Here is a 71,779-nt window from a genome sequence, read left to right on the forward strand (position 1 = left end):
GTGCCCGGACTGTGCTTGGCGAGCCGACCGCCAACCCAACGCAGCTGTCCCCGGACCCCGCGCCACGTTACCCTCCCTTGGCGCCAGCCGGACCGTCCGACCCTGCGGGCGCTGGACTGCTCTTGGAGCCAGGCCCTTCCTTCGCGGGGCGGCGCATCCCCGTTGGGGGTCTTCCCGTGGCTCTGGCCTGCGCCTCCGAGGGTGCTCGGGCCTTCACTTTGTGGGCAGGAGGGGGACCCCTGTGACGGGTGCCAGACCCCGGAGAATGGAGACTGGCGGTTTCAGCCGGGGCGCGGCGGAGTGGGGGGGGGGGCGGTGGGCAACTGTCGGTCAGCCGGCTGGGAAGGCCGGACAGGTGAGAGTGTCCGGGGTGACCCCTGGGACCCGAGGGCGGCCCGGGCCAGGCGCCTGTCAGGGTAGTAGAGCGGGGCCGCGGGCAACCCCTGAGAGGGGCGCCGGCCGCTCTAGCTCCGTTCACCTGGGCCCTGGAGACGGGCAGGCCGGCGGGCGGGCGGGCGGGCGGGCGGTGCGTGCCCCGACCGGTGCCACGGGGCCACGACCCACATGGCCCGTGCCCGACCGACCTTGGGAGGACGTGTCTCTTTGCGGGGCCGCTTGGCACCTGGTTGAGAGAGCGGAGGCCGACGCGTGCGTCATCTTTCTCCCCCTAGGCCCAGAGCGGGCCTCAGGCCTCGGGGCCTGAGTCTGTCAGGGGAGCGGTGGGTGAGGGGGATGCGGGGTTTGGGAGGGGCGTCGGGGGCTGGGGTGTGTGTCCCACAGGGTGTCTTTCATCCGGCGGCGTTCGTAGGACCCAAGCAAGGAAAGGGAGCGGAAGGAACCCCTAGAGGTGGAGGTGGACGTGGAGGTAGGTGGCCGGGGCGTGAGGGTCAGGGTGTTGCGAGTCAGGGCTTTTGCTTACCACGGGAGGGACGGAGCGTCTGCTCCCTGCCCCGGCACCCCCTTCCACCCCACCGCACCCCACCGCGAGAAGCAGCCTCTCCCGTTTGCCGGTCGGGAAGCAAAAATGTTCCCCAAGGGTTGAAGGCAGGCGAGGCGCGTGCCATTCTCGAGGAGGCAGAGGGCTCCGCGTGCCTGAAAGGAGCACCGTGAAAGGGGCTTGGGCGCAGGGACTGGGATCGATTCGGACGTCTGTCCTTGAACGCTGCCGGCGCGTGCTGTGGGGCGCGTGGGCCACCAGCTGAGGTTTGGGAAAGGGTGACATCCGACTGTGGTCTACCACGTTTTCCGGGGTCGGCGGCCTCTGTGAGCGGGTGCGTGCATGCGTGTGTTGGAGTGAATTGGCGCGAGCGTGGGTCTGTGTGAGCACCGGTGTGTTTGGAGGGCGTACGTAGCGTGGGTGTGCGTGTGGGCATCTCCGCGAGTGCGTGCGCGCGCGCCCGTCTTCCCTTCTCTTGTGCCCCAGGTCCGAGGGGTCGGTCGTCAGGGTGCAGTGGATGTGACCGGGAGGTGTCCACCCCGGGATGCGGCTCGATGGACGGGACAGAGGAGCAGCAGCGTCGTGCGTTGGCCTGGTGTCCCGGTCGGCTGGGACCGGTCGGCCCCGGCCCGGAGGTGCAGGGGCGCCCCTGTGGGTTGCCCCTCCCTGGCCTTCCCCTCCGGCTGGAGCTGTCCAGAGGTGGAGCCTGGGCCGGCAGGAGAGGCGGTGGCGAAGGTCCCAGGGCCCGACCCCTCCGTCTTCTGGCCACGGGAGGTGGACCTCACTGTTGACCCCACGGCGGGGGCCCGCGGGCCGCCGCCGACCTTGGTGCCTGGGCTCTCGGAGGCCTCGGGGTCAGGCGGACCTCTCGGTGGCGGGGGGGGGGGGGGCGGGTGGTGGCGGGAGTCGGGGGAAAGGGTCCTGACTGAGGACCGGGCACCGGCCGTCGGGGCGTGGCCGGGCCTCCGGGCCCAGGGCCAGAACCGCGTGTGTCCCCGGGTGTCCCGCCGATCGGCGCGGGCCAAGATGGAGCCCCGGCTGGGTCCGTGGCAAGGGTCGGGGGCCTCGGCGACCCACGCCGGGCCCCGTGAGCCTCACGCTTGCTTTGGGGCAGGCTACGACGAGCCAGGGGAGACGAGGTGCCCCGGTCCTCCCAACCCGAGGTGCGGGAGGTCTCCCCCAGGAGAGTGGCGGAGACCTGGGAGCCGCCATGTTGCAGCCAGGGTGGACAGGGTTGGCCTTTTTTCTTCAGCGAAGGGCGGAGGGAGAGGCCCTGGGGGAAGGGCCTCTTGGTTTTCGTGGTGCAATACTGCCATCAAGCGGACATGTCCTGCCATCCCGGGAGCCCCCCGCTGAGGCCGGCCTGGGCGGGAAGTGGGCGTCCCAGGCGGGACAGAAGGGGCCCTGCGATCCCACGGTGCCTGGCCCTTTGGGGAGGCGCCTCCACACCACCGGTCCTTTGATGACCAACCCCGGAGCGAGCAAGCGTGGCATTGGGGCGCGGAGGCAGGAGCCAGCCGGCCCCGTTCTCTTGTCGTTGCCCTGCCCGCTCCGGTGGGCTGTTGGCGAAGGGGGCCCAGAACGGGAAGTGTGCAAACTCCGACTGGGAGGCCCAGGGCGGGCCCTGCGCGGGCGGCTCTGCCTGGACATGGTTGGGGGAGCCCTGGGGCCAGGCCTCCGCGGGACGTCATAGGCGGGGAAGCCCCGGGAGATGGCACTGCAGCTGCCCCGTGTATGTCAGGCAGCGGCTTCCTGGGCCCAGATCCGTTATTCGGCCCCGGGGCGGGGGTGTGGGGCAGGGGCAGGGGTAGGAGGGGAACGAGGCTGCTGCTGCTGTTTCCACTTTGGCTCGTTTACCCGCGTGGGGGCCTGTCCCTCCCGGACTCTGCTCCGCTGGGTCGGCGCCGCCAGCATCTCCCCCGCCGCCTCCCTCTCCGGACCAGCGTGCCCTCCAGGTGCCTTGACACCGGGTGGCCTGGGGATCACACCTGATCCCCAGAAGCCGGCACGGGGACGTCAGGGTCCCGCCTCCGTCCCCACCAACAATGGCAGCAGCCCTCCAGGTTTCGTGTTGGCGGGGTTGGCAGGGCCCTGGGCCCACCCGACCGATCCTGCTCCAGCTCCTTGGGGATGGGTCCCCGCGTCCCCGGATCGCCCCCGCCCCTCGCTCCAGAGGCCTGGCGCCCAGGGCCCGCTGGGTGCTCCTTCCCGCTCCGGGCTGCCTTCCAGCCCTCTGGTCCCGCCCCGACATGGCGGCCACCAGGGTGCGTGCTCAGCACTGGCTTCCCGTGCCGGAGCCGCAGGGCCCCGGGCCTGGCGCTCTGTCGCGCTGTCCATCTCCGGAACCTCCAGGGTTGCCCAGGGCGGGTAGGGGGTGGGGATGCCTGCACCTCGCGGCCGCTGCGTGGACAGGCGGACGGAGGGCCCGTCGCCCGTCCCGCCTGGGACTCCCACGTCACTCCTGGGCCTCCCGACTCGGGGAAGGCGCAGCAGCGTGGGGCTCCCGCGTCCGCCAAGGAGTTCCGCTTGATGGCAGTATTGCACCACGTATGCCAACCGCCCCTTCCCCCACAGCCTCTCCCTCCGCCCTTTGCCGAAGGAAAAAGGCCACGCCGGAATCGGGCTAGAAATAAAAACCAAAACAGAAGAGAGAGGCCAGGCCAGTGTCCATCCTCCCTGCGTCCAGCATGGCGGCTCCCACGCCTCGGCCCCACTCTGGCGGGGTGGTGGGGAGCATTCCGCGTTCCGAGGCTCCTGCGATTCGAGCCTGGTCCCCTGGGCAGCGGGCCCAGCCACGCTGTCCCAGGTGGACCCACGGAGGGAGGCTCACGGTCTGCATCACTGGGACCGCGCTCAGCGGAGGCCCCGGCCGTCCCAGTAGCCCACGTGCGGAAGAGGGCCCGGGATGGGTCATGCCTGCTCCGCCTCCACACGAGTCCCCAAGCATCCGCACACGTCCACCACTGGCACCCCGAGCGCGTGCTTGGAGGGGGGCTCGTGCCTCTTGTCCTCACAGGTGTCAGCTCCCAGGCAGCCCCTCGGCATTTGTGGGTGGTGGTTGGGGGCGGGTGTGGTTTGGGGTAGGAGAGAGCCAGTGGCTGTCTAGGCTCACCTCCTTGTTGGCAAGAGTTCTTGGGGCAGTGTTCAAAATCTGACTTGGAGCCCCAGGGCATCCCTGGACCTCCTGTTTTTTCTTCACGTGGTTGGGGGAGCCCTGGCTCTAGTGAATCCCCAATGGTTGTAATGTCTTTCATATTCCTCATAGGCTTCAACAAAATCACATAGTATGATTCTTGTGGTTCCCCATAGGTGCCCAAGCATCTGGACCTTTAGGGCCGTTTTATCTTTGCTGGTCTAGTGGAATTTCTCTCTGAAGTCGTTTTTTGAGTCTTTGAGCACATACACATTTCCTCAGCTGGAAAGTATATTTGCTGTTTTTATTCACAGTGCTTTTGATGTTTTTTTTTGCACCTGAACGCCAAGGCAACGACTACCTCATGGGGTAGATTGGGACTTCTTTTTTTTTTTTTAAAGATTTTATTTATTTGACACAGAGAGAGAGATCACAAGTAGGCGGAGAGGGAGGGGGAAACAGGCTTCTTGTTGAGCATACAGCCTGATGCGGGGCTCTATCCCAGGATCCTGAGATCATGACCTGAGCTGAAGGCAGAGGCTTAATCCACTGAGCCACCCAGGCACCCCTAGAGTGGCACTTCTGTTGCTGTTACAGAAAGCAGCTAAGTCATAAACCTCAGTTGTACTCACGATTAGATATGGAGCCTATCTACCCAGTGACAAAGGGTTCTGACCCAGAATGAGACCCATCAGAGTCCATAAGGGAACTACCCTCAGGACAAAGGAGTCAGGTTGAAGACCTTCTTCTGTGCCTTCAGTAGATTTAGTCGTTGAGATGCCATCTCCTGGGGTTTCCAAGGTTTCTGGCTCAGTCCTTTCTCCAGAACTCCTGGAGCCTGTAATTAGATGGCAGGAGAGGAGCAAATAATTGAGGACACCATGACCAGTCATTTGCATTCTTAACCTTTTTTAGCCACCTTCTCCCAGGAATTCATGAGATTTCCATCTGGAGAAAGCATGGCCCTGGATTCCATTTACCCCTTGTTCTCCAGGCCTCAACCCCAAGCTTGCCCCCACCGCTGGGGAATCACCAAGAGGTCTGAAGACACTGGCTAAAACTCAGAGCTGTTGGGTTGAGTCGGGCCACAGATGAAGACTTTCTGTCAATGACAGAATTCAGGTGCATCCTCCCAGGCACACAGCCTTTTTTTCTAGACCCTTACAGTCCTTATTGTCCACTTCTGGAAAATCCTCTGGGGTGGCTTGTGTTCTTTGTCTAGCTCTTACCTGTTGTGTTTTAGTAGGGGAGCAAGTCTCTAGGCTCAGTTTTTCCTTTCACACACACCCCTTGTTTTCAATCCTCCTTGTAAGGTGTTGAAACCTGCTCCCTGCTCCTTCATTTCATACTTATGAATCACTTAAATATGTGTATAGGTGTTCTTATATGGGCTTATGCTTTGGGGGATCAACCTTCTTTGCCAAGCCTTGGATCCAGGTCCCAACATATGCTGACTGGTCCCAGTTCAATGTGTCCTTGGGGAACCTGGGTAGGTCAGTCAGTGGAACATGTGAGTTTGGATTTCAGGGTTGTGAGTTCAAGCCCCACATTTGGTGGAGAGCTTTAAAAATATGGTCTTAGTGTGCTATTCTGCGCAGGGCGATAGCTGCACCCACGGAACATGGACCATGCGTCATATACCTGTGTCATATACCCTGTGTCATATACCCTCACACTGGGAGGGAGGCCAAGAAGTAGGGTGTTTCTGGGCTACAACATTTCTGACAGCTAGAGCACAAAAGAGTCCTAGATCCACCCAGTCCCGAATATGATGTAGTGAAATTTGTCCCATTTTCTGTTCCTTCCCATCATATCCTGAGTGGGTATCTACACCTTGTGTCACATGTGACAAGTTAGGCCTTCTCAGATACTGTTGAGCATGGCACCCAGGCTTTTCTAAGTGGGAGACAACATACAGAATATAAAAAATACAATTCTAGCACTAACCTGCAATCTGAATTGTTCTTCCTTGTATGGGTCTAGTACCAAATAATCAAATTCTTCATTTTTTCTGCGAAGTGCTTTCCCAGAAAGAGTAACCACCTCCTACCCTTCCCCAGTTTATGTGGTTTTTTAGTTTGAGCCTGGATCTTCCAGGTTTGGGTTTCCCATGGCCCTGAGACCCCACACTGACCATGCTTCCTCTTCTTTGTCAGAGGTAGGTTTCCACAGGCCAGATGTCCTGGGAGTAGGAGCCTCAGCTCTTTGTTCCCTCAACATGGTGGCTGCTGATGTCATACCCATGCAGTGTGGGGAGGCTGGAGGCCTGTGGTAGGCAACCTGGTACACTGGTCTCCTTGTTGGGTGAGCTCAGCTCCATCCACCCTGTGTCACTTCCCTCACCAATTCTGGAGGCATGCCCATTTGCTGTGTCCAGACCAGAATCTTGTGGGTGCCCCAGACCCACCCTTCCTCCATCACAGGCCTTTCTGGGTGGCCGCAGGGACAGATCCTGCAAGCTTTGCTCAAAAAGGGTCCATTTGATGGCACCGTTGCTCCAGAAATGACATTCTTGGTTGCTGTGGGGCCTGCCCTCCTCCCTTTCGAGTAGGAAAAAGGGCTCATGTAGGCCCCAAAGCCATCTAATCCCAAATAGTTTGCTCTATTGGGGTGTTGTGAGGTAGTGGCTTTTCCTGTTGGGCTTTCTACTGGCAGTAGGAATGTACCTGTAATGACATCCAAAGGAATCTACGCAGGTGTGGATCCAGTTCGATGTTTCTCTAAGAGTTTTAAGCGCATGTTTCCTGGTGACAGGGACCCTGTGGTTTTTGTTGTTGTTTTGGTATACTTGTGAATAGACCTTCATGTGGCAGTGTTTGGACAGAATCTTTGCCCCTTTTTTTTTTCTTTTTAAGATTTTATTTATTTGATAGAGATCACAAGTAGATGGAGAGGCAGGCAGAGAGAGAGAGGGGAAGCAGGCTCCCCTCCGAGCAGAAAGTCTAATGCAGGGCTCGATCCCAGGACCCTGGGATCGTGACCCGAGCCGAAGGCAGAGGCTCTAACCCACTGAGCCACACAGGTGCCCCCCGAATCTTTGCTTTTTGAGCACATGGGTTCAAGGCAATAGGTGGCACAAGTTCTTGATGTCCCCTTTTCTCCTTGAGGTATTGCCTGTCTTCTTTCATGCTCCTCCAGCATCTTCATCCAGTTTAAGGGCTCAGGAACAGGCTCAAGAGGGTGTAGGCCATTTTGGCAGCAGGAATAAATGACAGGGCCCAGTTCTGGTTAGAAGAAGGGAGGTGGATTGCACAGGCTCACCTCCAGGAGCCTCAGGCAGTCAAATCAAAGGAGAAATCTTTACCTTTGTGTGATGACCACTCCTAAGTTGTCTTCGTCTTTGATCCTCTGCCCCACAGTGGGACAGTGAGGACCACGTAATTTTTGTCATGAAATTTTTGTGTTCAACAATAATGAAGTACATAGATACAGAGGACATTCTCCATTTCCATTGCTCTGATCCCCTAAAGCTCCTGTAGTAATAATACTTTTTGCATTTGACTGCTCTCATAGCCTGGAAGTCCCCTGGTCTTGGCACATCTGTACAAAACCAATGCCCTGTTGTCGTTTATATTTCCAGGGCATTGGATTCTTCCTTGGGGCCAAGGCATAGGCTATTTCAGTTGTTCTTTCTCTTTGGACACTAGGTTCTCCTTTCTTTCTTGCTACTCTTCTCTCTTCAACCTGGGGCTTTGGCATCTGTGGTACAATGTAAGGCTGCCCTCTCATCCGGCCTGCGTGTGTCACCGTCTACTCCAGAACCCGGGGGCCATCACTGAAGAAGAACCGGGTCCTCAGGCCCTGTCCATTGCCTCTTGCTATGGGGTGGTTCATCTTCCTTTTGACTCCACTGTCAGTGACAGTGGGCTGTTGCACACCTACATGTCTGGCTGCTAGATGTCTCTCATTTAGACTTCTCTCTGTGCGTGCCTGAGCAGCTGAATTGGTTAAGGGTCCATCTCTTGATTTTTGGTTCGAGTCATGATCTCAGATCGTGGGATTGAGTCCCATGTTAGTCTCTCCTGGGTGTAAAGCCTGCTTAATAAGATTCTCTCCCTCTTCTTTACCCCCCGCCCCAACCCGTTCCTGCTCTCTCTCATGCTCTTTCTGGAAAAAGAATGATAATAAATAAAAGATAATAGACAAATAAAGTGGTTTCTGTTTGCCCCTGCTGCAGGCCAATGGCTGCACTAGACCCGACGTGGGAAACCCCAGGAGTCTCCACAAAGAGGATCCAGTTCATATACCTATATGTTGGGAGGTTGCCATGCAATATGATGTTCTGGGCTGCAGAGTTCCTGAACTGTGTGAGGAGAATACCTGGATTCTCTCATTATGGGACATGATGTCCACCTCAAGGTACTAATGCTGATCACATTTGCTCCTGTTCCCTCCCCTTCTTCGTGCATAGCCACACCCTTTGTCATATGGGGCAGGTAGGGCTATCTGGTATGCCATGGGGCCTGGGACTCAGATTCTTTTTAGTGGGAACCAAAGTATACAAAAAAACTCTAGCTCTAACTTGTGGTGCACCAGCATTACTCTTCCTTGTCTGCATCTAGTACCAAAATCATCAGGAAATTCTTTATTCTGTCTGTAGAATGCTGTCCTGACAATGTGCCTGTAGCCTCCCTTGTTCCTGTGGTGTCTTGGCCTAGACACACCAGTCCTAGGTTCCCTGCTGCCCTGAGACCCTAAGGACTCGACAGGCCAAACTTGCTTTGGACTGAAAGTGGGGATCCACAGGCCAGTTGACCTGGAGTATGAGCTTCAGTGCCTGGGTTCCTAACATGGCGGCTGCTGAGGCCACGCCCCCACGGCCTCCCGAGCCCTGCATTCTTTGCAGCTGGAGCTGGGCTCTCTCTATCCTGTGTTGTTTCTCTCTGATATTGGAGGTTGCCAGGTTGCTGTGTCTGATCCAGAATGTTCTGTGTGTCCTGGTCCCACCCTTCTTCCTATCATAAGATTTCCTCAAGGAAGCCACAGACAGCATCTCCAAGCTTCGCTCAAAAAGTGTCCACTTGATGGCAGTGTTGCTCCAGAAATGCCAACACAAGCTACCAATTGTGGCCTCTCAGCCTTTCAAGAATCAGAAAAAGGGTGGGTGTGGGGCGTGTTAAAAGCCATCCTTGCTCTTCAAATGGTGTTGACTCTATTGAGCTGTTAAGGTGGTCCAGGTTTTTTCCTTTGGGTTTCTTGCTGGCAATAGGAGTATACATAGAGACACTCAAGGAATACATATATCATCACATCTCAGAGTTTTAAGCTTGCATTTCCTGGCAAAAGGGACTCTGTTTTCTCTGTATTCTTATTGAGTGGAGATCCATGTGGATGTTCTGGGGCAGAATCTTTGTTTTCCGAGGACGCTGATTTATCGCAATAGATGTCCTGATGACCCGGATGATCCCGTTCTTGAGGTATTGCCTCTCTTCTGTGCTCAGCCAGGTACTGTATCTGGCTTAAGGGCTCAGGAGCAGGCCCTAGAATGTGTAGGCCATTGTGGCAGCAGGAAGAAATGACAGGGTCCAGGTCTGGTTATTTTTTTATTTTTTTTTTTAAAAATATTTTATTTATTTATTTGACAGAGAGAGAGATCACAAGTAGGCAGAGAGGCAGGCAGAGAGAGAGGGGGGAAGCAGGCTCCCTGCTGAGCAGAGAGCCGGATGTGGGGCTCGATCCCAGGACCCTGAGATCATGACCTGAGCTGAAGGCAGAGGCTTAACCCACTGAGCCACCCAGGTGCCCCCCAGGTCTGGTTATTAAAGGGGAGATGGGTTGCCCAGGCTCACCTCCAGGAGCCTCAGGCAGTCATTCAGCCATTGTGTGCCCCCAGGATGGTTGTGGGTGGGTAGGGGTCCATGGGACAGTGGCCCTGTGGCTCCACAGTTACGACCTTAGTAAGGATCATTTGTTCTTGAGAGAATGTACTCTACCATCAAACCCCTAGTCATTTATTTGTACATAAATGTGGAAATATGTACATATATATGGAAATATGTATTTCCAAACTCTTTTATTTTCCGTGACTGCCTTAGAGAGGCTACCATGGGTAGAAATTTTTCCCAGTCAAATCAAAAACTCTTAACATGGCTTGGTGACCATTCCCTATTTGTCCATCTGTGTTCTAATTCCCTTTCTGCATCAGGAATGTCTTGTCATTTTTCATCATGTATGTTTTAGCATTGAATGCCATGGATAACAATGAGACACAGAGGGCCATCTACGTTTCACCATTTTTTGTTCCCACAGTGCTCACAGAATAATAACATTCTTTTGTTTTTGGTTGCCGTTCTAGCATATAGTGAGTCTTGGCACATCTGTGACAGAGTAAATGCCCTATTCTGCTTGAACCTGTCCTTTTCTTTTTAAAGAGAGCCAGAGTGAGCACATGCTGGAGAAGCAGCAGGGTAAGAGAGAGAAGCAGATTCCCTGCTGAACAGGGAGTCCGACCTGGGGCTGATCGCAGGACCCTGGGACCATGACCGTAACCAAAGGCAGACACTTCACCGACTGAGCCACCCAGGCACCCCGTTTCTTTCTTAGTTTCTAAGAAAAGAAAGAAACTACCTGGGTAGGATGCCTGTGGCAGATGGGAACAAAGTTATTTCATGTGTCTCTTCTCTTTGGACATTAGATTTCTCTTTTCTTCCTCTTCTATGACAGGAGTGGCTCTGAGGCTGCGTACAGGTGTCTGTTTACCAGAGTTCGAATGTGTGTGACCGGAATACATTTTCCAATGTCAGTGTCCACCCAGAAGAAATCAGTTTTTCAAACCGTAAGTCAGCCACATCCTAGAATAAATGCCTTTATCACCAGAAAGTCAATGTGGTGCGTCTGTTTGGGCAGAGAGGAGAAAGTTGGTGCCCATTTCCCCACATGTCACATGAGCTGCTGGTCAGTTGAGGATCGATTTGTAGAGGAGGATCCTAAGGATACAGGACTCTGAATTCTTTGGATAAGGATATGCCATTGATAGGGGACTAGGGGTGCAGGTCTTATTTTAAAGCTTATTAGGTAAGTTAGGCAGAGAGAGTGGTACCTAGAAGAAAATATGCCTTCGGCTAATAGAGCTTGCAAGGAAGTTCCAAAGAAAAATGGCCTTCATTATTGTGAGCCAGTGTTTAGGGCTTGAAATGTCCATGTCATTTGGTGATAAAATTGGGCTGGTGGGAAATGGGGAAACCTGGTAATGAGTCTGGGACGGAGGGGTTCTTTCCATCGTGATGAAAATTTATAAAATTGATTTTGCTGATGTGTATACAACTCTGAATATGCTAAAGACCATTGAATTGTTCACTTGAAAGAAGTGAATTGTATGAACATGTATTTTTTAAAAAGAGGGGATCTTAAATCAACAACCTGCTGACTTCTAATCTTAAAAATCAGAAGATCAGCAAACTAACACAAAGCAAAAGCAGAAATAAGGTAGGGATAAAGGAAATACAGAAAAGGAGAAGGAAACTAAGCATCAGTTTTTTGAAAAGATTGATTAAATTGATAGATCTTTAGACTGAATGGAGAAAGTAGAAATAACTGAAGTTAAAAATGTAAGGCAGGGGGAAATTATGGTCGGTCTATGCCAGAGAAATCAGATGGGTGATTGGATTGTATTATGAACAACTGTACCTAACAATTAAATAATAAGGTGAAATTAGTAGAAATATATAGGTTACCCAAAACTGACTCAAGAAGGTATAGATGATCTTAATAGACCTGTAGCAGTTCCGTATTTTGATTAAGTAGTTAAAAATCTCTTATCACATACCATTCCAGGACAAGATGTCATTACTGGGAAACTTTACCACTTAAAGAGGAATTGGCACTAATCCTCAAATCTTCTAATAAATCAGGAACACATCTGTATTAGGGTCCTTCAGAGAAATGGAGCCAGATAGAGAGGCAGAGAGATTTATTTTATGAGATTGGCTCATGTGGTAGTTGAGGGTGAGAAGTACAAAATCTGCATGGTAGGCTGGCATGCTTGAGATCCATGAGATAGGAGTGTTACAGCAGAGAGGAGGTAGAATTCTGTCTTCCTTGTGGGACTTCTGTCATTTTCCTTGTACGACCTTCAACTGATTGGATAAAGCCCACCTGTCTTGTAGATAGTAATCTGATTTGATGACTGAAATATCAATCTCATCTAAAAATACCTTCACTTCACAATTTAGACTGGTGCTGGACAAAATATCTAGGTGCCATGCTTAGCCACATTAACACATAAGATTAATTGTCTTAATATCCTATGTTGTTCTTTGAGACCAGCATTACCCTGGTACCAAAGCCAGGCAGAAATAACACAAGAGAACTACAGACCAATGTCTTGTCTGACTATACACAAAAATCTTCAGCAAAATGCTAGCAAACATAGTTCAGGCATATTTAAAGATTATATCCCAGGAACAAGTGAGTTTTACCCAGGAATGCAAGGGTGGATAGCATGAGGATATTAATCAGTGTAATATACACATAAATAGAATGGAGGTGAAAATCCACATGATCATTTTTTAAAATTTTTTTTAAAGATTTTATTTATTTATTTGACAGAGATAACAAGTAGAGAGGCTGGCAGCGGGAAGCAGTCTCCCTGCTGAGCAGAGAGCCCAATGCGGGGCTTGATCCCAGGACCCTGAGATCATGACCTGAGCCGAAGGCAGGGACCTAACCCACTGAGCCACCCAGGCGCCCCTGATCATTTCTATTGATGCAGAATAACTCCTTGACAAAATACCCTTTTACGAGAACAACAAAAATAGGAACTTCTGCAGCACAATAAAGGGCATATGTGAAAACCCCATAGCCAATGTCATTCTCAATGGTGAAAGACTAAAATCTTTCCCATGAGGAAAAGAAGGATGCCCATGATTGCCCCTTCCAAATTCTAGCCATAGCAAAATTAGGTGAGAAAAATAAAAGCCATCCAAATTGGATGTCTTTTTGCAGATAACATGAAGTATCCCAAGAGTACATACACACACTAAATGAATTTGGCAAAGGTGCTTATGGCAGAGGACAGTGTACACATAGACATGAGGAAGAGGAGGCACTGTGAAAACAGAACAGAGATATGTGGCCATGAACCAAGGGATACCAAAAGTTCTGGAAGGTAGAAAAGGGAAGAAAAAAATGGTCTCCTGTAGCCTCTGTGGAGTACAGCTCTACCAACATTTCAATTGTGGGCTTTGGCCCCCCAAAACTGTGAGAGAGAGATTTTTGTTGTTACAAACCACTCAGTTTGTGGTAATTTGTTATGGCAGCCCTAAGAAGCTAATACAATTATCCTTATACCACTTCAATTCCCTTTGATCTTCTACATGAATTTCATATTCCCTGTGGTGTTTTCCAGTTATTTAGATAAATAAGGTGGTGAGTTCACAAAGGAAAGGGAAAGAGTCAGCAGTCATATTCTTTTAACATTATACCATACTTGTGCACACCTATGCAGTTAATGTGCAAATAATGACAACCAGTGCCTAGAAGGTGCCCTTAGGTCATTTGACTCTGTGGGAAAACTTCTAGTCAGGGTTTTTGCCTTTGATTATTTGACTCTCCGGAGAATCTACTGCTGCTGTTTCAAGAATCAATACATGGAGTTCAGGTTTATATATTTATTTCTGCTTCATTTCATAATTTAGAGCAGACAGTATGACTGTGGAGCAGGACATCCCTGAACAAAGGTGATGGTGGTGGGTATAATATTACAAGTTAGTAGAGGTAAAAGAGTTGGAAGAGGAGGAGCAATTCCTATGGGCAGAAGTAGTGCTAGGAGAGCTGGTGGTGGGAGGGCCCTCTATCTGCCTATGGGTGTAGTGGAGAGGTCCTGGAATTTATGAGCAACCTCCAAATCCAAGTCCATGTTCCTATATTATAAATAATTCAGTGTTTAAATACTTTTAATAGAATATGCAGCCCAGAGTGCATAGCAGTAGACAGTTGTGACTTTTTATAGATTATATACTGCATATTAATTTATCAGCATTCAGTGACATTACAGTACTTGCAAAGGAGTTGTATAGATATTCGATGAGCACTTCAAACCCTACACAATGACTAGTTCTGCTAGCACTCTGATACTAAGAGAATTGACCTCCTTATCAAAGGCCTTGTGAAATAGTAATGCAAAATAATGAAAACCTAGATTTCATGATAAACCTATGCAAAGGAGAATCCTTGGACTGTTAGACTAGTTGGTTCACATATAGATAAAACAAGGTCATGGGCTGATCCTAAGGGAGTGGAGCACCAAGAATCTGTCTTATAGCAGTGGGGACTGAGCTGTTTTCTAATACCAATAACATTATAATAATAAGTAACATTACAACTTATCAAAAATTTTTCTGCATTTTTGATCCTCATTGGAACTCCATAATGTAGTTAGGAAAAGTAGTTTGATCTCAGAACTCTACTTACAGAAGAGTTATCAAACTCTAGAAATTTAAATGACTGATGAAATGTCTTGGATTTAATCAGTTTGAAAGCTTAGATCTCTTAATAAAGATTTTTTAAGTGTAATGGGATATTTTGGCATAGATAACTTTACATACCAACCTACCTTTTCTTTTTGCCAGGAAATACCATGGACCCAATTTTTCAAATCATCAAAACAATTTCCTCTCAACAGTTTTGCTTCTATAACATATTCTGTCACAATATCCAGGGCAACTTAATGAGCTTTTTCCCCACCTGAAAAAGATAAGTTGTTTTTAAAAACCCTTATTTATAGAGTCACTGAAACTAAAATGTATAATTGCCAGTAAGTCTGCTTGTGGTCACATTTTCCTTCTGACAAGATCATTTTCTTTTTAAAAAAAAGATTTATTTATTTTGAGACAGAGAGTGTGGACGAGGGCGGGGGGAGGTGCAGCGGGCAGGAACTAAGAGAGAAGAACCACCAGCGGTCTCCCCACTGAGTGCAGAGCTACCACCCTGAGATTACGACCTGAGCCAAAACCACGAGTCAGACACTTAAATGATTGAGCTACCCCAGGCACCTCTAGATTATTTTCTACCATTGAACTCAATGTGACAAGACAAAAAGTCTATGTAGCTTTAGTACTTTGGTCTGATGTTGCTGGAATTCTGTTCCAAGGCCTTTGAATTTTTTTCCTTGCAGCTCATCTTGAACTTGGGGTCAGGTTCTGAATTCTTCACTTCTCTGCATTAATCACCACTATGAATGTACACATAGTTTCAGGAAGGCTTTAAATAATATTCCATGTTAAATAAATGGAGGATTTTTTGCTCGCTGAAGTCTCAGACACTCAGAAGTTCAGGGTTCTTGATTATTTTCATGACAGTTCTGTGCAGAGGCAGGGCTGGTGGCCATCATGGTAGCAAGATGAACTGTGCTCCTAACTTCAGGTAAAAAACCACTTCTCACTTCTGGAAAATAAAAACGAAAAAATGAGAGGACAGAGTAGTTTTTCTTTATATAGCATGAACACATTTATTGTTCTGCTGTTGAAAATTGATTGTACTTAACTTCTAAGACTTAATTAGAAAGCAAATCCTCATAATAAGCCCTTAACACCAAATGCTGGTGAGGCTGTGGCACAGCAGGAACTCTCGTTCATTGCCAGTGGCAATGCTCAGTGCCACTTTAGAAGACAGTTCTCATGCAAAACCTTTTACAAAGGTTTTATTTTTTTATTTGAGAGAGAGAGCATGAGTTCGGGGAGGGCAGAGGGAGAAGCAGACTTCCCCCTCAGCAGAGAGCCCCATGTGGGGCTCGATGATCTGAGCCGAAGGCTGACACTTAACTGACTGAGCCACCCAGGCATCCAAAAGTAACCATCCTCTTACCATAAGATCCAGCAATTGTGATTGTATTTACCCTAGGGAGTTGAAAACCTGTCTGCACAGAAGCCTGTACACAAATGTTTACAGCAGCTTTATTCCTAATTGCCAAAACATGGAAGCAACCAAGATGTCCTTTAGTAGGTGAATGGATAAATGAATGGTGGTACCTCCAGACAATGGAATATAAATGGAATAAAAGAAATGAACAATCAAGCTACAAAAAGATACAGAGATGGGGGCACCTGGGTGGCTCAGTCAGTTCAGTGTCTGACTTCAGCTTAAGTTTTTGATCCCAGAGTCCTGGGATTGAGTCCCACATAAGCCTCCCTGCTCAGCAGGGAGTCTGCTTCTCCCTCTCCACTCATGGAGTCTCTCTCAAATAAATAAGTATTTTTAAAAGACCAGTAGTTATGAGGGATTCCACAGGGTGGGGGGGGATGAGATGAATTGGTGGAAACAGGAATATTTTTTTAGGGCAGTAGAACTCTGCTATATGATAATGTAATGGTGGATACATATCCTTATGTATTTGTGAAAATCCAAAGAAATACACCGCAAATGTTGAACTGCACTGTAAACTGTGGCCTTCATTACCCGTAACAAATGGACCACACAGTAAGGCAAACTGTTAGTAATAGAGGAAACTAGAAAGAGGGAGTAGGTGAGGGATTATTTGTGAACACTGCACTTTCTAGTCATTTCTTGATAAACCTAAAACTACTCAGAAAAATAGACTATTAATTTTTTTAAAGAACTATCAAGCAGTTCAATTTCTTTACTGTATAACCTTGAAAAGAGATTGTACTGATAGAATGCTCAAATGAATGGACATTAATGCAAATTCGAATCTTTCTACTTCAACCTTCATTGTCTGGCATCCAAAAAGAGGTGCTACTGTGTATAAAATAGTTATGTCCTCTGAGATGGCTGAGACAAACCACTTGTATGAAATGTTATAAGAATAAAGGTGGGAGGTTAAAATATAGTACTAGGCCAGAGAGAGCATCTGATGGGGGTGACAGGTTCCAGAACAGATTCCAGAATATACCACCCCAAAGTATGTCTCTTTGGAACAGGGACTGTTCTAAGCTAAAGGCTGTTGAGAACCAGCCAACATAGGAAGGGTTCCAAAAATGACACAAGCTTTCTCTCATAAAGGACATTTCTATTGGTAAAGAGTTTCTCTCCCCCTCACCAGGGAGAGGAAGGCTATTACTATTTAATTTTTTCCCCAGATTTACTGAGATATAATTGACATGTAACGTGGTCTGAGTTTAAGGTATACCATGTGATTTGATATACGTACATCAGAGGTAAATGTACATCTAAGGATATGATTACCACAGTAGAGTTAGATAACATGCATCACCACTATGCAGTTACCTTTGTGTGTGTGTGGTGAGAACTTTTAAAGATCTCTTGGCAACTTTACAATCACCATGCTGTTCATTAGACCCCCAGAATAAATAATTTTATTATTATTTTGTAAATATTTTATTTGTCAGAGCGGGCACAAACAGGGGGAGTGGCAGAGAGAGAAGCAGGCTCTCTGCTGAGCAAGGAGCCCAATGTGGTACTCAATTCCAGGACCCTGGAAAATATCTCACTGTGGCTTATCCCAATCTTTTGAAATTTCAAACACTCCCCAAAGTCTTCATGGTCAGTGACCTTGATTCCAGCTTCACTGAGAAGATATGAGCTTGGTCAGCAGCTTCACTGCTATCCAAGTTTAAATTTTTCTGAATCCAGGGCACCTGGGTGGCTCAGTGAGTTAAGTATCTGCCTTCAGCTTGGGTAGTGATCCCAGGGTCCTGGGATCAAGTCCTGCATTGGGCTCATTGCTCAGCTGGGAGCCTGCTTCTCTTTCTGACAAATGAATAAACAAAATCTTAAAAAAAAAAAAGATTTCTCTGAATCCATATTCTCATTTCCCCTCCTAAAATTAGCTCCTTATGTGTGGTTTGTTTTTTTTTTAAGATTTTATTTGACACAGAGAGAGATCATAAGTAGGCAGAGAGGCAGGCAGAGACAGAGGAGGAAGCAGGCTCCCTGCTGAGCAGAAAGCCCAGGACCCTGAGATCATGGCCTGATCCGAAGGCAGAGGCTTAACCCACTGAGCCACCCAGGCGCCCCTCCTGTGTGCTTTTTGAGCATAGTGCTCAAACAAACACACTGTCCACAATTTCCTTCTGTAATGGCTTATTGCTACATTTGTGGAGAGGAACATAATCTACTTATAATTTAAAAATTAACCATACAAGTCCTATGTGAATGGAAAGAGGTCTTTTATAAGTCCACTAATCCTATCCTCTCTCCTTAGTGATGCAGCTAAGATCCAAGAAATATAAATGACTTAAAACCACAACCAACTGGTGGCAAAGCTGAACTCAGATTTTACGATGAATTCATATTATTTTATTACTACTTTATATTGCCTCTTAAAAGGACTCAGAATAAGAGAAGGAATACAGATAGTCACTGGAAGAATGTAGGTTCTTCCATTTGATTACAGAATAAAATGGAGTAAACATTGCTAAGAGGGTTATTTAAAATGGAGCCAGGAGGACACTGAAAAAGTGGGACATATATTTTCTGTCTCAGACTCCCAGAACTGTCACTGACTTCAGCTAAAAGCCAAGGCGTCTGCTGCGTGTTCAAATTGAACATATATGGGGGCATGCGGGTGGTTCCTTTGGTTAAGTGTCTGGCTCCTGATTTTGGCTCAGGTCACGATCTCAGCGTCATGAGATCAAACCCTGCATTGGGGGCATGGAGCCTGCTTAAGATTCTCTCTCCCGGGGCGCCTGGGTGGAGCCTGCTTCCTCCTCTCTCTCTCTGCCTGTCTCTCTGCTACTTGTGATCTCTGTCCGTCAAATAAATAAATAAAAATCTTAAAAAAAAAATAAGATTCTCTCTCCCTCTGACCCTCCCACACCCTGCTCACATGTGGGCACATGCTCTCTCTAAAATAAATATAATCTTTAAAAAACACTTGAACATAAATGGACTTTCTTCCTAGCATTACTCTTAACAACCAGTCCAGTCACATTTCATTCAAGACAACTTATGTAAATTCCCTCTTTCCTCCTTAAAAACCTTTAGCTTTGTCTCTCCAGAACACACATTAAAAAAAAAAAAAAAAAAAAGATCTTATGTTTCCTTTCTCTCTCTGTTAAATAAATAAGTAGGAGGAGTGGGAGAAGAAGAAGCAGACTTCCCACCAAGCAGGCCCCCGATGCAGGGCTTGATCCCAGGACCCTGGGATCATGACCTGAGCCGAAGGCAGACCTTAACGACTGAGCCACCCAGGTGCCCTGGAGCACAATTTTGATTTCAGTTAACTCTGTGTCTCCCAGATTGCAAACCCTAAGACCCCCAGTAAACATACCAATTTTATTTTGCAGATTGCAGTTCTGCCTTTCAGTTATTACATGGCGTCAGGAGTGACCAGTTACCATCTCCAGCATCATTGTGGATTTGAGTGGGTACCTACAAGTCTATTTCACTTGTCTCTTCAGTGGCTTTGGATCATGGTGGTTAAGTCCTCTCCGTCCTAAACCTCCCTCTGGTTCAGGCCTTTAGCTGGGTGTTCTGTCTTGCTGGCTTCCATCCTCACTCATATTTGAGGAGAGGATTCTGTCCTCATGTTTCCTAGTGGAAGATTTCTTTTTAGTGGTCTTCTGAGTACTAATTCATGGGAAATCCTGCTTCTAAGAAAGGCTTTTATGACTAACCCTCTATAGGACTCCTGCAGGTTTTATGTTTAAAGAATATTGTCCTTCCTACTGTAAATTTTTGTCCTGTTGGATTCTTATTACCTTGGGTGATTTTTAAAATTACGCTGGCAGGGTGCCTGCTGGCTTAGATGGTTAAGGGTCTGCCTTCAGCTCGGGCCATCATCTCCAGGTCCTGGAATAGAGTCCCATGTCAGGTTTCCAGATGGGCAGGGAGTCTGCTTCTTCCTCTCCCTCTGCCTCTCCACCTGCTTGTGCTCTGCCTCCCTCTCTCTCAAATAAAACCTTAAAAAAAAAAAACTCCACTGGCTAAAGATGGAGTAAAAATTAGCTCACTTGCATGCACAATTGGAAAAAGGCTATAAAGCCAAAACAAAGCCAGTAGAAAACTTCTTTTAATTGGTATCCAGAGGCCTTAAAATGAAAAACAGAAGTTTGCTTCCCTGACAGGCAGTTAGCTTCCAATTCACATCTTTCCAAGAGGCTTTCAAAATTAGAAGAATAGGCCAAATCCGTATAAACTCCTTCCTTCACACTCATGCACTATACCATCTCCTTTTCCTCTATATCCATCCTTAGCTCAACTCCCCTTCTATGCTGGAGACCCTCCTCACCCCTCTTCAGATCCTACGGGACCTAAAGCTCCCCTTTACCCCCTCTCTTTCTTGCTGCCCCATTTAAGGTTAAGCCTGGGGAAGCAGGAGTTGCCTAGACTTCCTTCCCTCACTGGTCTAAAGCTGAATTAAGGACCATGGCTAAAGAATTCCCCAAAGCCACTGAAGATCTTCATAAATTTGCTGAGGAATTTGCCATTGTGATCCAATATGAACCTGTTTTTTTTCCTGATTTATATCAACTATTCATAATGCTAGTTGATGGAGGACAGGCTAGGAACTGCATGCATCTTGCCCATTGGGGTAACACTAGACGACTTCTCCAAATGGAGGGCTACTGACAGAACAGAAGCCCTTAAACTGAGAAAGACTCTGAAACTATTCCTAAGGCTTTCCCAGAATCCATAGATCAGGGGGAAAAAAAAGTTCAGCAGTGTATTCAAAAAAATCTGTTCTCAATTATTGTAACCAACTAGAGAGGATCTTTGCCAACAACTCTGGCCTTTCTGCTACTGATCAAACCAGTTACACCATTTTTAATCCCATCTTTGTTGATGGCTTAGTTGAAGAACTATTACCCATTCCTCATAAAGAAAACTCATTTAAGTTGGCAGACTATGCAAACTTCTAATCTCATTAATCTGCAAATCCACTATTGAACTTATTCAAAGACTAATAAAAAGAAAGCCACCTAGACTATGAGCCTTCAATTCCAACAGTTAAGAGCTAACCAAAGTAAACCCCCACTTCAGGGTTGTGGCACTATTCCAAAAGGTACTTGTCATTACTATAAAAAGCTGGGACATTTAAAAACAGATTGCCTAAAACTGAGAAGACAGACTCAAGGCAAGGTTAGTCAGCTTTCCCCGTCTCCCTTTCAAGTACTCCTTTCACCAGTCTCAACAGTAGAGCTGCTCTGAGGACTTACAGAAGCAGCTTTATTCCTATCCCCCTCACCACAGTTATGTCAGTTTCCCCCAAAGTATTGGTTTGGAGGAGAGGAAAAATCCCCTGTCTCTATTAGGGCTTTACTTACCAGTTTTAGCTCCAACCATCTTTTCCCATCCCATTCTCTCTAGCTGGGACCTATTAAAAAAAGTATTCATTTCTCCCAACACCTTTGGCTCCCATTTACTCACTAGATCAGGATTATCTTGAAGCCCATCAGGCACACATCTCCTTTTCACAAAAGGGGGAACTATTTTTAAAAATGGAACCCGGAAATCCAAATTTTCAGGAAAATCCCAAAACCTTAATATCTGTCCCCATTCTTGCTCAAAAACCCCTGCCCCAGAACCTCACCTAGCTCTGTCCCTGAGATATGACCAGTATCAGGTCCATTCATTCTGCACTGTCCATCAAAATGTAAATTGATGAAAAGTACGCACTAAGGCCATCCAAGGAATTAGAAACCTACCATTGAGGACTGTTTATAGAAAGGATTAGTTGCTCCTAGTCCTGTAACACCCTCACCCTCCTTGTCCGTAAACTACATGTAAGAGGATAGAATTTTATACAGGACCTCAGGGCAAGCAATAATAATGTTATTCCTCAGCCCTCGCACCTTGCTCACAACCATTCCTCCTAACAGCAAAACCTTTCCCAGGTTAGACCCTTGCAATGCCTTCAGCATACCTGGTGATCCTGAAAGCCCGTTCTTATTTGCCTTCATCTGGGAAGAGCAGTATGCATAAACATTTATGCCACAGGGCTACACCACTTACTTTTCCAAATGCTGAAAGCTGACTTTGTGTGTGTGTGTGTTTTTTTTTTTTTTTTTTTTTTTAGATTTCTATTTATTTGACAGAGTGGTGCACACGCAGGAGGAGCTTCAGGGGGAGAGAGAGAAGCAGGCTCTCTGCCAAATAGGGAGCCCGACATGGGGCTTAATCTCAAGACCCCCAGGATTGTGGCCTGAGTCAAAGGCAGATGTTTAACCAACTGAGCCACCCAGGTGCCCCGAGAGTAGACGTTTTAGATCTAGAATTCTCTGAAGGCTCTTCCCTGTTATAATATGTGGATGACCTGTTCCTTTGTTCTCCTTCTCAAGAGGCTTGTACCAAAGATAGCCTTCATCTTCTAAAGGCCCTGGCTAAAAATGGGTAAAGGTGTCTAAAGAAAAGCTGCAATTTTGTTTGCCCCAGGTTAAATACTTGGGACACCTTATTTCAAATCAGGGATTACTCCTTGATCCAGACAGAGCCCAGGGACTGTTGTCCTGCCTACCGCCAAATACCAGCTGTGCAGACTTCGAGGCTTAGCTAGATACTGCAGAAATTGGATACCTAATGTTCCAGCCCTGGCCCAACTGCTTTTCTCTCTCCTCAAATCTGACCAACCTGACCCCCCCCTTACTTGGGACCAAGAAAGTCAAGAAGCTCTCATAAAAATAAAGCATGGCCTCTTGACTCCTCCGGCCCTGGGACACCCAAACCCTGACCTACCATTCTTTCGCTTCACGCATGAAAGAGAAGGGAATGCCCGTGGCATTCTAAGGCAGTGAGATGGGGACCAGTACAGGCCTCTCGGCTCCTGTTGCCAACAGTTGGATTTCACAACTGTGGACTGCCACCCTTCATGAGAGCTTACAACTGCCACTGCTGAATTAGTTGAGAACACTGAAGAAATGGTCATGGGTTCCATACTGACTATATATGTTCCCCTTTAGCACTAATCCTCCAGTAGATGAACCTCTCACCCCCAAATACTCCTGCATGCTGTCATTCCTTAAATCCTACTGTCCTGGGACGCCTGGATGGTGCAGTCGGTTAGGCGTCCAACTCTTGATTTTGGCTTAAGTTGTGATGGTCATGGGATCGAGCCCTGTGTTGGGCTCCACACTCACCCCCCTCTGCCCACCTCGCACTCATGCTCACTCTCTCTGAAATAAGTAAATCTTTTTTTTAAGGTATTGATTTATCTGACAGAGAGAAGGAGAAAGAGTACACAAGCAGAGGGAGCAGGAGAGGGAGAAGCAGGCTTCCTGCTGAGCCGGGAGCCTGACACAGGGCTCTATTCCAGGACCCTGAATTATTAGGCTGAATTATTTGCCTCAACCTAAGTCCCTCCCCCTGCTGCCACCCTGACATTGGCAGGACAGATCACTAACATTTATGTTAACAGCTACTGTGCTTTTGGTATTAAATGTCATTTTGATATGCTTAGGAAACAAAGAGCATTTTTAACCTCTGTGACAACAGATTAAAAATAGTTACGTCTTCGAACTCTTGGCTCAGATTCTATACAAAACCGTAAGCCTTTAGCCATTATCAAAATTCCTGATCACTCAGTGGCAACCATGGAGGAAGCAAAAGGGAATGTTGCCACCCAACAGGTGGCCACTTTTACCGGCTGACTTTACTAAAAGCTTGAAAAAACACATAGAGAGGCCCAAGAAATTGACTCAGGAAAGAATTAAAAATGGTCTCATCAAGGCTGTTGATTTGATCTTCAGTGGAATCTTTGGTATGGGTCAAAGAACAGACCAGTCCTCCCTGATTGCCTCCGAGAACAAATTCTTAATTATATTAATGAACTTATCCATTCAAATATTGGCAAGATGATCTTTTGGGGAAACAATATTTTTGGAAACCATCTCTAAAAATAGCCTCTCAAGGGGCACCTGGATCGCTTAGTCAGTTGAGCATCAGACTCTTGATTTCAGCTCAGATCATTATCTCAGGGTCATGAGATTGAGTCCTGTGTTGAATTCCATGCTCAGTGGGAGTCTGCTGGAGATTCTCTCTCCCTCTCCCCCTAATCCACTGCTTACACTTTCTCTCAAAAAAATTTTAAAAATAGCTGCTCAGGGGGCACCTGGGTGGCTCAGTGGGTTAAAGCCTCTGCCTTCAGCTCAGGTCATGATCCCAGGGTCCTGGGATCAAGCCCCTCATCAGGCTCTCTGCTCAGTAGGGAGCCTGGTTCCCCCTCACTCTCTCTGCCTACTTGTGATCTCTGTCTGTCAAATAAATAAAATCTTTAAAAAAAATATGAGAAATGTCAGATTTGTCCTAAAGATAACCCTGGAAACCCCTTCATAGTTCTAGGGGTCATTTTTCCTTACCCTCTGGACCCTTTGTGAGATGTGGTAATGGATTTCATCTAGCTGTCACCATTGAAAAGATAGAAATGTGTTTTAGTCATGGTTTGTACCTTTTCTCACTGGGTAGAAGCTTTCCCTTATCACAGATCTACACTATCGCCAATAGGAAAAATCCTATTAGAAAAAATTGTTCCCTCCTGGAGAATACCCTTGGAACTTCATAGCGAGCAAGGGACCCATTTCACTGGATAAATAATGCAGGCCATTTGCCACATTTAGCCAATTATGCAACATTTCTATATTGCCTCTCCATCCTCAATTCTCCAACATTTTAGAATGAGCTGGTGGCATTATAAAAACCCAACTAGGATTTTTCCCACTTGAATGGCCAAAAGCTCTTCCCTTTGTACGACTGAATCTTAGATCCACTAACCCTTTGAATAACTGGAAGACCAGTGAGGTTAGCTCACGGTGCATAAGAACCCAGCTTTTACTTAAAGGTAAGATGATGGCTTCTTGTAAGGTATCGATATAAACTCTTCAAGGAAATGAGAGAGTGGTAGAACAGTCTTTTCACAGTGCACTCCTAGAAGATAAAGACCTCAAACATCAACAGGTTGAAGGCTGGAGACATTGTTTATTAGAAAAGATCACCATAAAGATTCCCTCCAGTCTGGCTACAGGAGACCCCAGCAGGTATTATTGGCCAGTCATTGTGCTGCTGAAGTAGAAGGCATGTACTTGTCGGTTCATGTTTCTTATTTTAAAAAGGCTTCAACATCTAACTGGACCTCAGACTAATCCCTTCTTGGAAAAGGAAGCAGATGACATCTGTGTAGACTGCCCTCACAAGATGCAGGGTTAGGCCAGTATTATGTTCATAAGATAGGTTGCACCAATTCTTATGAGGCCTATTTCTCTTCCCTTTCATTTCAGTGTCTGATTGGGAAAACAATGTTATAATTCACATGTCCCAATTCCTTGGAACTTCTGGAGACCTTTGTGTTAGATTTGTCACCATGCTCCCCCTGGGTCCTTTATTGATAATAATGATCCCATAATGTTACCTATGTACAGTTTTTCCATGGTCCCAAATATTTCCATTAGTTACAGCAAACCACCTCCCTCTATCACTTTTTATGTCAAGATATTCTTGCCTTAAGAAAATCCTCCATGCTTTATGCTCCCTCCCCCTACATTTTTTAAAAGATTTTATTTATTTATTTGAGAGAGCCAGCTAGAGAGAGCCCACTCACAGAGGGAGAGAGAGAAGTAGACTCCCTACTGAAAAGGGAGCCCCAAGTGGGGCTCAATCCCAGGCCCCTGGCATAATGACCTGAGCTGAAGGCAGACACTTAACCAACTGGGCCACCTAGGTGGCCTTCACTCCCCCTAAATTAAAGAGCACCTCCTGGGTCAATAGAACTTTAATTACCCCCCCCCAAAAAGGGTAGAAACCCACTCCTTCCCTTCCTATGATTTCTACTATACAAATTGTGTATCTTCCACTTGTTATAACAGAAACCTTTTCAGCTGTTCATCGCCATTATGTCAAGTCTTTTGGATATTCCTACCAACCCATTATGCACCAAACCTCATGCTATCTTTTAGCAGCTCAGTGGTACTCTTTTATAAGAAATATGTTCTTTTAACCAAACAATTGGACCTTCAAAGTTCTCTGATCCCTGGCTAGATGCTCTCCCCCTTCTCCTTTACAAAAATGAGACCTTGGCATTCCATGCACCCCCCACAGTATACATCTTTGTGCATATGCCAACACTCCTGCATCATTTGATCATTTAAATAACTGGAGAATTATTGGCCAAGGCCTTTTGGTCCTTCTTATTTTTCCCCCTCACAATTCTCAGATCCCATCGGATCTCCCATCACATGAAGAAAAGAGACTTATCCGTAACAGATTATCTGATGAAGATCCTTCTGATTATGAAAATAATAGCTGTGATCCCCTGTAGGCTTATCCATCAATTATCAGTGACTGTTGTCTCCTTTGAGGTTTCTTTTTCTGGCTGGAGGTTGGTACCTTCTAACATGAGATCACATTGTAGAATTTAACTAGAATAGGTCTACAAATTGTATTGTTGCTGTTTTAATTTGTACCCAACTTATTATTGCCAAATTATGTTATGCCTTTCCCATTGTCGTTCTACTCAAAATGTCAAAATAACGCTTGCTCAAAGATCTGAAAATATTCATCAGACCCACTCACGAACAATGACAACTGAAACTTCAGTTGACATAGCCTAAGATCCACTTCCTTAAACCTCCTTCTTGCTCAGACGGAGCCTTAATACTCACACAGCAGGCTTGACAAATATCTACCAACCATGAGACTCCCTCCACCTCCTCCCTCCACCCCCACCCCCGAGATTTGATGGACCTGGAGTAGGCTTTTGGCCAGTCAGGCATCACAGTGGGACTACAAAGCCAAGGTTGATCATTGATGCTTTCTTACATAAAGAAAGATCCTAATCAGAAGAGGGAAATGATAATGGAGAGAATAAATTGGGAGTTGCTAAGAGGGGTATTTAAAAATGGAACCAGGAGGACATTGAGGAAGTAGGACTTAAGTCTCCTGTCTCAGATTCTCAGAATTGTTGCTGACCTTAGCTAAAAGTCAACGCATCTATAGCATTGGTAGAATGGTCCAAAAGGACTTTCTGCCTAGCACTAGTTATAATAACCAATCATGTACAGATTAGTCCAACTGTAGCTATACCAGCACCAGTCACATTTCGTTTAAAATGGCTTCAAAACTTTTGCTTTAAAAACCCTAACCTTGGGGCGCTGGGTGGCTCAGTAGGTTAAGTGTCTGCCTTCTGCTCAGGTCATGATGCCAGGGTTATGGGATTAAGCCCCACGTCAGGCTCTCTGCTCAGCGAGAGTCTGCTTCTCCCTCTCCTCCACTCCCGCCGCCCCCATGCTAGCTTTCTCTCAAATAAATAAAATCTTTAAAAACAACCCTAACCACCCCCCCCAAGGAAACACACACATTTTATTTTGCCGGTTATGGTTTTGCCCTTCACTGATCAACACATTCTAAATGTTGGTGAGGAAAGTACTGAAATCTCTTGATTATTTTTAGTGCTGCTTTTGCCACAATATACGTTTATAGGAAGCTTTAGTAGATAGATACGTACAAGTAGGTCACATTGTGATTATCTAGTGAAAATGTCAGCCCCAAATTAAGTGGATTCTGAATTATCAAATGAAATTTTGAATGTGCTCCTACTTAAAACAAGAATATTATAACATTAGACACATACTTTATCACCAATGAAACTGACAGCTTCCCACAAACATTTTATGCTCAAGCTCTCAGAATCTGTTCTAGTAACTGGAAGAGTGAAGACATTTCTTTAGAAGCCCTTAAGTAATTTCTGTGATGCTCTGTAATGTAAGGAATGAGTAGGAAAGGTGATTATTTCATCTCCATGAAAAATCCATTTTGAAGAGTATTTTAACTTCCTGTATGTAAGTATGTAAGTACTTGATCTTCCTTCCTATCAGAAATCTGAAAACTAGTTTTGATTTGTGCTTCAATCCTTCATCCTTCCCACCAACAGGAAAGAAAGAACTATACCAAAGTTGTAAGAATTCTACAATGCAAAAGAATGGAACTCTAGCTAGCACCTTATGTAATTGCAGCTTATATGAAACAAGTGACACTCTAAATGTAAATAATATTATACTCAAAAAGCTGGCATTTCTTCAAAGACATTCATCTGAGACATTAACATGGTGTGAAAAGGCACCCTCATATTTCAACAAGCCTCTATCATTTTTAAAAAGTGAAGTAGAAAATTCAAAGAAGGGGTGTTTGGGTGGTTCAGTGGGTTAAGCCCCTGCCTTCTGCTCAGGTCATGATCTCAGGGTCCTGGGATCGAGCCCCTCATTGGGAGCTCTGCTCATCAGGGAGCCTGCTTCCCCCTTCCTTCCCTACTTGTGATCTGTTAAGTAAATAAATAAAATCATTAAAATAAAAATATTTAAAAAATCCTTAGAAGCGGGGCGCCTGGGTGGCTCAGTGGGTTAAGCTGCTGCCTTCGGCTCAGGTCATGATCTCAGGATCCTGGGATCGAGCCCCACATGGGGCTCTCTGCTCAGCAGGGAGCCTGCTCCCCTCTCTCTCTCTTTCTTTCTCTGCCTGCCTCTCTGCCTACTTGTGATCTGTCTGTCAAATAAATAAATAAAATCTTAAAAAAAAAATCCATAGAAGCTAATTGAGCTCACTTTAAGCAGAGAACAGGTGTGATTGCTGTTTGGGTTTTGTTGGTATCAGGAAGACCAACTTTAGAGTCCATGAAGTAGGGGCGCCTGGGTGGCTCAGAGGGTTAGGCCTCTGCCTTCGGCTCAGGTCATGATCTCAGTGTCCTGGGATTGAGCCCCTCATCAGGTTCTCTGCTCAGCGGGGAGCCTGCTTTCTCCTTCCCCTCTGCCTACCTCTCTGCCTACTTGTGATCTCTCTCTGTCAAATAAATAAAATCTTAAAAAAAAATAGAGTCTATGAAGTATAGAACTAGGTGGCCACCCCACCGTTCTCCACCAAACTCCTGTTATCAGGAAGTGAAGACTGAAGGAAGGCAGTGGGGATTTTCTGAAGTTCATTGCTTCTAACCAGATCCTTCCTGCAACCAAATAATTTCTTTAGTGAGGCTGGTGTTTTTCTCCCATATATAGTAGAGGTGATGAGGAAGCAACGGTAGATTATAGTAAGCTTATTAGGAAAAACATCAGTATTCGGAGTTGTGTTTGGGGTCCAGAAATAAAGTACTTCAAAGGTTTTGCAAAAGAGAAAGGAGAGGATGTGGGATTCAAGCTATTTTATCTAACATTTAATGAGCCTTGTCACTTCTGAAATTCCAACTGCTGTTTTTGCTTGCTTTCTTTACCTATTGCTTAGTCCGCACAAGAACTGATTTAAAGTAAACAGAGTGATTACTAATGATCCCATCAGATCTCATGCATTAGGTAGCTTCCATCCCTGTAATTCTGCTATGCAGGGTATTGTTTTATTGCAGCACAGTATACTGATGGGCCTTAAAACATGCCACTCCAAAATATGGAACAGTGGCATATTGAATATTTGAAGAGGAAGAAGTTTGAGAAAATGGCAGAAACAGGTTGGTCTCTGACCTCGCCCACATCCCTTGCCTTACTTTCCGGAAACAGGTCTCAAGAAGCATCATTGTCTCTAAGTAAGAAGGGCTGCCAAGAATTACCCCCCCACACTTATTTCAATTACCTCATGCGCCCTGACCTATCAGACCCAGCATAAAAATATGCAACTCTACAATTCCTTACAGAATTCCTGTATCCTATAAAACTTAAATAAATCTCCAAAAATGCTGTGTTAACATGTCTTTGTCAGTTTAATTTTCAGACCCAGCCAGGGACCCCAAGAAGGTTGAGGAAAGCTTTTTCCTTTCGTAAATACATAACATGAAATTTATAATTTTATAGGTCATCTCATTTCTATGTCTATGGCTATTAAAGAGAAATTGAACTATACCACACACAAAGCATAAGTTAACAATACTCTTTAATTAGCTGGCTTCCTGAATACAACACTAGGCTTGTCGAGGACCATAACTATGCATCCACAGTATATATTTTGATCACATTCTTAACCACTTAAAAGGATTCCAAATGCTTAAACTTCTACAATTTTATAATTCTATAAAATTTCTTTTGTGATTTTTTTTATGGGTGCAAATGTGCCAAAGACCTGATGATTAAGACTCAAAATACCCTTAATATTTGATCTGGAGCAGAAAGCACTAAACCTGTACATGCAAATACAACAGGTGCATGTTTTAAAAATACATATGAAATCGCCTTAATAAATTGCTAGTTAGGATGAAACAAATAACTAGAGATTCACTTTGGAGTAACAGTGTAGTTTTCATTACTATGTATATTATACTGAGGGAACTTTCAGATGTGATGGATGTGTTCCTTACTTTGATGGTGGTGATCTTTTTTCAGGTGCAATGTCAATATTTATTGATTGTACATTTAAAATAAAGCAGTTTGTGTTAAGAAAAAAGCCCCAAACCTGTATATCTGTGGCAAAGCAGCCAAGGAGGAAGGTGGTTAAGTGATCAGGGTGAAGACAAAAACAACTGTGGCTTACTTTCTGTGTCCCAACACTACAGGGACTAGTGTGAGTTTGTGGCCTGTGGGCTCACTGAGGTTGCAGGCTCCCTGTCAACCAGATCTTGTTTGTTGCTGACCACGCTTGGGAGTTACTGTGATTCTAATTTTAATGGGACATTATTGCAGAGTTTCAAGTAGGGGTCTATATGATTTGAGTGATGAAAGACAAAGTCAAAGGGAGCCAAAACCCTGATGAGACTAACCACAAATGGGAGGGACACCAAGCACAGAAGAGAGGATGGGACCTGCTCTGGGCACCCCAGACCTGACGGACCCATGCTGGGAAGACAAGTCCTTAGAACATTTGGCTTTGAAAATCAGGAGGGGCTTAACTTGTCTTAATTTGTGTGTTTTAATTATTGGGCTTAGGGAGAGCCAGAAGACAAGAGAAAACAGAATCCCCGCCCTCAAAGAGCCACCTTTAACAAATAACAGGGCCAAGACATAGCACAAAAGCAGGAGTGTGAGAAGCACCTGAGTATACGTGATGGATATTTATTTACTCATCTCAAAGCATGTGCTGGAGGGACAGGGAGCTTTACGAGATGTCTTCAGGAACAAAACCGTTGGCAGGCACCTTTCTCTGCCCTTACCCTATCCTAGGTAGTGGGATGCTTTCAGACCAGCCCAAACACTCCACCTGTCTTGCTAGGACCATGAACCCGGTCCCTGTGCTCCCTTGCAGACCTACCCTGTAAGAGCAACCCAACTTCTCAGGCATCTTCCCAAATAGGCTGCTGTCCTGACACACCCCAAAGGGAGCCCCAGGTGATGAGGACTGATGCCACCCAAAGTGACTCCTGCCCTGGGTTGGGTGGGGGCAGAGATAAGCCCACAAGCCAGCATGCTTAAGTTCCAGCAGCCAAGTCCTTTGGCTGGCAGCACAGGGAGAGTTGCCCTGCTGTCAGGTGCAGCTGCGGGCCCAAGCAGAAAGACTGGGGGCCACACCCACCAACGAAAGCCTCTTGGGGGCGGGGCAGCTCGGGGAGCACATTGCACTTTGGTGTGCATGCAACCGTATCACATGGACTTTAAGTGTGGAGAGCGTGCTTGAATGTTGATGCTGCCAAATCACCAGCTGGTGGTGGCCTCAGGCCCCTCGACAGCACAGGACAACCCTGCGAGGTGCACGCATAGCATTCAAACCTGCAAATGCAAAGCATGCAAATAGCCAGTGTGGCTCAGACACAACAATAGGGCACAGGCAACCCACATAGGAGACGCCACTGCAGCGCCTGGTTCTGGTGACCATGGGGCATTGTGCTACGGAGCACCACAGGCCCTCTTCTCCATAGGGGCACTACTTTCAAGCTCAGGAGACATAGCTGACCTTTTTTTTAAATTTCATTTATTTATTTGACAGACAGAGATCACAAGTAGGCAGAGAGGCAGGTGGTGGGGGCGGGAAGCAGACTCCCTGCTGAGCAGAGAGCCCGATCTGGGTCTCGATCCCAGGACCCTGGGATCATGATCTGAGCAGAAGGCAGAGGCTTAACCCACTGAGCCACCGAGGCATCCCAAGTGACCTTCTTAATACATAGAAACAAGTACATACAGGGCGCCTGGGTGGCTCAGTGGGTTAAGCTGCTGCCTTCGGCTCAGGTCATGATCTCAGGGTCCTGGGATCGAGCCCCACATGGGGCTCTCTGCTCAGTGGGGAGCCTGCTTCCCTCTGTCTCTCTGCCTGCCTCTCTGTCTGTCTACTTGTGATCTCTCTCTGTCAAATAAATAAAATCTTTAAAAAAAAAAAAAAAACAAGTACATACAAAATAAGGAGACCAAAGAATAGGTCTGAAATGAAAGAAGATGACAGAACCCTGGCAGAAGAACTAAATTCTGAAATGGAGATAAGCGATATATCTGATAAATAATTCCAAATAATGGTCATAAACATACTCACTGGACTTGAGAAGAGGGGGGATCTCAGGGAGACCTTAAACAAAGAGACATAAAACACACTCTACCCTTCTCCCTTAAAAACCCAGATGGGAACAGGACCCAGATGCCATAATGCGCAAGTCTGGTACAGTAATTTTGTGACATCGGCAAGCCCAGGGTCACAAGCTCTCACCAGTCCCAGTCATGCTGGTACACACACAAAAAGCCACAGTTTAAAAGGCCTGGAGGGAGGAGCCTGGGTGGTTTAGCTGGTTAAGTGAATGCCTTTAGCTCTGGTCATGATCCCAAGGTTCTGGGATCGAGCCCCGCAGCAGTCTCCAGGGAGCCCTCTTCTCCCCCTGCTTGTGCTCTGTCAAATAAATAAGTAAAATCTTAAAAAATATAAATAAAAGGCCTGAAGAGCTTGCAGGGATACTTTCTTCCCCTTCACCTTAAACTCTCAGACCAGAACAGGATCTGGCTGACAGGGAGCTTGCAACCTTAGCAAGTCCGTAGTTCACAAGCCCACACCAGCCCCTGTAATGCTGGGGCACAGAAAGTAAGCCACAGTTGTTTTAAACCTGTCTTGTTTTTATTTTTCTTCTTCTGTTGTTATTCTTCTTTTCCCTTTTTCTCAAATTGTATTATTTTTCATTTTTGTTATTATTTTTACTTTCTGTAAGAAGCTGTGGTTTAAAGGAACAACTAGCATATACCGCCACAACTCCAGTCAGCCAGCAAAAGTCACCAGGCACACAGTCTACATTTGGGACAGCAGACACAAGGCCATTCCCTTCAAGTTTAGGAGAAGTACCTGTTCCACCTAATCCATACAAACAAACAAAAAAACAAAATGGGGAGACATAGGAATATTCTCTAAAACGAAGAAAAAGGAAAACCTCAGAAAAAGAACTAAATGAAGCAGAGATAAGAAATATGCCTGATAAAAGAAGTTAAAGTAGTGATTATAAAGACACTGAGCTGGAGAAAAGAGTGGAAGAATGAAATGAGAATTTCAAAATGGGTAGAAAATACAAAAAATGCACCCATCAGAGTTAAAGTATACAATAACAAACACTAGAAGAAATCAACAACAGAGTAGCTGCTGTAGAAGAATGTATCAGCCATCTGCAAGGTAGGCAGTGGAAAGCACATAGTTGAACAGCAAAAAGGAAAACAAATTTTTAAATGAGAATAGGTTAAGAGATATCTTAGACAGCATAAAACAAACGTTTGCATTACAGGTGTCCCACGAGAAGAGAGGAAGGTGTTAAAAACTTACTTGAAGAAATAACTGAAAACCTCTCTAACCTAGGGAAGGAATTAAACATCCAAATCCAAGAATCACAGTCCCAAACAAGATGAGCCTAAGGAGGTCTACATCGTGACACATGATTAAATTGACAAAAACTAATGGTAAAGGGAGAATTTTAAAGCAGCAAGAAAAATGTTACATATAGGAGAAACCCCAGAATGCTGTCAGCTGATTTTTCACCAGAAACTGCAGACCAGCAGGCAATGGCAGGATATATTCAAAGTACAAAAAGGAAAAAACCTATAACCGGGAATATTCTACATTGCAAGGTAATCATTCAGATTTAAAGGAGAGTTTCCCAGACAAAGATAAGAACCACTAACAAGAAATGTTAAAGGGACTTTTAAAAAAATGTTTCTTTCAATTCAATTTAATTAACACATAGAATATTAATAGTATCTAAGGTAGAATTTAGCGATTCATCAATTGCATATAATGCTCCTTACATCAAGTGCCCTCCTTAATGCCCATTACCCAGTTATCTCATCCCCCAACTCACTCCCTCCAGCAACCCTGTTTGTTTCCTATAGTTTAGAGTCTCTTATGGTTTGTCTCCGTATCTATTTTCACCGAAATTATTTTTCTTTTTTTTTTTTTTTTTTTTTTTTTAAAGATTTTTTATTTATTTATTTGACAGTGAGAAAGATCACAAGTAGGCAGAGAGGCAGGCAGAGAGAGAGGAGGAAGCAGACTCCCTGCTGAGCAGAGAGCCCGATGCGGGGCTCGATCCCAGGACCCTGAGATCATTTCCTGAGCCGAAGGCAGAGGCTCCAACCCACTGAGCCACCCAGGCGCCCCCGAAATTATTTTTCTAAATGGACTTAAGAGGAAAAGAAATGGCCATCATTAGACATAAGAAAATGATGAATAAAAATACAAAATATAACATATAATGGAAGAGAACAGAAGGGGGAAAATAAAAGACTCTTTGTTTTTTTTTTTTTTTTTAAGAATGTGTTTGAACTTAAATGACCATCAAATTAATACAGACTGCAATGTACTTATAATGTTATATAGGAGCCACATGGTAACCAGAAACCAAATTCTATGATAGATACTCAAAAAATAAAACGAAGGCCAAGCATAACACTATAGAACCCATCAATCACAGAACAAGGGAAGAAGGAACAAATAACCACAAAAACAACCCCCAAAAAGGTAACACGATGGCAATAAGTACATGACTACCTTTAAATGAAATTACCTAAATACTCCAATGAAAACACATGGGGTGGTGGAATGGAAGAAAAAAAACAGACCCATCTATGTACAGCCTACAAGAGACTCTCCTCAGACCTAAAGAAGCATACAGACTGAAAGTCAGGGGATGGAAAAATACTCCTCAGGAAACAAAAAAGCTGGGTAGCAATACTTGTGTCAGACAAAAGACTACAATAAGAGACAAAGAAGGGCATTACATAATGATAAAGGGGTCAACCCAACATGAGGATATAAGTTAAAAATGTCTATACACCCAACAGTGGAACATTGAACTGCATAAAGAAAATAATAACTAATGGACATAAAGAGAAATTGATGGTAATACAAAAATAGTAGTTGCCTTTAACTCCACTTACATCAATGGATAGATCATTCAGGCAAAAAAAAATCAACAATGACTATTAATGACACCTTAGACCAAATGAACCTAACAGACACAGACAGAACATTCCATCCAAAAACAATAGAATATGCATTCTTTCCAAGTGCACATGGAACACACTCCAGAGTAGATAGCGTCAGGCCACAGAACAGTCCTCAGTAAACTTAAGAAGATTGAAACCGTACCATGCATTTATTTTCTGATCACAGCGGTACTGAAACTAGAAATAAATCAAAAGACAAAGACTGCAAGAAACAAACATTTGGAGACTAAACAACATGATACTAAGCAACCAGTGGGTCAGTGAGGCAATCAAAGAAATCAAACAAATAAACATGGAGACAGATTAAAATGAAAAAAAAAAAAAAACCGGTCCAAAATCTTTGGGACGAAGTATAAATGTTGTTAAGAAGTATATAACAATACAGGCCTAACTCAAGAAACTGGAACAACCTCAAATAATCTAACTCTACACCTAAAGGAACTAGAAAAAACAATGAACAAAGCCCCAGGTAAGTGGAAGAAAGTAAATAATAAAGATCACAACAGAAATAAATTACATTGAGACTAAAAAATCAATAGGAAATAGCAATGAAACCAGGAGCTGTTTCTATGAAACAGTAAACAAAATTGACAAACCCTTATCCAGATTCATCAGGAAAGAGAAAGGACCCAAATAAGTAAAATCACAAAAAAGAAAAGTACAGGCGAATATCTCTGATGAACATAGATGCAAAAATCCTCAACAAAATATTAGCAAATTACATACAATGTATTCAAAGGATCATCCACCATGATCAATTGGAATTTAATTCAGGCATGCACAGATGGTTCAGTATTCACAAGTCAATCAGCATGATACGAATGAAGGCTGAAAATCCTATGATCATCTCAGTAGATGCAGAAAAGCATCTGACAAAATTCATCATTCTTTCATGAAAAATCCAACAAAGTAGGGTTAGAGGGATCATACTTTAATATGATAAAGAACATATAGGAAAAAACCACAGCTAACATCATACTGAATGGAGAAAACCTGAGAGCTTTTTCACTAATATCAGGAACAAAATGAGGATGTCCACCCTTGCCACTTTTATTCAATATAGTACTGGAAGTCCTAGCTGCAGCAACTGGGCAAGAAAAAGTAGTAGGCATCCATACTGGTAAGACAAAAAGTTAAAGTACCACGTTAACGTTGCACCATGTTGCAAACAACAATATACATAGAAAATCATGAAGACTCCTCCAAAAAACTGCTGGAAGTATTAAATTGCCCAGATATAAGCCCATGCTTATGTGACCACATATGATAAAGGAGGCAAAATGGTGAAAACATAGTTTCTTCAAATTAAAGTTCCTCAGACAAGGAAAATAAACAAAAATAAACTCTTGGGATTACACATAAGACAAACTTTTGCATGACCAGGGAAACCATCAACAAAATGACAAGACAACCTATTGAATGGGAGAAGGTATTTGAAAATGATCTGATAAGGGGTTAGTATCTAAAATATATAAGGAAATTAAACTACACCAAAAAAAAAAAAAAAAAAAAAGCCCTCTCAAGTAATCCAATTAAAGAGTGGGCAGAGGCTCTGAAAAGACATTTTTTTCCAAAGAAGACATACAAATAGCCAACAGACACATGAAAAGATACTGAACATCACTCATCATCAGAGAAATACAAATAAAAATCACAGTGAAATATCACCCTACAGCTGTCAGAATGCCTGTGATCAAAAACATAGGAAATAAGTATTGTCAAGGATATGGAGAAAAAGGACCCTGTTGCAGTGTTGATGGAATGCAAAATGGTGTACCTGCTATGGAAAACAGTATGGAGTATTCTCAAAATTAAAAAATACAAATACCATGTGATCCAATACTACCACTAGGACATCTACCCAGAGAAAGCAAAAATGTTAATTCGAAAAGATAGATGCACTATGCTTATTGCAGCCTTATTTACAACAGCCCCAATAAGGATGCAAATCAAGTGTCCATCCATAGATAAAAGAATAAAGATGTGGTGTATGAGTTTATATGTGTTTGTTATATAATAAATTACTACCCAGCCATTAAAAAGTGGGATCTTTCCATTGGCAGCAACACTGATGGACCTGGAGGACATTATGCTGAGATAAGAAAATCAGAGAAAGACGGGTTGCCTGGGTGGCTCAGTCGTTAAGCATCTCACTTCAGCTCAGGTCATGATCCCGGGGTCCTGGGATAGAGTCCTATGTTGGACTCCCTTCTCAGTGGGAAGCCACCTTCTCCGTCTCCCACTCCCCCTGCTTGTGTTCCTCTCTCCTCATAAAATAAATAAAATCTTTCTTAAAAATTATTTTAAAAATCCGAGGAAGACAAATACCACATGATTTTAGTCATATGTATAATTTTTTAAAAAATGAACAAAGAAAAACAGATTTTTATTTTATTTTTTGACAGAGACCGTGAGAGCAGAAGCACAAGCAGAGGGAGTGGGAGAGGACTTCCCCCTCTCTTTCCCCACTCTCAGAGGTTTCCTGCTGAGCAGGGAGCCTGACACGGGGCTCAATCCCAGGACTCTGGGACCACGATCTGAGCCAAAGGCACATGCTCAATGAGCCACCCAGGCGCCCCAGAAAACTGGACTTTTAAGTAAAGAGAACAAACTGGTGGTTGCCAGAAGGGAGTTGGGTGGGGGGGTGGGAGAAACAGATAAAGGGGAAATAAGTCACGGAAATGAAAGTATAGCATAGGGAATGTAGTCACTAAGAGTTAAATAATGTTTGGTAACACATGGTAAACTGTACTTCATCATGCTGAGCACAGAGTAATGTATAAAATTGTTGAATCATTATATTGTGCACCTGAAGTTAATACAACACTACATTTTAATTATACAATAAAAATATTTCTAAAAGAAATCCAGAGTTTTCTTTATACTTCCTGTGGTATCTGCTAAGTTCTGCACATATCCACTTTTAAAAATTAATTTCCACAATATACATGACCACGCATTTTTAAGAATTCTTCATTTAACTGCCCCACATATTAGTTGAAGATTAAAACCTGAAGAAGAGATTTGTTCGAAATCAGAGCTGGCAGGTTGAGGAGCTCACGGGGGGAGTTGGGTCCTGTCTCCCCCACTCCCCACATGCTCTCCTCTGTCCCTGCTCCAGCTGCAGGTTCACAGAGCTTAGGAACTGACACACGGTACATGAAGCCGGGGTCTGTGGAACCCTGACCGCTCACCATGTCAGCAGGAGAGACTTCCCAGGGTATGGTCCGTAGAAGGTGACAAACCTGTACCACCATTAGAAAACAGTCTCTTAGGACTCCTTGATCAGACTTGTAGAACAAGGGGGACCTGGGTGACTCAGTGGATTAAGCGTCTGCCTTTGGCTGAGGTTGTGATCCTGGGGTCCTGGGATGGAGCCCTGCATAGGGCTCCCTGCTCAGTGGGGAGTCTGCTTCTCCCCCTGCCCCTTCCCCCTCCTTGTGCTCTCTTGCTGACTCACTCTCTCAAACAAATCAATCTTTTAAAAACTTGTATAACATTCTAAATCACCTACATGTGTGTTACTGTTAAAATCACAGAATATATCATCATCATAAGCTACTCCTCTCTCGCTATTACTGTGAGCCTGCCCTGTGTCACAGACTAAAATAAGAACATAGAATTGGCATTCACAAGGGTAGCTTTCGTCTTAGAAAGAAATGACAAGCGAGTTCATGCTCCAGCAGACTACATTTCACAGGGAAAGTTTCAACTTCATCCTTTTGATCCCATAGATGATGACAGAAGCTCTTTTCCTCAGCAGTCCAGGGAGACAAACAGTGTTAGGTCTGTTATTAAACAAAACGAGACTGAGACAAAGTGAAAGTTATTTAAAGCTTTATTTTATGCCAAGTATTAGAAATCAGACTGATTGGCCAGGGGAACGAGACTGAAACAAAGTTAAAGTTATGCAAAGCTTTATTCTATGCCAAGCATTAGAAGTCAGACTGATCGGCCAGGGCCGTCTCTGAAGAGAGCGACCACCCCCAGCTTACAGGCTCAAGAATCAACTGACTGAGCAGTCAGGGCCGCCTCTGAAGAGAGCGACCCCTCCCAGCCGCACAGACTAACTTTTATAGAGCAAAAGCCTGGCCACACATAGGTGGCAATGAGATTATAACATTGCATAGTCATGTTAGGCCACATGCAGGTGGCCAGTTGAATTACAATTTACCCTATAGTAGCTGTTTGAACTAACCTATCACTCTGGTCAGAATTGGTGCTCAAGTTTGGCGCCCCAAAGGTGGGGTTTACATTCTTTTGGTGGTTAGGGAGATAGTATGTGTACTTTTACTGATTGGATGTCTCCACCTGGCCTGACTCATCCTTGTCTTCTGGGCTCTGTTATTAGGAACTCACTCACCTGGCCTTGTATTCTGGGCTCTGTTTTTAGGAACTGGCTGACCATATTTTACTGGTATCCCAGACTTGGTTCTAAGTAAGTTTCAGGGGCGGGGGGGAGCAGGGTCAGTTTAAGTTGTACTGCACAAACAACAAAATGGCTTTTTAACCAAGATGGAGTCGCGCTGGCTAAAAAGGTCCTTACAACAGGATCACCTCAAATCTTTCCTACTTCTAGTGTTAATGCAAGTATGATCAGGCTACTCTGACACCTGTAGAAGGCCTCAAGTTACTGAAAGAACACTGCCTCTCTTTACCCAACCTTGGGCACTAAAAACCAAGCTATATTAACTGAAGTCTGATGCACACCTGATTCCTCCAAGACGTCCATAGCATCAGGATAAACTGGATTAAAGCATTTTTCAGAAAGTCATGCTTGTAAATAACAAGGGAATAAAACACAAGGTACAATTTATGTTCCACGCCTATCAGGTGCATGAAATCAGCTCTGGTCGAATCACGGCCTCTTCTGGGCTTTGAGTTTGGAATTTACCAGATGGGTTAATAGTTCCATTCTCCCAGGCTCTTGATCTTTCAAGATCATCATAACGAACCATTAGAGAGACTGAAGGTACATGGACATGGTGCTAACCAGATATGAACAGAGGAAGGTCAGTGAAAGGCCGACTTTGACAAAGGAGCATATGTGCAGAAGGACAGCACAGCATTGAAGTACAACTGAGCCAACTTACTTAGCTATCAGAAGTGTGAGGGCAGCGTCTGCTCCTGGTCTAACCTTGAACTCTGGGGTCCACAGCTCGTACTGTAGATCACACTCTTTGGTTTTCTTCTAAAACTGTGACCTGAAAAGGAAAGAAAGGATTTTTGATTTTCCTTGCTGCGGATGCAAATCAACTTCTCCAAGTAAAGATTCTGCATGAAAAAGAGGAAAATATACCAGTCTTTTACTAGTCCTGTAACAGAAACCCTTTCTGCCACCACACACCCGTGGGAGAAATAAGCCTGGACCTAGAGATGGTCTGGGCTTTATACCCTGCAAGCCCTTTGTGCTGTCATCCACTGTGACCATTTAATGACTTCACACTGTAGTTTGCTTGGATTCAGTGGCCAAAGATACTGATCAGCCCCTCTGCTTATCCCTGAGGTTAATGAAATAAATATCCTGTTAGCCCCATATCCATGGATACAGAAATGTTCCCCACTCGCTATTTAATGATTCCAGTGAAGGATGAATATCCTGGCACTAGGAGGGGACAGTTTGGATTTTGTACAGCACTGTCACACTAGTAGCTGTGAACAGTCTATATAAAACTGGACTGAGGGACACCTGGGTGGCTTAGTCGGTTAAGCATCTCCCTTGGCTCAGGTCATGATCCCAGGGTCCTGAGATCGAGTCCCACGTCAGGCTCCCTGCTCAGTGGGGAGCCTGCTTCTCCCTCTACCTGCCACTCCCCCTGCTTGTGCGCTTTCTCTCTGACAAAGAAATAAAAGCTTAAAAAAAATAAGATAAACTGAATTGAGTCACGTGAGATGCTCAGCAAGGAACAATTTATACGCATTTTCAAGAAAGACCCAATTTATAGAAGCATATATGCTTAGTACGCAGGGCTAGAGCTTCAGTTTATTCAAAGTGGCAAAGGTCTTGAACCATATCTTGATTACATAAACCATCCAGGTAATCCTGGCCCTAAACCTGCCCGCTTGCGTGCTGCCAAAATACGACACAGCCCCTGCTGCATCGAAACTGGAGGGAACACAACGATTGGTCAGGGGCGAAAAGATCTAACAGAGTAAGAGCTACAGGATATTCCCTCCTGTTGCAGCGTTCATCCCCGGCTCTCCCCCTACCCCCTTCACCTCTTATGTCACCTTCTCAATGAGGCCTTTGCTGTCCCATCTACATGAAGGTGCAAATTCCCATGGCCTCCCCAAGTCTTAACACCCCTGCCTCAGCTTGGTGCATACGCTGGATCACTATTCATCATATAGACATGAGTCTCAGTGATCTTATCTTTTCATGCTCCCCCACTAGAACGTGAGACCCATGTGAGCAGAGACAGTTTTTTTTTCCTCTTTCATGCCTGCGTTTCCCTTCTTAAAAATAGCACTGGCACACATTAGATCAGCAGCTGATTCAGCTTTTGGCCATCAGCCATAAAGTTCCTGCCATTGCAGATTTGACCCTCTTTTTTTTTTTTTTTTTTTATTTGACAGACAGAGATCACAAGAAGGCAGAGAGAGAGGAGGAAGCAGGCTCCCTGCTGAGCAGAGAGCCCGATGTGGGGCTCGATCCCAGGACCCTGGGATCATGACCTGAGCCGAAAGCAGAGGCTTTAACCCACTGAGCCACCCAGGCGCCCACAGATTTGACCCTCTTAATTGCGTAGTGGGCACCTTTCAGGATCTCCTACCACATAATTGCATTCTCCAATAAAAGCCCATTCAAAATAGATTCCATTCACTTCAATTAAGATTTTCAATATTTCCTCAGTGTGTTAAACAAGTATCACCTGTCTCGTCAGAATTAAAGAGAAGCAATTACAGCCCTTATAAACCTAACCGTCACCAACTCTTGGTTTTTGTATTTTCTCTCATAGTCCTCAAATAAGTAGTCAAACCATGATTTCTTTATCCATTTTGGTTGGGAATCTTGAGCAAGATGTCAGCGTAAGGGACGCCTGGATGGCTCAGTTGGTGGGATGACTGCCTTCCACTCGGGTCATGATCCTGGAGTCCCGGGATCGAGTCCCGCCTCGGGCTCCCGGCTCCATAGGGAGTCTGCTTCTCCCTCTGACCTTCTCCTTGCTCATGCTCTCTCTCACTGCCTCTCTCTCAGATAAATAAATAAAATCTTAAAAAAAAAAAAAAAGATGTCAGCGTAAGACGATCCAGCACTTGCCTCTTCCCATGGACACATAAGGCTACAACTACATACAGAGCATGTCCCTCAGAGAACCATCTGAGCAGGAGCAGAACTAATCACAGCTAAAGATACAAAGAAGCAGCCACGTCAGGAAGGGTGTGAGGGGCACTGAGAGGGAAATCCCTCGCACACATGTCCTCCCTGAAGAGCAAGGGTTTCAAGGTCCACATCAGGCACTCCCCCCCACACACACCCTGGGGACCTGGAACAAAAAGATGAGGCCCCATAATACTTGTCCTTGAAATCAACTGTGCTTAACTCCAGGGGTGGGACTTCACTCTGGGTGCGCCATGGGGCGGTGGGAAGATGTGACTCTGCTTTTTATATTAAAGTTTTTTTTTTTAATATTTTATTTATTTGTCAGAGAGAGAGAGCGCGAGTGAAAGTGAGCACAGGCAGACAGAGTGGAAGGCAGAGTCAGAGGGAGAAGCAGGCTCCCTGTGGAGCAAGGAGCCCGATGTGGGACTCGATCCCAGGACGCTGGGATCATGACCTGAGCCGAAGGCAGCTTCTTAACCAACTGAGCCACCCAGGCGTCCCTGACTCTGCTTTTTAAAAGTGAGGCCCATGCACAAACTCACTTGCTCCGAGACCCAGCAGGGAGACAGCACTTTGAAAAGTGCCTGGGCCACATGTGAAGGAGATTTACTGACAAATTTGAGGGTATTTGTGGAAGGGACAGGGATCTGAAGGTACTTTCACCAAGAATGGGAGCATTGGTGGGTGCCATTGTTTTTGCCTCCCTGCTAGCTGGCCCGAATTGGGTGGGCACCACTCTCCATCTCCCTTGTTGGAACTGCACACCCTGCCCCATCAAACTCATCAGTAACCATGGCTGGGAGAGCCCCCTCCACGCAGCTGCCACTCTGACGCATCTGGTGGGCAGCCTTGGCTGGGACTGACAGCCTTCCAAAACACCTCCGATCCCGGGACCGTGGGGGGCAGCACTCACCACCAGTGTGTCCATGACTGGCATAGATGGGCCTTATGGCCCAGGACACACCTAGCAGTTATGGCCACAGCAAATAGGTGCATTCAGCCCACGTGGGACACTCCTGGGACATCTGGTTCTGGTGCACAGGGAAGATTGTGCTTTTGGCCCCCACAGGATGCTTTCTACATAAGACCATTCCTTGAAGCCAGGAGACATAGTCAATCTGCCTAATACACAAAAACAAACAGGAGAGGGGCCCCTGGCTGGCTCAGTCAGTGGAACATGTGACTTGATCTCAGGGTTGTGAATTTGAGCCCCACACTGGAGGTAGAGATTACTTAAACAAACAAAAAACAAACACAAGAGAGAGTCAGGCAAAAAAGGGCACAGAGGAACATGTTCTAAATGAAAGAACAAGACAAAACCTCAGAAAAAGAACTAAACAAAGTGGAGATAAGCAATCTATCTGATAATGACTTCAAAATAATGATCATAAAGATGCTGGAAGTGAGAGAAGAATGGATGAACTCAGTGAGAACTTCAACAGAGAAGATTAACAGCAGATTAGAGGATGCAGAACAACTCAGGAATCTGGAAGCTACTGTAGTGGAAATTACCGAATTTGAACAGTAAATTTGTTTTTTATTTTTTATTTTTAATTTTTTAAAAGATTTTATTTATTTATTTGACAGACAGAGATCACAAATAGGCAGAGAGGCAGGGAGAGAGGGAGGAGGAAGCAGGCTCCCTGCAGAGCAGAGAGCCTGATGCGGGGCTCGATCCCAGGACCCTGAGATCATGACCTGAGCTGAAGGCAGAGGCTTTAACCCACTGAGCCACCCAGGTGCCCCTAAATTTCTTTTCTAAAGTAAGGATAGTTTATTTTTTCTTTTTAAAGAGACCTCTGGACATCATGTATATTAACATTCACATTTATTGGTAGGGGTTCCAGAAAAAAAAAGAGAAAAGAGCATGAAATGTATTTGAAGAAATAATAGCTTAAAACTTCCTTAACCTGGGACAGAAACAGGTGCAGGAAGCACAGAGGCCCCTATTATGATGAATCCAAAGTGGTACTCAACACGATATAATAATTAAAATGTGAAAATTTAAAGATAAAGAATCTTAAAAGCAGCAAGAGAATACAACTAGCTACAGGCCAAGGAACTTCCATAAAGCTATCATCTGATCTTTCAGCAGAAATTTTGCAGGTCAGCAGATACTGGCTTGATTTTATCAGTTTGTGTTGGCATAGTTGTTCTTGTAATTATTGTTTACTCATTAATATGGATATTTAAAGCAAACAGTACATAACAAAAATTCCCTTTACCCACTGTAAAAACACTTTCTTCTACCCTTGTATTTTCTGTGACTGGCTTAAAACTCAAATTGGATTAAGAATAAGAAGAGTAGGGGTGCCTGGGTGGCTCAGTGGGTTAAAGCCTCTGCCTTCGGCTCAGGTCATGATCCCAGGGTCCTGGGATCGAGTCCCGAATCAGGCTCTCTGCTCAGCAGGGAGCCTGCTTCCTCCCTCTCGCTCTGCCTGCCTCTCTGCCTACTTGTGATCTGTCTGTCAAATAAATAAAATCTTTATTAAAAAAAAGAAAAGAAATTCAGTATACCAAGGGTAGTGTGTCTTGAAACACTAATAAATTTAAGTTTATAAACACCAATAAATATAAGAAAAGATGCTCAATATTTTTAGTCATTAGGGAAATAGAAGTTAAAAGTACATGGAGATACTACTTCATTTCTACTAGGATGCCTATAATAAAATTAAATAGACATGTTTTCACGTGACATTAGGGAATAACTAAAAAGAAAAACTTTGTTTTTGGTGGTTTTTACTATATTATTTCAAAGCATATTGATATCACCCATAGGGAGCCTGATGCGGGGCTTGATCCCTGGACCCTGGCAGAGGCTTTAACCCACTGAGCCACCCAGGTGCCCCCTGAATTTCTTAAGCTGAAGGAATTTGCATATGCACAAAGGACTTTCTGACTTTTTGCTGAAACCCTTATATGAGAGGTGCCCTCCATAGGAGGAAAGGAGCAAAGGAGGAAAGGAGCATCCTTCTCTCTGAATTAGAAGGGACACAGAAAGGAACATGAATATGAAAAGGAATTGCTGTTTCCCCCATTTTACTACACTTAATTATATTGTGTCCTATGATAACTTTCTGTGACTTTCTGCTTTTCATCAGACATAGCATAAAAACACTGTGCTTCAACCACTCTTAAGGTTCTCATTTTCTCATGACAACACCCAAGTCATTTAAATTATTAAATAAATCGGATTTCTTTTCTCTTGTTCATCTGTCTTTTGTTACTAGAGTCCCAGTGGAGAATTAAGGATACAGTAAAAAGGTATTCATCCTCCCCTAAAGAGTAATGGATATGCAGCCCAGGAGCCCTGTGTGTGAGTCCATCCTTGTGGCACCCTGGTTCACCTTGACAAAGCCACTTAATCTCCATGGACCTCCATTACTTCACACAATGAATACTCACTAAGTGTGTCTGGCCATGGAATAGGGAAAGGGGAAACAAACATGAACTTGGAGCTCTGCACGAGTGAAATAGCCATGATTAGCTAAAGTGAAGGACAAGGGAAACAACAATTATATACGTTATGAAATGCTCACCAGGTTAAGTGTAGTTATCATCTGTCACCATACAAACTTACTACAACTTTATGTACTATATATTCCCTATGCAGCACATGTCATCCTTGTGACTTATTTCATAACTGGAAGTTAGTATCTCTTATTTCCCCATCACTATTTGGCCTGTGCCCTGCAAGCTCTCCCTTCTGGGAACCCCTAGTTTGTTCACTATGAGTCTATTTACATTTTTTAGTTCAAGATTCTACATGGAAATGAAGTGATACAGTTTTTGTCTTTGTCGGACTTATTCACTTTGCATACCCATCCATGTTGTTGTGTATGGTAACATTTCATTTTTTTTTAAATAGTAATAGCCCACATCTTATTTACTCCCTCCTCTATCAGTGCATGCTGAGATTGCTTCCAGATGTTGACTGTTGTAAATAATGTGGCACTGAACATCTTTTTGAAGTAGTGTTTTCATTTTCTGTGGGTAAATACCCAGAAGTGGAATGGTTGAGTCATGTGGGTGTTTGTGTTTTTAATGTTTTGAAGACCCACCATACTGTTTTCCATAGTGGCTGCATGACATCGCGTTTCCACCAACAGTACACAAGGGTGCCCTTTTCTTTACATCCTCACCAACACTGGTTATTTCTTGTCTTTTTGATACTCGCCATTCTGGCTGGTGAGGAGTAATATCTTACTGTGGTTTTGATTTACATTTCCCTGATGATGAGTGATGTTGTGAGGAGACTCAGTGACATTAGAGGTGGACAACAGGCCAGTTGTGCTGCCCTGGGGTTCACACAGTGTGTGCATTCCTTTTTCTTTTAAACTGAAGTGGGTGCCTGGGTGGCTCAGTGGGTTAATCTGCTGAGCCTCAGGGTCCTGGGATCGAGTCCCGCATCGGACTGTCTGCTCAGCAGGGAGCCTGCTTCCTCCTCTCTCTCGCTCTCTCTGCCTGCCTCTCTGTCTACTTGTGATGTCTCTCTGTCAAATAAATAAATAAATAAATTTTTTTAAAAAAGAAATATTCCTTTAAAAAAAGAAATATTCATTTTTACTTCTTTAGTATTTCCTACATTTATACTGTCACATTTGGTCTCCTTTCCACTCAGAGTCCTCTTTACTGTTTCTTGCAGGACTAGTTTAGTGATCATGAACTCCTTTAATTTTTGTTGCGTCTGGGAAACTCCTTATCTGTCCTTTTATTCTCAGTGATAACCTTGCTGATGTAGTATTCTTAGCTGCAGATTTTTCCCATTCAGCACTTTGAATACATCACGGCACTGCTTGTTGGCTTGCAAAGTTTGTTTGAAAAATCTCTTAGCTTCATGGATTTTCCCTTGTAAGTTACTGACTTATTTCGCCTTCCTACTTTTAAGATTTTTTTCTTTATTAAAAAAAGATTTGGGGCACCTGGGTGGCTCAGTGGGTTAAGCCGCTGCCTTCGGCTCAGGTCATGATCTCAGGGTCCTGGGATCGAGTCCCACATTGGGCTCTCTGCTCAGCGGGGAGCCTGCTTCCTCCTCTCTCTCTGCCTGCCTCTCTGCCTACTTCTGATCTCTGTCTGTCAAATAAATAAATAAAATCTTTTTAAAAAATAATATAAAATAAATCCTTTTAAAAAAAAGATGTGTTTATTTATCACCTACTATGTGCTCAGGCTTAGTAATATAATTCCAGGCTTTTAAAACTAAAAGGAAGGAAAGGATCTTCCAATTCTTAAATTTTACAGATGAGGGCAGTGCTTGACAAAGAGTAAGGGCTCAACATTTTAAAATACCTAATGAACTGAATCAAAGCCCCTTGTTCCCCTTGAACATCACACACTTTCTGCTCAGCAGGGAGCCTGTTTCCTCCTCTCTCTCTCTGCCTGCCTCTCTGCCTACTTGTGATCTCTCTCTGTCAAATAAATAAATAAAAAATCTTTAAAAAAAAAAAAAGATTTTGGGGGGCTCAGTGGGTTAAAGTGGGTTAAAGCCTCTGCCTTCAGCTCAGGTAATGATCCCAGGCTCCTGCTTTGGGCTCTCTGCTCAGCAGGGAGCCTGCCTCCCTGTCTCTCTCTCTGCCTGCCTCTCTGCCTGCTTGTGATCTCTGTCAAATAAATAAATAAAATCTTAAAAAAAAATGTTTTCTTCCTTTATCATTATATTTTGTGAATTTAATTACAGTATGTCTTACTGTGGGCCTTCTTTTGTTGAATTTGTTGGGAGTTCTCTGTGCCTCCTGGATCTGGATGTCTGTTTCCTTCCCCAGGTTAGGGATGTTTTCAGCTATTATTTCTTCAAATTTTCTGCCTTCTTTTCTCTCTCTTCTTCTAGGACTCCTACAATACAACTGTTTTTACGTTTGATGGAATCACTGAGTTCCCTAAGTCTAGTCTTATTTTGCATAATGCTTTTCCCCGCTTTTGTTCAGCTTCACTGCTTTCCATTAGGTTGTCTTCTGGGTCATTAATTTGTTCCTCTGCTTCTTCCAGCCTGCTGTTCATTGCATCAAGCCTGTTTCTAATCTCATTGATTGAACTCATCTGTAATTGATTGATTCTTAACTCTTTGGTCTCTATGGTAATGGTCTCAATGATGTCTTCCATTCTTTTCTCAAGTTCAGTGAGCATCCTTATGATCATTGCTTTAAATTCTCCATCAGGCATGTTACTTCTGTTTTGCTCAGATCTCTGCCTGTGGCCTTATCTTGTTCTTTCATTTGGGATAAATTCCTCTTTTTTTTCCTTTTTTTTTTCTCCCTAAGTCTCTGCATCCTTCTTTGTGTTAGAAAAGCCAGTCATGTGTAAGAAGAAGAGGTCATGTCTTTCCCAGGTCCTGGTGCTCCAGGTAATAATGTTTCCAGTGTGTTCTGCATGTGTTCTGCTGTTGTGTTCTTGCTGCTCTGTTCTTCAGGCCAGTCATCTGCAGATGCTTTCCTTGCCTGCTGGTGGCAGCGTCTGGTCCCTGTCCTAAATGTGTCAAGTTTTAACTAGCTGTGCTCTGGTCTGCTTGTGAAATGAGGCCAGCCACCACCCCCACCAGAACTGAACCCCTATAGAACTCTTTGGTCAGGAGACATAGTGTGGGCAGGGGCCTGTGCTGATATTCCCATCAACAGAGCAGCAGGGTTCCTTTTTCTCCATATCCTTGACAGCACTTGTCATTTATTGTGTTTTCGATTGTAGCCATTCTTGCAGGTGAATGGTGATATTCCACTGTAGCTTTGATTTGCATGTCCCTGCTGATGAGTGATGTTCAACTTTTCATTTGTCTGTTGGCCATTTGTATGTCTTTGGACAAATGTCTATTCAGGTCTTGTGCCCATTGCTAATCAGATTATTTGGGTTTTTGGTGTTGAGTTGTATAAGTTCTTTATATATTTTAGATATCAGCCCTTTATCAGATATATCACTTGAAAATATCTTCTTCCATTCAGCATGTTGCCTTGTTGTTTTGTTAGTTTCCTTTATTGCACAAAAGCTTAAGATCTTTTTTTTTTTTTTTTTAAGTAAACTTTACCCCAACATTGGGCTCAAACTCATGACACGAGGTAATGTGATTTAAGAAGTGCCTGTTTGGTTTTTTGGTTTTTTTGAAGATTTTTTTTTCAATTTTATTTGAAAAAGCACATGCATGAGTGGGAGGAGGGGCAGGCAGAGGGAGAGGGAGAAGCAGGGAACCTGATACAGGGCTCGATCCCAGGACCCTAAGATCATGACCTGAGATGAAGGCAGACGTTAACCAACTGAGCCACCCAGGGGCCCCAAGAAGTGACTGTTCTTGGAAACATGGTTCTCTCCTCTGGGAAGGGAGATACTAAGGCCATCATAACATCAGGCTTATGAATGATACAAACTTATGCTGTTTTTTGACACTACTTGCTTAAACTTCTTTCAAAATTGTCAGTATTAATTTTCCCACTTTATTTTTCCATGACAGACATTATTTGCCCACTATAAGGAAGCAAAAATAATTTTCTTTTTACAAGTCTAAGTTCTTGTTGAGGCCACTATAACAAAAGATGAACAAGAGTAAACAAACAGGTTTATTAACCTTTGTATCCTCCCTATGACACCCTGGAGTCCCCAGAGGTGAGCAACACAAAGGCTTGGTTACAACTTGAGTTTACATAGTATTTTAGCAGAGGAACAAACTTTTAGAGTAATTACATGATAACAGAAAAAGACCTTGAGTCTCCAGGGCAATAAATTATGAGATGGCAAATATATCAGAAACTAATGGTAGATAAGGGTTAGCTGGTAAAATCCATTATGTAGATTTCTCTAGTGCCCTCTCTAGGCTAAGGGATTAATGTTTTCTCCAGGGAATAACTTTCTCCTCCCCTGTAGAGAGAGAGGAGAGGACATCTTTTTAAAATTTATGCCCTACTTTTAGGCAAATGGGGAGATGGCTGGGAGCTTTGCTTGTATAGGCTTCTGCTTAATTGCCTTCAACTCAATAGTCTATACCAAAGTAGCACATTTGGAGGTTCCATATTCTGCCTCCCTTCAGTATAAATCCATGCTGTGTTTATTTGGTTATGTATGAGAAAGTTCATGTTTGTTTCAAGCCCTGAGCAAATCTGAAGAAAGTGTAGGTTATGTCATTACATTTATACAAATAAAGGACAAAAGTCTACTCTATACACATATATTTCTTTCTTGCATGTATATTCAGATATCTATGTCCTCTTAGTCATTTACTCATGGTTAAAAAAAAGGTTAAATGATCGGACTATGCATTATGTTTACTACTGGACGATAGGATTTCGAGGAAGTTCTTTCAGGCAGATCTCCATATTGGGATATTTTTTTGGTACACAAACAGGGAATTTTAATTATGACTTTTAAATGTAGTATTGTATTAAAAAAGTGGTTGCCTAAGAGAACATAACACAGAAATGAATTTTTTTTTTTTTTTTTTTTTTTTTTTTTAAAGATTTTATTTATTTATTTGAGAGAGATCACAAGCAGGCAGAGAGGCAGGCAGAGAGAGAGGAGGAAGCAGGCTCCCTGCTGAGCAGAGAGCCCAATGCGGGGCTCGATCCCAGGACTCCGAGTTCATGACCCGAGCTGAAGGCAGCGGCTTAACCCGCTGAGCCACCCAGGCGCCCCCAGAAATGAATTTTTGAACAAAAATAATTATAGCTTCTTTCCCATGTGTAGCAACAATACATGAAAATCCTAGAATTCTCTGGGTCCTTCTGCAAGTGATAACAATAATAGTGGTTTATGTTTTCATCTTTTTACAGATCTGTGAAATAGGAGGATCTGAAATGAGGATGCCCTTTATCAACTAATGAAACAAAGAAGCTTGCTAAAGAAATTAAATTTTAAGCTAAAGGAAGACTCTATAAAGGAAACTATGAAGAGATTTCTATTTATAATACCATAAAAAAATACTAATGAATAAACCTAACCAAAGAGGTAAAAAAGTTGAATACTTAAAAAGAATACACAAATGTATGGAAAGACATACTGTGAGATAAGATGTCAGCAGTACCCAAGGCTATCTTCAGATTCAGTGCAATCCCCATTAAAATACCATGATGTGTTTTTGCAGAAATAGAAATCATCCTAAAATTCATAAAGGAATTTCAAGGGACCACCGAAGACTCAAAACAATCTTGAAAAAGAACAAAGGTGGAGGATTCACAGACCCTGATTTCAAAATTTGCTAGAAAATTGTTACACAATAATCAAAACAGCATGGAACTGCCATGAAGACAGATATATATAGAACAATGAAGAAAACCAGAGCCAGACGCACAACATGATGTATATGAGCGAATCATTTTCAACAACAATACGAATACCTCCCAAGGGTGAAACACAGTCTCTTCAACAAGTAGTGTTTGGCCAACTGTATATCCACATATAAAAGAAAAAAGTTGGACAGTTATACTACACTGGATATAAAAATTAATGGAAATTATGTTAAAGCCCTAAATATAAAAAGCAAAATTATAAAACAGCTAGAAGAAAACGTGATTAATATTTTATTGACATTTGGATTTGGCAGTGATTTCTTGGATATGACATAAAAACGACAGGCAAAAAAGCAAAAATAGACAAATGAGACTACAAACTAAAAACTGTTTTAAGTCTAGGAACTCAAGAGTGAAAAGACAACACATAGAATGGCAGAAAATACATGCAAAACAAATACTTGATAAGGTATTAATACCTAAAATATATAAAGAACTCCTACATCAAAGAAGCAAAAAACAACCTGATGAACTAATGTCTAAAATTTTCAAGGGACATTTCTCTCAAGATGACATACAAATCACAAACTAGAATATAAAAGATGCTTAACATCACTAAACTTCAGAGAAGAATAAATCAAAACCAAAATGAGATACTTACTACCTAATACACATGATCAATGCTGTTCTTGAAAAAAAAAAAAATCTTGGTGATTCCACATACATGTGGCAAAATAATGTGGCTAACTTCATGGAAAAACAAAGCAGAATGACAGGTGGCTATGGTTGAAGGGAGAGAAAACAGGATTGTGTTGTATGAAGGATATAGACTTAACTTGTGCAACATGGACAGATTCTTAATATCTATACTAGAACATTAAGAACATATTGAAAACTAGTAGTACAATAAAAACTGGTTATATACTAAGTTTTATATTATGAAAATAAAATTCTCAATGTAGACTACAATATTATAAAAATGGTGGAAATAATAAAAAAAATTCTTCAAGGTGAACTAAAAAGACTTCTGAAAAGAAATTCCAAAAAGGAGAAAAACACAATAATGATACTTATTTCTAGATGACAAGATTATAGTACTTTAATCCGTTTCTGTCTTTATTCACAGATAATGAGAATATTGATACTTCACCTAAAATTTACAATAAAAATACCATTTTCTGTAGTAAAGCTTTAATAGCATGTTTACACAGTCAGGATATGAGCCTCATGAATTTTCAGGAAACAAACAGTATAATAGAAACCACTGTAGGATGCCCAAGCAGCCTGGACTTGGGGCAAGAAGCAAGAACAGAGATTGAAGACTTAGTCTGGAGGCCATGAAGGCGGAAGATGGGTGAGCTATGAAACTGTGACAAGTACTAGTCTGTGTTATTGAAGAATGGATGTGACTCTGGGGAGAGAGCCTGGACATGGTTCACCAGAATCTCCTGATGCTTGCTGGTAGACTGTGCCCTGAACTGAGCTGCATTGCTTTAGTTTATATACAAAACAGAAGAATATGATGGGTGAAGTGGACACCCCAACTTGAGTTCCAGGAAACTTACATTGCTTTCTGACCTCATGGTTCAGCTCTTGCACAAACTCAGGTGCAAACAGCTAATGACGTGAAGTAGTTTTGAAGATGATTAAGAATCCAGAGTAAGATCATGTACCATTTGAATGTATGATATTGACACATCTTTTTCCATCCAAGTGATGTGTGAAAGTTGGTGCTCAGAAATGATTCTATTATTTTTGGGATGGGAGCACACTGCCAAGTCGATGTGGACTATTCACAGAAGATGGTATCCATCAACAATTAATAACCTATCTGCTGCCACCAAGTGTGAAAAGTGAACACAACATAGTCAAGCATACTTAGCAATTTAAAGGGAAAACCTTCTGAAACAGACACACTATAAACATGGCAAAATTTAAAGTGATTCTTAACTCACTGGTGGAAAAAAACCATTCTTCAAAAAAACAATGCAGTTTTGGAAAAGCAACACTACATTTACCCAATTTGATTATCCTACAAATGATATTCCAAAAATACAATTTTTTAGCTTGTAAAACGAAGAAATAATGAATTCGGTTTCTCTGCAAATGCACGTGTATTCTATAATATCTGCAGTGTCTTCATAAAACATGCAACGTAAGAATGAAAATCAATCCACCCTCAATGAAAATGGCCTAAATGAAAAAATATATATAAATATACTTTAATATTTTTATATTTCTAGTAAAATATACAAATATTTTTGAATGTTTATGGTCATAGCTTGTAGTACATAAAACTACTGCAAAACTACATTGGAGGATGGTAATGAAAATGGACTGAAACAGAAAATTGATAGCAAGACAATTACCATACACAATTAAGTGCTTCTTATAAAAAAGAAATATCAAGCTTAAAAATGGCTAATTTCCATCAACCACACTAAACATGAAATATTTAATGACTGAAAAAAAAAATGTCATTTACCAAGATGCCGAAACCATCCTTCCCCAAAACAGAACGTAATAAGAATGCTTCCTTTGTGCCCCTAGCATTCAAGAGGATAACGGGGTGGCACACAAGAGATATAAACCTCAAGAAAACTGAGGGTAAGAAAAAACACCTACCTCAAAAACGAACTGGAACGAACAGAAAATCCTCCGACATTTCAGTGCTATCCACTTAAGAAAGCAACAGGAATGTACACCAGATCTCCAATGAATTCCACAAACATGGCAGCCGCCAGGGGTCGAGCTTTGGCATCCCGTGCCCGACCCGCAGGGCATCCGGACCCCGCGCTCGGCCCCGCCAGCCGTCCCTGGAGTCTCCCAGGTTGCCGCGGCGGTGGGGGCGGGGCACTACGCATGCGTGGGCCTTTGTGGGGGGCGCAGGAGACAGAATCCCGCACCCCCGCTCCCATCCCGTCTGCGCCTCCCGGGGACGCCGCTTTGCGGGCTCACGGGATCCCCAACGAGTTCCGCTTGATGGCAGTAGAGCACCACGTATGCCAAGCGGCCCTTCCTCCTGGGCCTCTCCCTCCGCCCTTTGCCAAAGAAAAAAGGCCAAGCCGTGTCCACCCTGGCTCCAACATGGCGGCCCCCATGTTTCTCCTCCTCTGGCTCTCGTGGGCGGAGCTCGTGAGGTTACGGGGAGCGGGGAGCGCCTCGCTCCTCTCTAGCTCCCCTTGACCGGCCTGGCATGCAAAACCCAAGGGCGAGGCTCAGCGAGCCGCAGCCGGGGTCCCCGAGGCTCCCGGCAGTGGCCTCGAACCCATCCGGGGCTCCATCTTGGCCCGCGCGGGAGACACGCTCTTCTGGTGCCGGGCCCAGAACCCCAGCCACGCCCCGCCGGTCCCTGCCCCAGCCTCAGTCAGGACTCCCCGAGAGGCCAGCCTCACCCCGAGGCCTCCGAGCGCCCAGGAACAAAGGACAGCGGCGGCGGCGCGGCCCGCGGGCACCCGCCGAGGGGTCAACAGTGAGGTCCACCTCCCGCGCCCGGGGGACGGAGGGGTCCCGGGCACCGGGCCCTTCACCGCGGCCTCCGACTCTGGACAGCTCCCGCGGGAGGGGCGCTCCAGGACCCGGGCCATTCTCAGGCCACGGGTACTCCGGGCCAACGCAAACACTGCAGCTCCTCCTTTCCCGTCAATCGGCCCAGAGGCCACGGTGCACACCTCACGGTCACATCCTCGGCACCCTGGACCACCAGGCTCTCCCGTGCCGGGGTCACTGGAGAAGCCAGAAGTACCGCAAACACGCACGCACGCGCGCACGCACACACTCACATCTTCTCTCTCACACACACCACAAAGACGCGCGGAAACACCCTTGGAGTCTCGCAAAACGCACGCTCGCACTCCTTCCCATGATCTCACGGGCGCGCGCGTGCACACACACTCACACTCACACACACACACACACACACACACTCGGCGTCCCCCGGAAAGAAGAGAGATCCCGGCTGGATGTCACCCTTTTGGTCCTCGGGACGTGGACTGCACGCTCCACTCACCTGTGCAGGTGAATGAAGGACGTCTGTCTCTACTGCCCTCTGATTGCCCAAGGGCAGAAGGGTGCACCTGTCATCCAGGCGGACCTCTCTCCCTGCTCTCAGTGCAGCTTCCACCCTTAGGAACCATTTCGGCTCTCTGCCCTGCAAACCGCAGGGGCTGCCTCTCCCCAGAAGTCTGGCCTGAGAAGCTCACCACCTCATTCTTGCTAGGACAGCAGTGGATATTCCGTCCCACCCGTGGAAAGCAACACCCCGGGCCCCTCGCAACAAATGCCTCCCCCCTTCAACACACACCACCACCATCACCACCACCACCACCCGGATCCAGGCCTGGAGGGTCCTTCCGGTCCTTTCCCACCTGTCACTCCTACCAATCCTTTCTGAAGGACACAAACCCTGCTCACGTGGGAGACTCACGCCCAAGGGCTAAGGGCTGGGGGCCGCGCCTACACGGAAGGGGAGAAAGGACGGGCACCCGAGGGGCCCCGTTCTTTGATCTCGGAGCCCAGCGTTCGGGAAAGCGATGTCATCTCTGCAAGACATCCCCGCACGGGCCCAGAAGGACGTGCTCCGATGCCACGGGTCCAGGCACTCAGCTTCCGGCCGCCCCGGGCGCCCACTCGAAGGAACTAGGGCGGCCGGTGGGTGCGGGAAGGCGCCGAGCGGCTGCCGCCCCACTCGGGTGGGCCCACGGGCCCGCGCTCCACTCCTCTGACGCGAGCCTCACCCGGATCCGCCTACAGTCCAGAGGGTCTTCCCGGACACTCTCCCCTGCCAGGCACCGGAAGCCGGCTGGCAGACAGTTCCCACCCGCCCCCACCCCCCCGCGCTACCCCCCCGCGGCCGCCAACCCCGCCACTCCGCCGTCCAGTCCTGCCCTGCCACGCGAAACCCCAGTGTCCACTCTCCGAGGTCTGCCACCCACTCTAGGGATTCCCTCCTGGCCACAAAGTAAAGGCCTGAGCACCCTCAGAGCCGCAGGTGGGAGCCAGCCAGGGAAGACCGCCAAGGCGGGATGCGCCGCCTCGCCAAGGAAGGGCCTGGCTCCCAAGTTGTGACGGCCGGGGTGGCGCCAAGGGAGGGAACGCGGGGGCCCCGATCTCAGGGGCCCTGGGCCTGGGTGGGCGGTCCGTTGCCCAACCAGTGTCTGGGCACGGGCCCCACCGTATCCCGACAGCGCCCACGCCGGGAATGGCGACAGTGGCGATGGATACCCCTGGCCGGGGGCCCGCTCAGCCCTCAAGGACCTCCTCCCGCCCCGTCATGCCCACCTTGCCCACCTAGAGTCAGGAGTAGGCCAGCCGAAGCCCGGCTCCCCGGCCTCGGGCCGGGGTGACCCACTCGCTCCCCTCCGGGTAGGCACCCCACACGGCAAGCGGGCCCGTCGACCCTTGACGAATCCCATGCTCTGCGGAGGTGGCAGTTGGCGCCGGGCTCTCGCCCAAGACTCCGGGGTGGATACCGCAGTGGTGCAGGGGGTGGGGGATTTGGTGGTTAAGGGGGTGGGTTTGGGGGGGTGGTATCGGCCAGCAAGGAGGTGAGTGAGTAGCGACGGAGGCCTCTAGCGCCACTACCAACGCCCCAGCCCACCCGAACCACCCCACCCCGCCAAACACGGCGCGCACACACCTTTCCAGACCCTGACTTGGTGTGAGCCAACAGGCTGCCTTGGAAAGTTGCTGGGGGAATAGGGGGTAGCGGGGGTCTGTGGGGGCGGTGCGGGGGGGAGGTGGGCGGCGGGGGGGGGGGGTGAGTGCAGGTCGTGGGCGGGGAGAGAGGGGAGGGTCGAGGGTGATGGGTGAGGGAGGAGGGCTGAAGCTGAGGGACCAGGGACCGGCGGTGGGGTGTGGGCGGGGAACGTGTGAGGACCCCCAGGAGCAGGCAAGGCTCACCGGGCCCCGGACCTTCTTTCACAGGTACTTGGGCTATTGGGAGAGCCTGGGACTCCGCTACGGTTGGCCCTGGTCTTCAAGAACCTGAGCCTCCTTTGGGGCACCGTCCGGGCGGGCACCTGACTGTGGGTGCACCGGGGCAAAGGCGGCTGGGCCCACTGTCCCGCCCTTTCTGCAGACTCTGCATGCCGGTCCGTTGATGCCCGGCTGCGAAGCACGTGTGGTAGTGGGAGGCGGAGCCGGGGGCCTGTGTCCTCATTGCCCTCAAGACTCTGGAGCCATGTTGCAGAAGGTGGCCCAGAAAGCGAGCTGCGCCGATGCAGAGGCTACACTTGAGTCGGGGAGCGCTGGGGTAGGCCTTTCTGGCCAGACTAGGGGAAGCCCCGGGAGACGGCACTGCCGCTGCCCTGTGTGTGTCACCGCAACCGCTTGTTGGGCCCCAGCCTGGCTCTGGTGGTACTGGGGGTGGGGCGGATGAGGGGGCGGGGCGGAGGAGGCCGTTGCTGCCGTTGCTGCCGTTGCTGCCGTTGCTGCCGCGGCTGCCGCTGCTGCCGCTGCTGCTTCCACTTGGGCTGGCCCCAGGACCGGCCTGTCCCTTCTGGACTGGGCTCCCGGACGGACAGCGCCACCCTCGCGACCCACGCCCCCGCCCCTCCTCCTCCGGAGACCACCTCCAGACCCCATGACACCGGGTGACCAAGCAGCACACCTGATCCCCCAACGGTTCCCAGGGACATCGGGGTCCCGCCTCCACGCCCACCGCCAATGGCGGCGACCTCCCAGTGCCCCTGCCCGTGGCCCGGCCGCTCTTGGCGGGTCTTCCAGGGCCCTGGGTCCGGACAAGCCCATGCTGCTCTTGCTCCTAGGGGAAGGGCCAGGCCGCCACAGGCCCAGTGCCCCCGGCCCGCAGCCCTCCCCCACGCCCCTGCACGGGATTTCCCTGCCCTGCGGGGTAGGGTTCTCCTGCTCCACTCCGCCCAAACATGGCGGCCGCCTTGGCATCCCCGTGCCCGACCCGCAGGGCATCCGGACCCCGCGCTCGGCCCCGCCAGCCGTCCCTGGAGTCTCCCAGGTTGCCGCGGCGGTGGGGGCGGGGCACTACGCATGCGTGGGCCTTTGTGGGGGGCGCAGGAGACAGAACCCCGCACCCCCGCTCCCATCCCGTCTGCGCCTCCCGGGGACGCCGCTTTGCGGGCTCACGGGATCCCCAACGAGTTCCGCTTGATGGCAGTAGAGCACCACGTATGCCAAGCGGCCCTTCCTCCTGGGCCTCTCCCTCCGCCCTTTGCCAAAGAAAAAAGGCCAAGCCGTGTCCACCCTGGCTCCAACATGGCGGCCCCCATGTTTCTCCTCCTCTGGCTCTCGTGGGCGGAGCTCGTGAGGTTACGGGGAGCGGGGAGCGCCTCGCTCCTCTCTAGCTCCCCTTGACCGGCCTGGCATGCAAAACCCAAGGGCGAGGCTCAGCGAGCCGCAGCCGGGGTCCCCGAGGCTCCCGGCAGTGGCCTCGAACCCATCCGGGGCTCCATCTTGGCCCGCGCGGGAGACACGCTCTTCTGGTGCCGGGCCCAGAACCCCAGCCACGCCCCGCCGGTCCCTGCCCCAGCCTCAGTCAGGACTCCCCGAGAGGCCAGCCTCACCCCGAGGCCTCCGAGCGCCCAGGAACAAAGGACAGCGGCGGCGGCGCGGCCCGCGGGCACCCGCCGAGGGGTCAACAGTGAGGTCCACCTCCCGCGCCCGGGGGACGGAGGGGTCCCGGGCACCGGGCCCTTCACCGCGGCCTCCGACTCTGGACAGCTCCCGCGGGAGGGGCGCTCCAGGACCCGGGCCATTCTCAGGCCACGGGTACTCCGGGCCAACGCAAACACTGCAGCTCCTCCTTTCCCGTCAATCGGCCCAGAGGCCACGGTGCACACCTCACGGTCACATCCTCGGCACCCTGGACCACCAGGCTCTCCCGTGCCTTGGGCACTGGAGAAGCCAGAAGTACCGCAAACACGCACGCACGCGCGCACGCACACACTCACATCTTCTCTCTCACACACACCACAAAGACGCGCGGAAACACCCTTGGAGTCTCGCAAAACGCACGCTCGCACTCCTTCCCATGATCTCACGGGCGCGCGCGTGCACACACACTCACACTCACACACACACACACACACACACACTCGGCGTCCCCCGGAAAGAAGAGAGATCCCGGCTGGATGTCACCCTTTTGGTCCTCGGGACGTGGACTGCACGCTCCACTCACCTGTGCAGGTGAATGAAGGACGTCTGTCTCTACTGCCCTCTGATTGCCCAAGGGCAGAAGGGTGCACCTGTCATCCAGGCGGACCTCTCTCCCTGCTCTCAGTGCAGCTTCCACCCTTAGGAACCATTTCGGCTCTCTGCCCTGCAAACCGCAGGGGCTGCCTCTCCCCAGAAGTCTGGCCTGAGAAGCTCACCACCTCATTCTTGCTAGGACAGCAGTGGATATTCCGTCCCACCCGTGGAAAGCAACACCCCGGGCCCCTCGCAACAAATGCCTCCCCCCTTCAACACACACCACCACCATCACCACCACCACCACCCGGATCCAGGCCTGGAGGGTCCTTCCGGTCCTTTCCCACCTGTCACTCCTACCAATCCTTTCTGAAGGACACAAACCCTGCTCACGTGGGAGACTCACGCCCAAGGGCTAAGGGCTGGGGGCCGCGCCTACACGGAAGGGGAGAAAGGACGGGCACCCGAGGGGCCCCGTTCTTTGATCTCGGAGCCCAGCGTTCGGGAAAGCGATGTCATCTCTGCAAGACATCCCCGCACGGGCCCAGAAGGACGTGCTCCGATGCCACGGGTCCAGGCACTCAGCTTCCGGCCGCCCCGGGCGCCCACTCGAAGGAACTAGGGCGGCCGGTGGGTGCGGGAAGGCGCCGAGCGGCTGCCGCCCCACTCGGGTGGGCCCACGGGCCCGCGCTCCACTCCTCTGACGCGAGCCTCACCCGGATCCGCCTACAGTCCAGAGGGTCTTCCCGGACACTCTCCCCTGCCAGGCACCGGAAGCCGGCTGGCAGACAGTTCCCACCCGCCCCCACCCCCCCGCGCTACCCCCCCGCGGCCGCCAACCCCGCCACTCCGCCGTCCAGTCCTGCCCTGCCACGCGAAACCCCAGTGTCCACTCTCCGAGGTCTGCCACCCACTCTAGGGATTCCCTCCTGGCCACAAAGTAAAGGCCTGAGCACCCTCAGAGCCGCAGGTGGGAGCCAGCCAGGGAAGACCGCCAAAGCGGGATGCGCCGCCTCGCCAAGGAAGGGCCTGGCTCCCAAGTTGTGACGGCCGGGGTGGCGCCAAGGGAGGGAACGCGGGGGCCCCGATCTCAGGGGCCCTGGGCCTGGGTGGGCGGTCCGTTGCCCAACCAGTGTCTGGGCACGGGCCCCACCGTATCCCGACAGCGCCCACGCCGGGAATGGCGACAGTGGCGATGGATACCCCTGGCCGGGGGCCCGCTCAGCCCTCAAGGACCTCCTCCCGCCCCGTCATGCCCACCTTGCCCACCTAGAGTCAGGAGTAGGCCAGCCGAAGCCCGGCTCCCCGGCCTCGGGCCGGGGTGACCCACTCGCTCCCCTCCGGGTAGGCACCCCACACGGCAAGCGGGCCCGTCGACCCTTGACGAATCCCATGCTCTGCGGAGGTGGCAGTTGGCGCCGGGCTCTCGCCCAAGACTCCGGGGTGGATACCGCAGTGGTGCAGGGGGTGGGGGATTTGGTGGTTAAGGGGGTGGGTTTGGGGGGGTGGTATCGGCCAGCAAGGAGGTGAGTGAGTAGCGACGGAGGCCTCTAGCGCCACTACCAACGCCCCAGCCCACCCGAACCACCCCACCCCGCCAAACACGGCGCGCACACAACTTTCCAGACCCTGACTTGGTGTGAGCCAACAGGCTGCCTTGGAAAGTTGCTGGGGGAATAGGAGGTAGCGGGGGTCTGTGGGGGCGGTGCGGGGGGGGGGGCGGCGGGGGGGCGGGTGGTGGAGGTCGTGGGAGGGGAGAGAGGGGAGGGTCGGGGGTGATGGGTGAGGGAGGAGGGCTGAAGCTGAGGGACCAGGGACCGGCGGTGGGGTGTGGGCGGGGAACGTGTGAGGACCCCCAGGAGCAGGCAAGGCTCACCGGGCCCCGGACCTTCTTTCACAGGTACTTGGGCTATTGGGAGAGCCTGGGACTCCGCTACGGTTGGCCCTGGTCTTCAAGAACCTGAGCCTCCTTTGGGGCACCGTCCGGGCGGGCACCTGACTGTGGGTGCACCGGGGCAAAGGCGGCTGGGCCCACTGTCCCGCCCTTTCTGCAGACTCTGCATGCCGGTCCGTTGATGCCCGGCTGCGAAGCACGTGTGGCAGTGGGAGGCGGAGCCGGGGGCCTGTGTCCTCATTGCCCTCAAGACTCTGGAGCCATGTTGCAGAAGGTGGCCCAGAAAGCGAGCTGCGCCGATGCAGAGGCTACACTTGAGTCGGGGAGCGCTGGGGTAGGCCTTTCTGGCCAGACTAGGGGAAGCCCCGGGAGACGGCACTGCCGCTGCCCTGTGTGTGTCACCGCAACCGCTTGTTGGGCCCCAGCCTGGCTCTGGTGGTACTGGGGGTGGGGCGGATGAGGGGGCGGGGCGGAGGAGGCCGTTGCTGCCGTTGCTGCCGTTGCTGCCGTTGCTGCCGTTGCTGCCGCGGCTGCCGCTGCTGCCGCTGCTGCTTCCACTTGGGCTGGCCCCAGGACCGGCCTGTCCCTTCTGGACTGGGCTCCCGGACGGACAGCGCCACCCTCGCGACCCACGCCCCCGCCCCTCCTCCTCCGGAGACCACCTCCAGACCCCATGACACCGGGTGACCAAGCAGCACACCTGATCCCCCAACGGTTCCCAGGGACATCGGGGTCCCGCCTCCACGCCCACCGCCAATGGCGGCGACCTCCCAGTGCCCCTGCCCGTGGCCCGGCCGCTCTTGGCGGGTCTTCCAGGGCCCTGGGTCCGGACAAGCCCATGCTGCTCTTGCTCCTAGGGGAAGGGCCAGGCCGCCACAGGCCCAGTGCCCCCGGCCCGCAGCCCTCCCCCACGCCCCTGCACGGGATTTCCCTGCCCTGCGGGGTAGGGTTCTCCTGCTCCACTCCGCCCAAACATGGCGGCCGCCTTGGCATCCCCGTGCCCGACCCGCAGGGCATCCGGACCCCGCGCTCGGCCCCGCCAGCCGTCCCTGGAGTCTCCCAGGTTGCCGCGGCGGTGGGGGCGGGGCACTACGCATGCGTGGGCCTTTGTGGGGGGCGCAGGAGACAGAACCCCGCACCCCCGCTCCCATCCCGTCTGCGCCTCCCGGGGACGCTGCTTTGCGGGCTCACGGGATCCCCAACGAGTTCCGCTTGATGGCAGTAGAGCACCACGTATGCCAAGCGGCCCTTCCTCCTGGGCCTCTCCCTCCGCCCTTTGCCAAAGAAAAAAGGCCAAGCCGTGTCCACCCTGGCTCCAACATGGCGGCCCCCATGTTTCTCCTCCTCTGGCTCTCGTGGGCGGAGCTCGTGAGGTTACGGGGAGCGGGGAGCGCCTCGCTCCTCTCTAGCTCCCCTTGACCGGCCTGGCATGCAAAACCCAAGGGCGAGGCTCAGCGAGCCGCAGCCGGGGTCCCCGAGGCTCCCGGCAGTGGCCTCGAACCCATCCGGGGCTCCATCTTGGCCCGCGCGGGAGACACGCTCTTCTGGTGCCGGGCCCAGAACCCCAGCCACGCCCCGCCGGTCCCTGCCCCAGCCTCAGTCAGGACTCCCCGAGAGGCCAGCCTCACCCCGAGGCCTCCGAGCGCCCAGGAACAAAGGACAGCGGCGGCGGCGCGGCCCGCGGGCACCCGCCGAGGGGTCAACAGTGAGGTCCACCTCCCGCGCCCGGGGGACGGAGGGGTCCCGGGCACCGGGCCCTTCACCGCGGCCTCCGACTCTGGACAGCTCCCGCGGGAGGGGCGCTCCAGGACCCGGGCCATTCTCAGGCCACGGGTACTCCGGGCCAACGCAAACACTGCAGCTCCTCCTTTCCCGTCAATCGGCCCAGAGGCCACGGTGCACACCTCACGGTCACATCCTCGGCACCCTGGACCACCAGGCTCTCCCGTGCCTTGGGCACTGGAGAAGCCAGAAGTACCGCAAACACGCACGCACGCGCGCACGCACACACTCACATCTTCTCTCTCACACACACCACAAAGACGCGCGGAAACACCCTTGGAGTCTCGCAAAACGCACGCTCGCACTCCTTCCCATGATCTCACGGGCGCGCGCGTGCACACACACTCACACTCACACACACACACACACACACACACACACTCGGCGTCCCCCGGAAAGAAGAGAGATCCCGGCTGGATGTCACCCTTTTGGTCCTCGGGACGTGGACTGCACGCTCCACTCACCTGTGCAGGTGAATGAAGGACGTCTGTCTCTACTGCCCTCTGATTGCCCAAGGGCAGAAGGGTGCACCTGTCATCCAGGCGGACCTCTCTCCCTGCTCTCAGTGCAGCTTCCACCCTTAGGAACCATTTCGGCTCTCTGCCCTGCAAACCGCAGGGGCTGCCTCTCCCCAGAAGTCTGGCCTGAGAAGCTCACCACCTCATTCTTGCTAGGACAGCAGTGGATATTCCGTCCCACCCGTGGAAAGCAACACCCCGGGCCCCTCGCAACAAATGCCTCCCCCCTTCAACACACACCACCACCATCACCACCACCACCACCCGGATCCAGGCCTGGAGGGTCCTTCCGGTCCTTTCCCACCTGTCACTCCTACCAATCCTTTCTGAAGGACACAAACCCTGCTCACGTGGGAGACTCACGCCCAAGGGCTAAGGGCTGGGGGCCGCGCCTACACGGAAGGGGAGAAAGGACGGGCACCCGAGGGGCCCCGTTCTTTGATCTCGGAGCCCAGCGTTCGGGAAAGCGATGTCATCTCTGCAAGACATCCCCGCACGGGCCCAGAAGGACGTGCTCCGATGCCACGGGTCCAGGCACTCAGCTTCCGGCCGCCCCGGGCGCCCACTCGAAGGAACTAGGGCGGCCGGTGGGTGCGGGAAGGCGCCGAGCGGCTGCCGCCCCACTCGGGTGGGCCCACGGGCCCGCGCTCCACTCCTCTGACGCGAGCCTCACCCGGATCCGCCTACAGTCCAGAGGGTCTTCCCGGACACTCTCCCCTGCCAGGCACCGGAAGCCGGCTGGCAGACAGTTCCCACCCGCCCCCACCCCCCCGCGCTACCCCCCCGCGGCCGCCAACCCCGCCACTCCGCCGTCCAGTCCTGCCCTGCCACGCGAAACCCCAGTGTCCACTCTCCGAGGTCTGCCACCCACTCTAGGGATTCCCTCCTGGCCACAAAGTAAAGGCCTGAGCACCCTCAGAGCCGCAGGTGGGAGCCAGCCAGGGAAGACCGCCAAAGCGGGATGCGCCGCCTCGCCAAGGAAGGGCCTGGCTCCCAAGTTGTGACGGCCGGGGTGGCGCCAAGGGAGGGAACGCGGGGGCCCCGATCTCAGGGGCCCTGGGCCTGGGTGGGCGGTCCGTTGCCCAACCAGTGTCTGGGCACGGGCCCCACCGTATCCCGACAGCGCCCACGCCGGGAATGGCGACAGTGGCGATGGATACCCCTGGCCGGGGGCCCGCTCAGCCCTCAAGGACCTCCTCCCGCCCCGTCATGCCCACCTTGCCCACCTAGAGTCAGGAGTAGGCCAGCCGAAGCCCGGCTCCCCGGCCTCGGGCCGGGGTGACCCACTCGCTCCCCTCCGGGTAGGCACCCCACACGGCAAGCGGGCCCGTCGACCCTTGACGAATCCCATGCTCTGCGGAGGTGGCAGTTGGCGCCGGGCTCTCGCCCAAGACTCCGGGGTGGATACCGCAGTGGTGCAGGGGGTGGGGGATTTGGTGGTTAAGGGGGTGGGTTTGGGGGGGTGGTATCGGCCAGCAAGGAGGTGAGTGAGTAGCGACGGAGGCCTCTAGCGCCACTACCAACGCCCCAGCCCACCCGAACCACCCCACCCCGCCAAACACGGCGCGCACACAACTTTCCAGACCCTGACTTGGTGTGAGCCAACAGGCTGCCTTGGAAAGTTGCTGGGGGAATAGGAGGTAGCGGGGGTCTGTGGGGGCGGTGCGGGGGGGGGGGCGGCGGGGGGGCGGGTGGTGGAGGTCGTGGGAGGGGAGAGAGGGGAGGGTCGGGGGTGATGGGTGAGGGAGGAGGGCTGAAGCTGAGGGACCAGGGACCGGCGGTGGGGTGTGGGCGGGGAACGTGTGAGGACCCCCAGGAGCAGGCAAGGCTCACCGGGCCCCGGACCTTCTTTCACAGGTACTTGGGCTATTGGGAGAGCCTGGGACTCCGCTACGGTTGGCCCTGGTCTTCAAGAACCTGAGCCTCCTTTGGGGCACCGTCCGGGCGGGCACCTGACTGTGGGTGCACCGGGGCAAAGGCGGCTGGGCCCACTGTCCCGCCCTTTCTGCAGACTCTGCATGCCGGTCCGTTGATGCCCGGCTGCGAAGCACGTGTGGCAGTGGGAGGCGGAGCCGGGGGCCTGTGTCCTCATTGCCCTCAAGACTCTGGAGCCATGTTGCAGAAGGTGGCCCAGAAAGCGAGCTGCGCCGATGCAGAGGCTACACTTGAGTCGGGGAGCGCTGGGGTAGGCCTTTCTGGCCAGACTAGGGGAAGCCCCGGGAGACGGCACTGCCGCTGCCCTGTGTGTGTCACCGCAACCGCTTGTTGGGCCCCAGCCTGGCTCTGGTGGTACTGGGGGTGGGGCGGATGAGGGGGCGGGGCGGAGGAGGCCGTTGCTGCCGTTGCTGCCGTTGCTGCCGTTGCTGCCGTTGCTGCCGCGGCTGCCGCTGCTGCCGCTGCTGCTTCCACTTGGGCTGGCCCCAGGACCGGCCTGTCCCTTCTGGACTGGGCTCCCGGACGGACAGCGCCACCCTCGCGACCCACGCCCCCGCCCCTCCTCCTCCGGAGACCACCTCCAGACCCCATGACACCGGGTGACCAAGCAGCACACCTGATCCCCCAACGGTTCCCAGGGACATCGGGGTCCCGCCTCCACGCCCACCGCCAATGGCGGCGACCTCCCAGTGCCCCTGCCCGTGGCCCGGCCGCTCTTGGCGGGTCTTCCAGGGCCCTGGGTCCGGACAAGCCCATGCTGCTCTTGCTCCTAGGGGAAGGGCCAGGCCGCCACAGGCCCAGTGCCCCCGGCCCGCAGCCCTCCCCCACGCCCCTGCACGGGATTTCCCTGCCCTGCGGGGTAGGGTTCTCCTGCTCCACTCCGCCCAAACATGGCGGCCGCCTTGGCATCCCCGTGCCCGACCCGCAGGGCATCCGGACCCCGCGCTCGGCCCCGCCAGCCGTCCCTGGAGTCTCCCAGGTTGCCGCGGCGGTGGGGGCGGGGCACTACGCATGCGTGGGCCTTTGTGGGGGGCGCAGGAGACAGAACCCCGCACCCCCGCTCCCATCCCGTCTGCGCCTCCCGGGGACGCTGCTTTGCGGGCTCACGGGATCCCCAACGAGTTCCGCTTGATGGCAGTAGAGCACCACGTATGCCAAGCGGCCCTTCCTCCTGGGCCTCTCCCTCCGCCCTTTGCCAAAGAAAAAAGGCCAAGCCGTGTCCACCCTGGCTCCAACATGGCGGCCCCCATGTTTCTCCTCCTCTGGCTCTCGTGGGCGGAGCTCGTGAGGTTACGGGGAGCGGGGAGCGCCTCGCTCCTCTCTAGCTCCCCTTGACCGGCCTGGCATGCAAAACCCAAGGGCGAGGCTCAGCGAGCCGCAGCCGGGGTCCCCGAGGCTCCCGGCAGTGGCCTCGAACCCATCCGGGGCTCCATCTTGGCCCGCGCGGGAGACACGCTCTTCTGGTGCCGGGCCCAGAACCCCAGCCACGCCCCGCCGGTCCCTGCCCCAGCCTCAGTCAGGACTCCCCGAGAGGCCAGCCTCACCCCGAGGCCTCCGAGCGCCCAGGAACAAAGGACAGCGGCGGCGGCGCGGCCCGCGGGCACCCGCCGAGGGGTCAACAGTGAGGTCCACCTCCCGCGCCCGGGGGACGGAGGGGTCCCGGGCACCGGGCCCTTCACCGCGGCCTCCGACTCTGGACAGCTCCCGCGGGAGGGGCGCTCCAGGACCCGGGCCATTCTCAGGCCACGGGTACTCCGGGCCAACGCAAACACTGCAGCTCCTCCTTTCCCGTCAATCGGCCCAGAGGCCACGGTGCACACCTCACGGTCACATCCTCGGCACCCTGGACCACCAGGCTCTCCCGTGCCTTGGGCACTGGAGAAGCCAGAAGTACCGCAAACACGCACGCACGCGCGCACGCACACACTCACATCTTCTCTCTCACACACACCACAAAGACGCGCGGAAACACCCTTGGAGTCTCGCAAAACGCACGCTCGCACTCCTTCCCATGATCTCACGGGCGCGCGCGTGCACACACACTCACACTCACACACACACACACACACACACACACACACTCGGCGTCCCCCGGAAAGAAGAGAGATCCCGGCTGGATGTCACCCTTTTGGTCCTCGGGACGTGGACTGCACGCTCCACTCACCTGTGCAGGTGAATGAAGGACGTCTGTCTCTACTGCCCTCTGATTGCCCAAGGGCAGAAGGGTGCACCTGTCATCCAGGCGGACCTCTCTCCCTGCTCTCAGTGCAGCTTCCACCCTTAGGAACCATTTCGGCTCTCTGCCCTGCAAACCGCAGGGGCTGCCTCTCCCCAGAAGTCTGGCCTGAGAAGCTCACCACCTCATTCTTGCTAGGACAGCAGTGGATATTCCGTCCCACCCGTGGAAAGCAACACCCCGGGCCCCTCGCAACAAATGCCTCCCCCCTTCAACACACACCACCACCATCACCACCACCACCACCCGGATCCAGGCCTGGAGGGTCCTTCCGGTCCTTTCCCACCTGTCACTCCTACCAATCCTTTCTGAAGGACACAAACCCTGCTCACGTGGGAGACTCACGCCCAAGGGCTAAGGGCTGGGGGCCGCGCCTACACGGAAGGGGAGAAAGGACGGGCACCCGAGGGGCCCCGTTCTTTGATCTCGGAGCCCAGCGTTCGGGAAAGCGATGTCATCTCTGCAAGACATCCCCGCACGGGCCCAGAAGGACGTGCTCCGATGCCACGGGTCCAGGCACTCAGCTTCCGGCCGCCCCGGGCGCCCACTCGAAGGAACTAGGGCGGCCGGTGGGTGCGGGAAGGCGCCGAGCGGCTGCCGCCCCACTCGGGTGGGCCCACGGGCCCGCGCTCCACTCCTCTGACGCGAGCCTCACCCGGATCCGCCTACAGTCCAGAGGGTCTTCCCGGACACTCTCCCCTGCCAGGCACCGGAAGCCGGCTGGCAGACAGTTCCCACCCGCCCCCACCCCCCCGCGCTACCCCCCCGCGGCCGCCAACCCCGCCACTCCGCCGTCCAGTCCTGCCCTGCCACGCGAAACCCCAGTGTCCACTCTCCGAGGTCTGCCACCCACTCTAGGGATTCCCTCCTGGCCACAAAGTAAAGGCCTGAGCACCCTCAGAGCCGCAGGTGGGAGCCAGCCAGGGAAGACCGCCAAAGCGGGATGCGCCGCCTCGCCAAGGAAGGGCCTGGCTCCCAAGTTGTGACGGCCGGGGTGGCGCCAAGGGAGGGAACGCGGGGGCCCCGATCTCAGGGGCCCTGGGCCTGGGTGGGCGGTCCGTTGCCCAACCAGTGTCTGGGCACGGGCCCCACCGTATCCCGACAGCGCCCACGCCGGGAATGGCGACAGTGGCGATGGATACCCCTGGCCGGGGGCCCGCTCAGCCCTCAAGGACCTCCTCCCGCCCCGTCATGCCCACCTTGCCCACCTAGAGTCAGGAGTAGGCCAGCCGAAGCCCGGCTCCCCGGCCTCGGGCCGGGGTGACCCACTCGCTCCCCTCCGGGTAGGCACCCCACACGGCAAGCGGGCCCGTCGACCCTTGACGAATCCCATGCTCTGCGGAGGTGGCAGTTGGCGCCGGGCTCTCGCCCAAGACTCCGGGGTGGATACCGCAGTGGTGCAGGGGGTGGGGGATTTGGTGGTTAAGGGGGTGGGTTTGGGGGGGTGGTATCGGCCAGCAAGGAGGTGAGTGAGTAGCGACGGAGGCCTCTAGCGCCACTACCAACGCCCCAGCCCACCCGAACCACCCCACCCCGCCAAACACGGCGCGCACACAACTTTCCAGACCCTGACTTGGTGTGAGCCAACAGGCTGCCTTGGAAAGTTGCTGGGGGAATAGGAGGTAGCGGGGGTCTGTGGGGGCGGTGCGGGGGGGGGGGCGGCGGGGGGGCGGGTGGTGGAGGTCGTGGGAGGGGAGAGAGGGGAGGGTCGGGGGTGATGGGTGAGGGAGGAGGGCTGAAGCTGAGGGACCAGGGACCGGCGGTGGGGTGTGGGCGGGGAACGTGTGAGGACCCCCAGGAGCAGGCAAGGCTCACCGGGCCCCGGACCTTCTTTCACAGGTACTTGGGCTATTGGGAGAGCCTGGGACTCCGCTACGGTTGGCCCTGGTCTTCAAGAACCTGAGCCTCCTTTGGGGCACCGTCCGGGCGGGCACCTGACTGTGGGTGCACCGGGGCAAAGGCGGCTGGGCCCACTGTCCCGCCCTTTCTGCAGACTCTGCATGCCGGTCCGTTGATGCCCGGCTGCGAAGCACGTGTGGCAGTGGGAGGCGGAGCCGGGGGCCTGTGTCCTCATTGCCCTCAAGACTCTGGAGCCATGTTGCAGAAGGTGGCCCAGAAAGCGAGCTGCGCCGATGCAGAGGCTACACTTGAGTCGGGGAGCGCTGGGGTAGGCCTTTCTGGCCAGACTAGGGGAAGCCCCGGGAGACGGCACTGCCGCTGCCCTGTGTGTGTCACCGCAACCGCTTGTTGGGCCCCAGCCTGGCTCTGGTGGTACTGGGGGTGGGGCGGATGAGGGGGCGGGGCGGAGGAGGCCGTTGCTGCCGTTGCTGCCGTTGCTGCCGTTGCTGCCGTTGCTGCCGCGGCTGCCGCTGCTGCCGCTGCTGCTTCCACTTGGGCTGGCCCCAGGACCGGCCTGTCCCTTCTGGACTGGGCTCCCGGACGGACAGCGCCACCCTCGCGACCCACGCCCCCGCCCCTCCTCCTCCGGAGACCACCTCCAGACCCCATGACACCGGGTGACCAAGCAGCACACCTGATCCCCCAACGGTTCCCAGGGACATCGGGGTCCCGCCTCCACGCCCACCGCCAATGGCGGCGACCTCCCAGTGCCCCTGCCCGTGGCCCGGCCGCTCTTGGCGGGTCTTCCAGGGCCCTGGGTCCGGACAAGCCCATGCTGCTCTTGCTCCTAGGGGAAGGGCCAGGCCGCCACAGGCCCAGTGCCCCCGGCCCGCAGCCCTCCCCCACGCCCCTGCACGGGATTTCCCTGCCCTGCGGGGTAGGGTTCTCCTGCTCCACTCCGCCCAAACATGGCGGCCGCCTTGGCATCCCCGTGCCCGACCCGCAGGGCATCCGGACCCCGCGCTCGGCCCCGCCAGCCGTCCCTGGAGTCTCCCAGGTTGCCGCGGCGGTGGGGGCGGGGCACTACGCATGCGTGGGCCTTTGTGGGGGGCGCAGGAGACAGAACCCCGCACCCCCGCTCCCATCCCGTCTGCGCCTCCCGGGGACGCCGCTTTGCGGGCTCACGGGATCCCCAACGAGTTCCGCTTGATGGCAGTAGAGCACCACGTATGCCAAGCGGCCCTTCCTCCTGGGCCTCTCCCTCCGCCCTTTGCCAAAGAAAAAAGGCCAAGCCGTGTCCACCCTGGCTCCAACATGGCGGCCCCCATGTTTCTCCTCCTCTGGCTCTCGTGGGCGGAGCTCGTGAGGTTACGGGGAGCGGGGAGCGCCTCGCTCCTCTCTAGCTCCCCTTGACCGGCCTGGCATGCAAAACCCAAGGGCGAGGCTCAGCGAGCCGCAGCCGGGGTCCCCGAGGCTCCCGGCAGTGGCCTCGAACCCATCCGGGGCTCCATCTTGGCCCGCGCGGGAGACACGCTCTTCTGGTGCCGGGCCCAGAACCCCAGCCACGCCCCGCCGGTCCCTGCCCCAGCCTCAGTCAGGACTCCCCGAGAGGC

At 49.9% G+C, this 71,779-nt stretch overlaps 2 long non-coding RNA genes across 3 annotated transcripts; one reads left to right on the forward strand and one right to left on the reverse strand.

The window, feature by feature from the left end:
* Positions 1 to 8,243: 8,243 nt before the first annotated feature.
* LOC309858253 lies at positions 8,244 to 54,049 on the forward strand. 2 transcript variants are annotated; one of them, XR_014308115.1, is made up of 3 exons: positions 8,244 to 8,429; positions 10,734 to 10,845; positions 51,344 to 54,049. It is a non-coding gene; the product is annotated as an uncharacterized lncRNA (long non-coding RNA). The 2 variants fall into 2 exon arrangements; XR_014308116.1 differs by lacking the exon at positions 51,344 to 54,049 and having other exon boundaries at positions 10,734 to 10,889.
* On the reverse strand, positions 14,642 to 55,398 carry LOC309858254. Its single transcript, XR_014308117.1, has 3 exons — positions 54,425 to 55,398; positions 40,369 to 40,479; positions 14,642 to 15,452 (listed from the first exon to the last, which is right to left on the reverse strand). It is a non-coding gene; the product is annotated as an uncharacterized lncRNA (long non-coding RNA).
* Between the last annotated feature and the right edge of the window lie 16,381 nt (positions 55,399 to 71,779).

Source organism: Mustela nivalis (assembly GCF_964662115.1).
Source record: "Mustela nivalis genome assembly, contig: HAP1_SCAFFOLD_2104, whole genome shotgun sequence".
Lineage (NCBI taxonomy): Eukaryota > Metazoa > Chordata > Mammalia > Carnivora > Mustelidae > Mustela > Mustela nivalis.